Source organism: Pogoniulus pusillus, chromosome 7 (assembly GCF_015220805.1).
Source record: "Pogoniulus pusillus isolate bPogPus1 chromosome 7, bPogPus1.pri, whole genome shotgun sequence".
Classification (NCBI taxonomy): Eukaryota; Metazoa; Chordata; class Aves; order Piciformes; family Lybiidae; genus Pogoniulus; species Pogoniulus pusillus.
This window is the reverse complement of record NC_087270.1, coordinates 25,628,561-25,696,649: the sequence shown is the minus strand read 5'-3', so window position 1 is coordinate 25,696,649 and position 68,089 is coordinate 25,628,561. Positions and strand designations below refer to the sequence as shown.

Sequence of the window (68,089 nt, the reverse complement as noted above, 5' to 3'; positions counted from 1 at the left end):
TTCACCTGCCAGTGCCTCCTGAAGCCAAAGCAGCCTTCCAGCACATACTCGATGGAGATTTCCAACTCCAGGAGATAGAATTAAAATGTGTAGAGGCAATTACTCATAAGCAGTGAGAGCAGCCAATGCAAGCACCCAGCTTGCCAAGGAGAAGAAAAGCCAAGTATTAGAAAGGAGGCTGCACTTTATTGCAAGGCAATTTGGGCTATCTCCATCCACAAGGTCTGGAAAGGGCTTTCTTCATCCCCTGACGCTATAGGCCTGCAGTCCTGTGAGGAATGATGTCAGAAACATCAATATTCCAAACATATAAACCAGCAGTTCAGTATTTGTGTAATGGAGTTCTCTGCCTGACTATATAAAAGCTGCTTCTAGTCTTCCCTAGGAGATTTATTTAAGCTCATTTTGCACAGGAAAGAAAGATGTGCCAGGAGCATACCATTAACTGCTAAAGCCATCCAACTGGACCAGTGCTGTGCAACATTCTTGTCTGGCTAAATGCTTTAAGACAAATCCCAGAGACCTGTCTCTTGCCTGTTTCCATTAAAAGGTGGGAAAGAACAGGGAAAATAAGACAGAGAGACAAAGCATCTTCAGGAAAAAAAGTCAACATCAAAACGAGGATCCACCCCAGACTAAAACACCACCAACTTCACGATCCAGATTCACACTGTGGGATGGGCTGGAAGGGACCCCAAAGCTCATCCAGTTCCAACCCCCTGTCATAGGCAGGGACACCTCCCACTAGACCAGGTTGCTCAAGGCCTCATCCAGCCTGGCCTTCAACATCTGTCAGACACTTCAGTCAAACTACAGCAGTGGCACCAGGTAGTACCCAGCACCACGAGTCCAGCTGGGAAACAGCTCCTAGGAAATGTTCTGAAAGCCACCAAACTCAGTAACATGAACCACACAAAGGCACAGCTGCCAAGCTGCTATCTGCTCCATCCTCTGCACGACAACAATGCCAGCTAAGAGAATCCAGAGTCCAAAACGAATTCCACAGGTCCAAGGTGAGCATGCAGCAAAGCCAGCACTCACCAAGGACCCAAGCACCCTAGGCAGCTGCTCCTGCGGCAGGCAGGCAGGAGGAAGCCAAGGGAGGCAATGCACACACCCCAAACGACGCAAAATGAGCAACATCCTCCTCGTTTCAGCACCAGCAACTTGCTCCACCGTCTGTGCAGTAACACGAGCCGCTTCTTACCATTTCTTGGTGCACTCCACCATCAGCTCCTGGTAAGAGGCCACAAACTGGAACTTAGATGCGTGTTTCCCAACACGCTGGAGTCTCTTCCAAACCGAAGCCATGATGCTGGGGAAGAGCAGTCCTCTCCCTGCAGGAGCAAGTCTGTGAATACCAGAGCCGGCTCGAGAGTGCGTGTGCTCAGCAGGAGCGGATTGACAGGCAGACACGGTACAAACAGCGCGGGAGAAACTCGATGGGTCCTCTACAATCCATATTCTGCCTCCCCCTTCTCCACGGGAAAGCTCTGCCCAGCCGAACGGCTCCTCACCAGCCAGCAGCAGTGTGCAAGAGTAGCAGGCAGGTGATTGAAAGGAAGTTCTCTCACGGGATCAGCATTCCTCACACAGCAGAGGATGTGGATGCTGCAGGACTGGAAGACAAATAAGACAAGGGAGAAAGAAAGCACTGGTTAACAGCCTGCACTCGACAGTGCTGCAACTGCACGTGATCTGGTACCTTTCAAACAACTACCACCAACCACAAAAACGTCTCCCCCTTCCTGTTGTCATCCTCCTTCCCCCCTCCCCAATTAAACAAATAAGAATGCTGCAGCAATGTCAGGAATGCAAACCGCAAGTCTGTTTGGAAGCATATCAACACGTCCTTTTATCAGCACCATCATAACTGGCAATAAACAGCAACAACAAAGAGCAGGTCACGGCCACGACAAGTCCCTCTCGGAAGCATCTCCGGGAAGCAATGTGAAGTGGCTGAGGTGCTGCCAACATGCACCCAGAGGGAGTGACACGCAAGGGAGATGAGGACAAGTTCTTTGTCTGGATGACAAAAGGTGTAGTTGTTTCCTCACACATACACACACGCACACCTCCCGTTCCCATTTCTCTTTCCAAGGAGAAGGAAGAGCCAAGAAGGCAGCAAAGGGAGCGTTACTACTGAAATGCCTGTGCCAGGGCGAAGAGAAGAATGACAGAGGAAGGGGCATTTCCTGAGCCCCGGCTGCCCGGCCAGGATTCCCCATCTTCCTCGCGGCATCACATTGAAATGGAAATGCCTCTCCATCCCGAACTGAGGAACGCTCACCAGGGAGGTGGAGGAGGGAGAGCAGAAACCCAAGCGGGTCTTCTCTCCGCAAACGAAAGAGGCATCGCTGCCGGGGGCGGAGGAAAAAGCCCCTTCGTGAGGAATACGGGGAAGCAAAGGGTGGCCACACCTGGCGAGGAGGCAGGGCAGGATGGCAGCCAAGCTGGCACGGAGGTAACCCGGGCTCCAGGCATGTCCCCAGGAGGGGACTGGCCCCTGGAGCCCCGAGGCGAGGAGGGCCCTGCTGCGTCTCAGCAGTCGCTGTCACCGCCGGGCAGGCGCCCCCGCAGCCCTCGGCCAGCAGCCGTTGGGGTTTCAAAATGAGAAGGCAAAGGCGGGCAGCGGAGAAGGGAAGAGACGGTCCGGGAAGCGGGAGATAAGGGACGCGGGGCAGCGCGGGGGGCTCTCCTCGCGCCGCGACACTCACCTGCCCCCGGTCTCCTCACGGCCGGTCCCCGCCGGGCGGGCGCTAGCACCACACGGCAGGCGAGAGGCAGCGCTGCCGACGCTGCCCATTACTGCGGCAACCCCGCCACAGCCCTGCGGTTGTCCCCGTGCTGTTGCAGCCTCATGGCGAGCACTTGGCACACGCCGCTTCTCCCTCGCTGGCCCCGCGACCGGCCGGCCAGCCCGCCCGGCTCACGCCAGCACCATCGCCCTCCTGCCGGCGCTGCGCCTCAGCCTCGCCTCGCCTCCCGGCCCCGCCGCTCCCCCGCCCCCGCCGCCGCCCGCCCCCGCCGCGCCGTTGGCCCCGCCGCCCGCCTGCCGCATGCTATTGGCTGCTTCTCCTGTCAATCATCTGTGGGAGAGATGGGCGACCCTCGCGAGGGAGGCAGTGAGGGCAAGCAGAGCTTCTCCCGCCCCTGGCCTCAGCTTTTTCCTGATTGGCCGAAGCGCCGGGGAGGCGGGGATTCCCCTAAGGAGGACCCACTCGATAGGCCAACGCCACCGCCTGTCAGCACGAACGCGCCCGGCGGTTGGCGGCGACGCTTCCTACAGCCGCGGGGTGGGCGCGGCGCGAGGAGCGGACTGTCAGGGGAGGGGCGCGGCCTGGGCCGGCCTCCAGCCCCCGCAGCTGGCGGCTGGGGCCGTGGCGGGACGGGGAGGGCCCGGAGGGGAGCAGCAGGGTGAGAGGCAAAAGAACGGGACGCGGGTAGCCCCAGACACGGTCTGTCAGGTGGACGCGGGGCGGCTTGGGAGAGGGAGAGATTCCGAGGGGTAGATCGAGGCGGCGAGAGGGGACGAAAAGCGACGGGAGCGGCACAGGAACGGGGCCCGTCCGCCTGAGGGAGTGTGGGTCCAGCGCCGAGCCTGACCCGGAGCCTGCAGCACGGGCCCTGCCGTGGAGGTGCTTTGAAGTTCTGCTTTGAAGTTCTCGTAGGGAGTGGTGCGAATGGGGGTGAAATGCGAAGTGAAATAAAGCGACCAGTGTGATCTTTGTATGCTGACTGCAGAGTCCCAGAGCCGTTTGGGCCGCAAAAGCCCTTCAAGATCGTCCAGACAAACCTACCAAGGCTGGGGCTGAGCCATGGCCCCCAGCACCTCAGCTCTGCCTTTCAAACACCTCCAGCCATGGGCATTCAGCCACCTCCCTGGGCAGCCTCTGACAGCCTTTGAGAACCCTTTCAGCCAAGAAGCTTCTTCTCATCTCCAATCTAAACCTGCCCTGGGGCAACTTGAGGCCATTTCCTCTGCTCCTCTCACCTGTTCCCAGGGAGCAGAGCCAACTCCCAGCTGGCTCCAGCCTCCTCTCAGGGAGCTGTAGAGAGCAATGAGGTCTTCCTCAGCCTGCTCTTCTCCGCACTAGATGCCCCCAGCTCTCTCAGCTGCTCGTGCCCAGACCTCCAGACCCTTCCTCACTTTCTTTGCCTTTCTCTGCACCCTCTCCAGCCCCTCAATGTCCTTCTCACAGTGAGGGCACAGCACTGAACCCACCACTCCAGCTGTGGCCTCCCCAGTGCTGGCTGCAGAAGGACAATCTCTGCCCTGCTCCTGCTGCCCGCACCATTGCTGGTCCAGGCCAGGCTGCTGCTGCCCTCCTTGGCCAGCTGGGCACAGTCTGGCTCACCTCCACCCAGGTGTCCACCAGCACTCCCAGCTCTGTCTCTACTGAGCACTTTCCAGCCACTATTTCCCAAGCTGATTATGTGCTCTGGAGAGGTCAGCCAGTCACTGAGGTGGGGATGCTCTGCACAGTCATACACAGCAGTATCTGCAGGGGATGAAGGGTGATCCCTGTGGGAGATATGCTGGGAATTCCCCAAAGCCACACTGACTGAACACTCCTCTGCCGGTGCAGTGCCACTGCAGGGTGGCAGGAGCTGGATGTCAGGCCTTGGTCCCAGCCCCAGTGTTAAATGGGAGTTATCCTGGTTGAGAGAGAAAGCACTGCACAACTCTTTGCCCTTACAGGTGAGGCTCTGTATCCCCAAAGCGCTGCTGGCAGCAGGTGGATCCCAGAGACAGGATGAGGTGGCTGTGGGAGCTGCTGCGGGAGCTAACGCCAAGCCTCAGCCAGCCCGGGCAGGAGCGAAGGCAGCTGTCAGAGGAAGCATGGGGAAATAAGAAAGAGAATGCAGTGCAGGTCTGAGAGCAGCTGTGAAACCAAGGCCTTGGGGCTTTGCAGTCCTTCTCTGAGCATGTAACAGTCTGAGCCCAATCGATGGACAGGGAAGCTCCTTATCCCTGGCTTTTCCTGCTCTCCCCTAAGCTGCCTCTCTCACTGCTATGGCAGAGGCTGTGACTGGCGTGACAGGAGAGAAGGAGTGACTGTGTGGATGGCTACAGGCCTAAGCTGAGCTAAGCTACTTTGGAGAGGGTGGATATCTGGGCTATGAATAAGGTCAGCCCTTGGCTTCTGATTGCTGCTGCTCTTCATTCCTTTGCCCTCTCTCCAGACAGACTTCCTTACCCGAGCTACCAGAGGGTACAGCTGCCCTACCTGCTTGGAGCTGTCCTGGAAGAGGGCAATGATATTCCCTTCCTGAAGTGTGAGGCTGGAATGCGAGGGACAGCTGTGATCCTCTCCAAAACGTGCTGCTTTTCTCCTGCATATTTCTGAAGTTACAACTAGAAGGGTTTGCACATTTGGCTCAGACTCCTGTCCCAGTTTGGCAGCTGCTCTGCGCACACACAGTAATTGCAACACGTTTGAGGGAGATGTTCCTGGTTTGGTTTGGGTTTTCTTCGAAGTGCAGATCACCTGCTTAGGATTTGGGAAACAAGGCCAGGATTTCTAGAACTCATCAGGCTGAGAACACATCGGGCTGGAGCACACAGATAGAATCTACAGTCATAGAATGGTTTAGCTTGGAAGGGACCTCAAAGCTCAGCCAGTTCCAACCCCCTGCCATAGGCAGGGACACTTCCCACTAGAAGAGGTTGCTCAAGGCCTCATCCATCCTGGCCTTGAACACTTCCAGGGAGGCCGTGGATCACAGAATCACCAAATGTGATTGAAGATCACATTCTGTGAGTCTGCGATCCACAACCTCCCTGAGCAACCTGTGCCAGTGTCTCACTACCCTCACTGTAAAGAACTTCTCCCTAACACCCAGTTTAAATCTCCCCTCTGCCAGTTTAAGCCCGTTCCTCCTCATCCTGTCATTACAAGACCTTGTCAATAGTCCCTCCCCAGCCTTCCTGTAGCCCCCTTCAGATACTGGAAGGCCACTCCAAGGTCTCCTCAAAACCTTCTCTTCTCCAGGCTGCAGAGCCCCAACTCTCTCAGCCTGTCCTCATAGCAGAGCTGATGCAGCCCTCTGAGCATCTTCCTAGCCTCCTCTGGACTGGCTTCAACAGTTACATGTCCTTCTTGTGCTGGGATCTCAAGAACTGCACAGAGCACTCCAGGTGGGGTCAGAGCAGAGTAAAGGGGCAGAATCCCCTCCCTTGCTCTGCTGGCATCGCTTCTCTTGCTGTAGCTCAGGACACAGTTGCTTGGTTCTGCCAGATGCTTGGTTCTGCCTAGGAAAACACCATGTGGAAATCTGGCAGCTGTCAAGTGGCTCAGACAAGGTAATTTAAAATTACAACAGCCCCAAGGAGATCCCTGGATCCTCAGAGCAGGGAAATGTCAAGTAGCTGTACTGATTTCTTTCCCCAAGTTGCCTCTTTTTTTTCCTGTGTACATCACCAAGAGTTAAGCCTGCGAGCTCCTCTGCTGTCTCTTCTGAATACCATGCAGCACCAGGGCCAATTCCCAAGGCATTGCTTTGGCCAAGGTTTTCTTCTCACTCCGAGGGAGAGAGACATTTACTGTCCTGGGGAATAAACACAGAGGGCCTGGTGGCTTGCTCAGCAACTTGTGTTTCAAACATCATTATTTATTAACATTTTCCATTTCCTGCAGAGCTGTTGGATTCCAGTTACACCGGGCCTGAGAAGTACACAGCGCAAGGCTGCCTCTTCCTTCCTGCCCTGGGGAGACTGCCTCAGCTCCTACTTGTGATCTCCTTGCTTTGCAGAGGTCCTGCAGATGATCTCTTTGCTTTGCAAGTTTGAAGAGGTCCCACAGATGATCTCCTTTCTTTGCAGGTCTGAGGAGGTCCTACTCGTCACCTCCTTGCTTTGCAGGTTTGCAGAGGTCCTACAGATGGTCTTGTTTTGCAGGTTTGCAGAGGTCCTAGTCATGATCTCCTTGCTTTGCAGGTCCTGAGGAGGTCCTACAAATGATCTCCTTGCTTTGCAGAGGTCCTGCAGATGATCTCTTTGCTTTGCAGGTTTGAAGAGGTCCCACAGATGATCTCCTTTCTTTGCAGGTTTGCAGAGGTCCTACTCATGATCTCTTTGCTTTGCAGGTTTGCAGAGGTCCTACAGATGGTCTTGTTTTGCAGGTTTGCAGAGGTCCTACAGATGGTCTTGCTTTGAAGATTTGCAGAGATCCTACTCATGATCTGCTTGCTTTGCAGGTTTGAAGAGGTCCTACTCATGATCTCCTTGCTTTGCAGGTTCACAGAGGTCCTACTCATGATCTCTTTGCTTTGCGGGTTCACAGAGGTCCTACAGATGATCTCCTTGCTTCACAGGTTTGCAGAGGTCCTACAGATGGTCTTGCTTTGCAGGTTTGCAGAGGTCCTACTCATGATCTCCTTGTTTTGCAGGTTTGCAAAGCAGCAATCTTCAGCTCTTGCAATCCCCAGGAAAGTTTAGGAGGTTTCAAAGAGTGGGAGTAAGTAATCTGGAAACAAGGCCAAGATCTTCAGCTGCTAGAGGTCAGCACAATGCTCAGAGGATGCTGGGCTCAGTACTAGACCAAATCAAAAGCCCTCGTGCTGGCAGCCCAGAAGAACCAGAAATTAGCAAAAAGGCATCAGCAAGGGCGTGGCTGAAGAACTCCAAGCCCTCTGTCTGGGCAGAGCACTGAGATGGATCAGCATTGAGCCCTTCTGCTGTCTTCATTCTCTGTTGAAAAGATCTCAGGACTGGTCCTGCAGCTGTAAACTTGATGGGTGCCCATGATCCAGCAGAAATCACAGCTCAGCTTCAGAGCGAGGCTCAGGACCTGAGCCAACAGCAAGGAACATTTGCACTTAATCCAGTATGAGGAGCTTGATGGGGACAGGAAGCAAAGCTGCTTCCACCAAAGTACCCATATCTGCATGAGAACTGGAGGAACAACTCCCCTGTGACTCCCAGAAGAGTCCTCCTGACTGTGAGGGAAAGGATGGATCATTCTTAGTCTGGAGAGGAGAAGGCTGAGAGGGGACCTGAGCAATGTCTATCAATAGCTGAGGGCTGGGGATCAGGAAGGAAGAGACAGGGACAGCCTCTGCTCACCTGTGCCCTGGGACAGCACAAGGGGCAATGGATGGAAACTGCAGCACAGGAAGCTCCACCTCAACACGAGGAAGAACTTCTTGGCTGTAAGGGTCCCAGAGCCCTGGCAAGGGCTGTCCAGAGAGGTTGTGGAGTCTCCTTCTCTGGAGCCTTTCCAGTCCTGTCTGTAAGTGTTCCTGTGCAACCTGCGCTGGATCCTCTGGTCCTGCTCTGGCAGAGGTTGGACTGGAAGCTCTCCAGAGGTCTCTTCCAACCCCTAATATGCTCTGATACTACAATATTCTGCAGTGTCACAGAGCACCTCACCTGCAAGCAGGAAAAACACTCCTGTGCTGCAGGGCAAAGGCTGCTTTATTATTTAAAGAGAGATGGTCTGTAGGACACAATCTTTGCACACCATATTCCTGCCCAAACTGCTGCCTTCCTTGCCTAAGGAAAGACAGCTGAGGAAGTCTCTCTGTACACACAAATGCCCTCATCTGTGTCCTTGTGGAAGTGACATGGACTGAGGATGCTCAAACTGAGATGCTGGCAGGGCCAATCAGGGAATTCTCAGAGCAACCTGACCCATTTCTTTATAAGCAGCTGGTTCCACAAAGGAGCCCTCACTCCCAGAAGGACATTGAGGGGCTGGAGCAAGGCCAGAGAAGGGCAAGGAAGCTGAGGAAGAGCTTGGAGAAAAAGGCTGGGGAGAACCAGCTGAGGGAGCTGCAAGTGTTTAGTGCAGAGAAGAGGATGCTGAGGGCAGAGCTCATTGCTCTCTACAGCTCCCTGAGAGGAGGCTGGAGACAGATGGGGCTTGGGCTCCACTCCCTGGGAACAAGTGACAGGAGAGGAAATGGCCTCAGGTTGCCCCAGGGGAGGCTTAGGTTGGAGATGAAAAAAACCTTCTTCGCTGAAAAGGTTCTCAAAGGCTGGCAGAGGCTGCCCAGGGAGGTGGCTGAATGCCCATGGCTGGAGGTGATTGAAAGCAGCAGAGCTGTGGTGCTGAGGGCCATGGCTCAGCCCCAGCCTTGGTAGAGCTAGGGAATGGTTGGGCTGGATGCACCTGAAGGGCTTTTCCAACCCAAACCATTCTATGATCCCACAATTCTATCCCAAACACAGGCTCATGCTCTACAGCTCCTTTGCCCTCCGCCCCCACCCTTTGCCCTGTGCTGACACGACTCTGTTCAGCCTCTCTCACAAGCCCCACAGAAATCCCCAGGGTTTTTGTTCTTTCCTGAAGTTTGACCCTGATGGCAGCACCACCCTCATGTTGACACCACCCTCATGGCAGCAGTACCCTGGTGACAGCACTGCCCTGATGGCAGCAATACTCTAAAGGCAGCTCTGCCCTGACAGTAGCATTGCCCTGATGGTAGCACTACCCGGATGGCAGTACCACCCTGATGGCAGCAGTATCCTGATGGCATCAGTGGCCTAATAGCCGCAGCCTGCCAGTGCCCAGGTCCCAGTAGCAAGCTGCTCTCCACCCTGCTGATGTGATTCCCCTTAGGCTTTAAAGCCAGAGAGCCTCTCCCTTCTCCTGCAAGGCCTCGTCATCAGCATGAGTAAGGACAGGCTGCTCACCAGTCCAGAAGTGACCTTTGCTGGAAATAGCTGCCATAAATCTCACCCTCCCTCCCCTTCTGTCTGTGAGCCTGCAGAACTGTCATTGAGCAGAGCAGCACTTGGGTGATGCCAAGCTGAGAAGAGCTCCCAGCTCCTACAGGCAATGGCTGTGAAGCTGAGCTCCCCCCTGCCTGCTACACTCTGCTCTTGTATTGCTAGACCCCATCAGAGGGTAGTGGGGAGCTTGCACTGGCTTCAGGAGATCCTCTTGGTGCCCCATGCATTTTACTAGCACAACATGGCACCACAGAGAACCACAGAATAGGCTGCTTGGAGAAGACCTTCAGATCTTTTGAGTCCAACCACAACCTAACATCTCCTGTAGCCTCCTGCTAGACCATGGCCCTGAGCTCCTCATCAAACACCTCTACCACTTTCCTAAGCAGCCTGTGCCAGTGCCTGATGAGCCTTTAAGTGAAGAAACCTTTCCTAGTAGGCAGCCTGAGGCTCATCTGTGACCAGTGCAGCTCAGTAGGTCCATGGCAGCACACCTGGCTTGCTCTCTCTGCTGTGCTTCTTCACACCCCAACAACAAACCCAACCAGCAGCCATTCCCAGCCAGGACTGCTCCCAGCACAAAACCCCCAGCTGTCTACAGGCACCCATCCTGCTGAACCTCCTGCCCCACAGCCTGCCCAGCCCTCCAGAGGGCAGCCTCACCCCTGTTCTGCTGCCCAGGGCACTCTGCAGGAGACAGGAGCTGCCTTACATCACCTCTTTTATTGTTGGGTTCTTCCCCTGTTCCCCTGCTGTGTCTGGAGCCTGCTCTTGCATGTGCTGAGCCCTTGCTGTGCTTCAGCCACTGCCTCCCTTCCAGGCTCTGTGCCAGGAGGGCTACCCCATTCTCTCAGTGGCAGCCTCATGCCATGGTCCTCTTGCTCCCCTGTGACCAGCTGTGCTAGTTGCTGCCAGCCTTGCCCCATCGAGCCCTGCTGCCCAATGCCTGGTGGGCAAAGTCAAGCAGGCTGGTTCAGACAGAGTGGGTGAAAACCACCCTCACCTGTCTTCCCCTCCTGGCCCTTGCCGAGCTGCCATTGGCCCAGAGCACTCAGCAGCAAGGGGCAGGCTGTCTCTATCTGCAGAGGAAGTCAAAGACAGGAGTCACATTCCTGGCTGCAGGCACCACAGTGCAGCTCAGGCTGGGCAGGAGAGACAGAAGCAGGGGCACTGGTGCTGGAGCCTCACACAGCATGGGCATCAGGGTCCCTTTCTGCCTCACAAACCTGTGCCTGAGCTTCTGCAGTGTGCAAGGGGCTGAGCAACTTCTGTCACTAACCTCTGGATGTCCTTGAGACCTCTTGGTGACCTCACTTTCTCTCTCCTTGCACAGCCTGCACTATGTCCATAAATAACCACTTTCCATCTCAGCCTGCTCAGTGTCTTCTGTACCTTTCCCACTTCCTCAGTACCCTTCCTGTGTGGTCTCTGCAGCCTCTGCAAAGTGCAGTGCTGCTTGTGCAGGGCACTCTGCAGCACTGAGACCCAGGGCATGCCTGTGGCCCTCTCTTGTCAGAGTAAACAGCAATGGTGTGGGCAGCAGGAGCAGGGCAGGGATTGTGTCCATGGGCTCACCACTGGGGAGGCCATAGCTGGAGTGCTGAGTTCAGTTCTGGGACCTCACTCCGAGAAGGACATTGAGGGGCTGGAGAGGGTCCAGAGAAGGGCAAGGAAACTGGGGAAGAGTCTGGAGAAGAGGACTGGGGAGGAGCAGCTGAGGGAGCTGGGGGTGTTTAGTGTGGCAAAGAGGAGGCTGAGGGCAGAGCTCATTGCTCTCTACAGCCCCCTGAGAGGAGGCTGGAGCCAAGTGGGGGTTGGGCGCTGTTTCCCGGGAACAAGCGACAGGAGGAGAGGAAATGGCCTCAAGTTGCCCCGGGGGAAGTTTAGGTTGGAGATTAGAAGAAACTTCTTGACTGAAAAGTATCCTCAACCACTTGAACAGGCCACCCACGGACGTGCTCGAATGCCCATCCCTGGAGGTACCTACAACACTTGTAGGTGTAGCACTTAGAGACACGATTTAGTGGTGACCTTGAAGGTCTCTTCCAATCTAACCAGCTCTCTGATTCCTCACCAAACAACCCAGCTGCTCATCCAGTGTCACCAGCAGCCCTGGGTCTCTCAGGCTGTGCCCTTCTCGCTGCAGTAACATTTCTTTTACTTCTTTTCAGCTTCAAATGTGGCCAGTTTTTAACATCTCTGTTCTTCACAACCGCAGGGCTTGTTACACAGAGCACCATCAACTCTCTGGAGACTGAACTGAAAGGGCCTCACTTTAGACAAGATCAAGATGAGGAGCAACCTATGGCTACGATTTGGGCAAAGCATCTCGGGTAACTATGGCAGCAGAAGAGAGGAAAGAACTCCACTGTTGCGCCGGGCAGCCTGCCTTGGGGCTTGCCAATCGTTTGAGGGAAGAAATTGTTCCTCATGTCCACTGTCTGCACACACCCAGGATGTGAGCAGGTTTTCTCAGGACAGTGAAGAGCATTTTTTCCATCACAGGACTTTCCTTTGCCAGCCTTCCAGTTGAGAGGGCAAACTGGGAGGGGGGTGAAACTGCTGGGCTTGGAGCACCCTGCTCCTGGTGCTGATTTAAAGCATTGCCCAAACTGCTGCTCTTCCCCATGATGAGCCTTGGAACAGCTGAACCGAGCTCTGCAAACCTTCCCACCCAAAAGCTGAACCTCAAACAGTCACCAAAGCAGGCTTGGAGAGTTTGGCTGCGTTCTAAGGAACCAAAGGAAGCACCTGGCAGCTTCAAAGAGCGCAGCTGCACCTCGGCTGGCTTACCCCACTGCATCGGCTCGCCGCTTACCACAGCGCCAGAGCACCTCGGCAAGACCAAAATAAACCCACTCAGAGGTTCTCTGTCATGCCAGCGCCTCCAAGATCTCTTAATGTCCTTTTCTTAGTGGAGCAAGAGCCAAGCACAGCTTAAATTCATTAGCTAATGGCCTGTGACAATGAAGGACAAAGGCAATTATTAGGCACAGCTCCCAGCTGATTGTTTCTGGGTGGGGGAAATGCAACCAGCTCCTGTTCTCCTGGAAGGGTGCCGCAGAGAGAGGTTTGCTGTCAGATCTTCCCCCCCCCCCCCGCCCAAAAAAAAAGCCCTGCTCCTTTTCCAAATGCAGACTAATGCTGGATAAATTTGATTTTTATAGATGAGAGCTTGGTGGAGAAATCAAGATTTTATTAGAGCCCTGGACAATCACATTATGCTCAAAATGAGAGAGGGACTTGCAGGACTGAAGCAGGAAATTGATCTCAGGAGATTTTATTCTCCTGCAGACTTATCGGTTCCCTGAGCATCTCTCATGTATCTCAAACACTTACCCTTGGAGATCATAGCTAGAGGCATTCTTAATAGCTGGTTTTTATTTACAGAAAAGCCAGAAAGTATAGAAATAGGATGCAATATGGAGTCTTAAAGAGGAGTGAAAGCCTCCTTCCTACCTCGCTCAGTAGCAGCTGATGGTACATTTCTTGCGCTTGGAAGGTGTAAGGGAAAGGAAGTCGACGTAGCTGTAGCCACACAGCTCAAGTGGTAAAAATCATTTCACTTCTGTTTCATTAAAACTTGCACTTCTCACCAAGCTGTTGTTCAGGAAAATCATCATTCTGGAAGATCTTGAGACAAGCTCCTAGGAGAAAATCAACCAGCTTTTTGGTGATACAGCCTGCGGACCACGGTTCTTGTCCCTGCAGTGAGGAAGTCTCTCCTGCCATAGAGAGGCTAAATCAGCTTGGCACTGCCAGCAAAGCCTCTGGCAGAGTATGCTCCTTGCCATGCTCTAATACCACTAGGTAAAACACCAAGGAGAGGATGTGGCTCCTGAGCCTGCCAAGCCTCAGGTTAAGCAGGACCACAGCTTCAGGACCCCATCCTGGACTGGGAGAGCATCCAGTCCAACCCCACTGCCAGAGCAGGCTCACCCAGAGTCAGTTCCACAGGGACACTTCCAGCTGGGTCTGGAAGGCCTCCAGACATGCATACTCCACAGCCTCTCTGGGCAGCCTATCCCACAACCTCCTTGCAGGTGTTCAAGGCCAGGCTGGATGAGGCCTTGAGCACCCTGTGCTGGTGGTAGGTATCCCTGCCCATGGCAGGGGGTTGGAAGTGGATGATCCTGAAGGTCCTTTCCAAGCCAACCCATTCTATCAATCTGTGAATCCTCTACTGGCAAGCACTGGCCAGGAGGCCTCCTGCAGTGAGGGCTTTATAATCCATCCTGAACCCAAATCAGCTCTGGGTGGATTCTGGTGGCCCAGCAGTGCCCAGGTGTGCAGCCACAACACGTGCCCAGGGCTGTGCTGTGCCCTGTGAGGGTGCTGTGTGTGTCCTGGTGCCACCAAGCAGCCTTTGTGTGCTCGCTTTCTGCAGCACAGGCTCTGAGGCTGCAATAATCACAGCATCACAGAATGTCAGGTGCTGCAAGGGACCTCCAAAGCTCATCCAGCCCAACCCCCCTGCCAGAGCAGGGGCACCTACAGCAGATCACACAGGAACACACCCATCTGGCATTTGAGTATCTCCAGAGAAGGAGACTCCACAACTCCCTGGGCAGCCTCCTTCAGAGTTCTGTCACCCACACAGGGTAAAAATTCCTCCTCCTGTGCCTCAACTTGCACCAATGCCCCTTGTCCTGTCATTGGGCAGAGCCTGGCTCCATCCTCCTGACACTCACCTTTATATCTTTATAAACATTGACGAGGTCACCTCTTCAAGTCTCTTCCTCTCTAAGCTCCAAGCCCCAGCTCCTCAGGCTCTCCTCATAAGAGAGGAGTTCCATTCCCTTCAGTACCTTTGCGGCTCTGCGCAGCAGCAGCCCGGGCTGCACGCAGGGGCTGCTCCGGGTTGGGAAATCCTTTTGTGGAGCCATAAAAACATTCCCGAGTTCCCAACCGCCCCTTGCCCTTCCCTCCAAGAGGCTCAGCACTAAAATATCCCCGTGCTTAAAGGGGCCTGGCTCGGTACTGGCGCCCGCCTGTGCCGGCAGGCAGCCGCAACAGCAGCGGCGCAGCCTCCAGCAACGGAGCGCGGCGGAACGAACTCCACAGCCCTGCGCAACGAATTCCACAGCCCTGCGCGGCTCTGCCTGCCCTACAGCCTGCACCTTCAGCGAGCTCAAACGCTGCAGGACAAAGTCAGCTCTGAGCGCAACGAGAAGCTGCAGCTGCAGGAGCAGCTTCTCGTTGCCCTCAGAGTTGACTCTGCCCTGCAGCTGCTGCAGCTGGCTTCGGTGCTGGTTTGGTTTCCTTGCACGGCCAGGAGCAGCAGGAGCTATATGCTGGGACAAAAACAGGCAGGGAGAGGCTCCAAGAGAGGACCACGTCAGCCAGATGAGCATGAACACCGGCACTGAACAAAACCCCTCCTTGGGAGGAAGGAGGTGCTTTAAAACTGCTGGGGCTGAAGGCAAGCACTGCACACAGCCCTGCTTGAGCCAAGGACTGTTCCAGATCCACACTGCTCAGCTTGCAATGCCCACCCTGGACAGGCATTGCATTTGATTGCCTTTTTTGGCAGTTAATATGCAATCAGCCCCAAACTGGGAATTGCAGCACTGCAGCCTTTCCCTGCAAGAATGCTGAGCAGGTTCTGGGCTCTATCAGCCCCTCTGAGAGCACAGCCATTACCTGACAAGTACTAGCAGCAATTCCTAAACGGTTTCTCAGCAGGAAAGCTGGAGCAAACCTCACCTTAGGAGCACCTGGTGATGCTGAGTTGGAACTTGCTGGATGCTTTAAAAGTAAAAAGCAATGTGAAGGCTGAGGTGAAATTCTCAGGAGTGGAAATTCAGGCAGAAAACAGTAAACCAGAAGTTGGCTACATCTGAGGTACTTGGAGAATCAGAGAACCACTGAGTCGTTAGGGTGCAAAAAGCCCTTTGGGCTCATCCAGCCCAACCATTCTCTAACTCTGCTAAGCCATGGCCCTCAGCACCACAGCTCTGCCTCTTTCAAACACCCCCACTCACAGGCATTCAACCACCTCCCTGGGCAGCCTCTGCCGGGATGTGAGAACCCTTTCAGCCAAGAAGTTTCTTCTCATCTCCAGCCTAAACCTCCCCCAGGGCAACTTGAGGCTATCTTCTTTCCACCTGTCACTTGTTCCTAGGGAGTAGAGCCCAACCCCACCTGGCTCCAGCCTCTTCTTGGGGAGCTGTAGAGAACAATGAACTCTGCCCTCAGCCTCCTCTTTGCTACACTAAACACCCCCAGCTCCCTCAGCTGCTCCTCCCCAGCCTTCTTCTCCAGACCCTTCCCCACCTTCCTTGCCCCTCTCTGTGCCCTCTCCAGCCCCTCAATGTCCTTCTCACAGTGAGGGCCCAGAAATGAACCCAGCACTCCAGCTGTGGCCTCCCCAGTGCTGGCGGCAGGAGGACAATCCCTGCCCTGCTCCTGCTGCCCACACCATTGTTGATCCAGGCCATGTCTCAGTTTCTTTCACTGCTGTTGTGTTTAAAAGAATTTCCAGAGGTGTCTGCAGTTTGTCACAGTCAACATTTGTTGAGAAATTCACAGTGAGGAAACAAGAAGTCCACTTATAGCATAACAGACTGGCAGGGGCTGGAAGGGACCTCTGGAGCACATCCAGTCCCACCTCCTGCCAGAGCAGGCTCACCCACAGTCAATCCCACAGGGACATGTCCAGATGGGTCTGGAAGGCCTCCAGAGGTGGAGACTCCACAGCCCCTCTGGGCAGCCTGTCCCACTGCTCTGCTACCCTCACAGGGAAGAATTTGTCCCTTCTGTTCATGTGGCACCTCCTGGGTTTCAGTCTGTGTCCATTGCCTCTTATCTTGTCCCTGAGCACCACTGATCAGAGTCTGGCTGCATCCTGCTGACCCTCACCCTTCAGCTATTGCTCAGCATTGCTGAGATGCCCCTCAGGCTGCTCTTCCCCAGGCTGAACAGCCCCAGGGCTCTTAGCCTGTCCTCACAAGGTGATGTTCAGTGCCCTCAGCAGCTCAGGGGATCTCTGCTGGACTCTCTCCAGTGGTTCCCTGTCCTTCTGGAGCTGGGGAGCCCAGAACTGGACAAAATACTCCAGATGAGCCCTCAGCAGAGGAGGGCAGAGAGGGAGAACCACCTCCCTTGACCTGCTGGACACAATCTTCTTCACACATTCCAAGCACAAGCACCAGCATTAATCCCTGATCCTTGTTTTTCTCTTTCTGATTCATCCTTCACTCTCTCCATCCTTCACCAGATGTCCATATGGTGCAAATGAACTTCTGAATGTGTGACAACATGATCCACCTAAGAAATGTAACCCAAAAGCAATGAGTCTGAATTCTGCTTCCTTTTCCTCCTCAGAGGCCAAGCATGGTTTTGGGAGCCTGCTAAGGAAGCATTTGGATTTGCCTGTTTGTGCAAAAAGGATCCACGTTTTCTTGACATGTTGAGAACACAACGTGCCAGAAATAACTCACATTCTTCTGCAGGCCTTTCTACTTGGGAAAGTCCAGCCTGCTCCTGGCTGCACCCAGAGGGCTGAGGCATGCCTCAAGAACTTGAAGAAAAGGCCTTTCCAGGGTGTGATGCAGCTCCTCTGGGAGGCTGACTCCTGAACTCAGCAGAAATGCCCAGCATAAAATGGAAAAAGAAATTTCTCAGCTCCTAGCTGATAAGGAAATGTCAGAATCACAGCATCACAGAATGGTCTGGGCTGAAAGGCACTTCCAAAGCTCACCCAGCTCAACTCCCCTGCACTCAGCAGGGACATCCTCCACTACAGCAAGCTGCTCACAACCCTCTTCAGTCTCACTTCGAATATCTCCAGGGATGGGCCCCAACCACCTCCCTGGGCAACCTGTTGCAGTGTTCCAGCAGCCTCCTGCTGCAGAATTTGTTCCTCACAGCCAATCTCAATCTGCTCTGCTCTAGTTTGCAGCCATTGCCCCTGGAGCAGCCCTCCCTGCCTGCTGCCAGACTCTTCTTACTCAGACTCTGTTGAGCCTTGCTTGCTCAAGAGAAGCTTCTGGGAGATCCCAGCTGCAGCACATCTCTGCACCCCCAGCACATCTCTACAGCCCCAGCCCCTGCCACATCTGATAGGCAAAATCACAGAATCACAGAGTGTCAGGGGCTGGAAGGGACCTCCAAATCTCATCCAGTCCAACCCCCTGACAGAGCAGGGTCACCTAGAACAGATCACACAGGAACACATCCCAGTGGGGTTTGAATATCTTCAGAAAAGGAGACTGCCCTGGACAGCCTGCTCCAGCTCTCTTTGCCTTGCAGCTTCTCTGGATCACAACACTGCACCTAATACAAAAGAAGAGGTCTCTGAGGACTTCTTATGTTTCCCTTGCTCATAGCTCATTAAAGAGTTTACTTATTGCAGCATGGAAAGGTGGGGAGAGCTGGGAACACTTGTGACTGGGAGGCAGAGACCAGCCCCACCTGACTCCAGCCTCCTCTAAGGGACCTATAGAGAGCAGTGGGCTCTGCCCTCAGCCTCCTCTTCCCCAGACTGAACACCTCCAGCTCCCTCAGCTGCTCAACCCCAGACCTCTTCCCCACCTTCCCTGCCATTCTCTGGACCCACTCCAGCCCCTCAATATCCTTCTTGGAGTGAGGCCCCAGAACTGAACCTAGCACTCCAGGTGTGGCCTCAGTGCTGGCTGCAGGAGGACAATCCCTGCCCCGCTCCTGCTGCCCACACCATTGCTGATCCAGGCCAGGCTGCTGGTGGCCTCCTTGGCCACCTGGGTGAATAATGATAGGTAAGGAAATTACTTCAAGTTGCCCCAGGGAATGTTTAGGTTGGACATTCTTGACTGAAAGAGTTCTGAAAGGCTGGCACAGGCTGCCCAGGGAGGTGGTTAAATGCCCATGCCTGGAGGTGTTTCACAGAAGCAGAGCTGTAGTGCTGAGGGCCATGGCTTAGCCCCAGCCCTGGCAGAGTTAGAGAATGGTTGGACTGGATGATCTCATTCTGTGCTCTCCTGAGCCACGCCTGATATTACCAACACCCCCAAAGATGGCAGAGCTGTGCCACTGCTCCTTAGTGCTCTGGAGCAGCTTTTGTTGCTCTCGTGTCTCCAGCATACGGAAAGCTGAGCACCAGAGTCCCTGCACTGCAGCACAGCTCTGCCTCTGCTTTATTCCCTCCTCTCCACGCTGAGTCTCAGAGCCCCACATCTGACCCCAACCTTCTCTGGTGTCTCTGCCCAGACTTTTCTGTGGGCAGGGGGCAGCTACAGCCACCATGTCTTTGTGCTTTGTGAGCCTTCCCTGCTCAGCTGGGCTTCGGCTGAAACGCTGCTGGGTCTGCTGGCATCCTAAGCCACAGCTTAGCTGAGGTCGTGGTGTTGGCTTATAGGCTAGACCTGATGCTCTGGGAGGTCTTTCCCAGCCTCTGTGCTTCTGTGATTTGGGTTGATCCTGGACGAGATCCCAGGAAAAGGTGGCTGGGTTCAGAATGCTGCTTCTGGCTCCAAAACAACCAAAGAGATATGAAAAGTCCTCAAGTGTTTGTTTCAACTAAATAATTTTCATTTACAGGCTGGCACCAGGTCAACAATTTGATGTTCATTTTGAAGTGTTGAGAATGCCCTCAGACAATTCCTGCTGCATTCCAGGATGCAGAAGCCAGAGTGGAAAGCAAATTGCTTCAGAAATCACATTCGCTGCAGAGCTGAAATTCATTTCCTCTGTTCTAGGAAAAACAAAAAGCCTCAATGTTCTTCAGGGCTTCTCAGAAAGATCTGCTCAGGAGCAGGGCTCAGCCAGGCAAGCAGGGGTTGCCTTTGCCCCAAAACCAAACCAGGAAGCTGCTGAGAGCCTCACAAGTCATGGCCTGGACATGAACTAGAACTGAGAGAGTGAGTCATGGTGGATGGGAGAGTTGCCTGGGCACTGGAGGAGGGCAAGCATCAATCCAGTCTTCAAAGGGTAACAAGGAGGACCCAGGTAGCTATAGACCTGTCAGCCTCACCTCTGTCCCCAGAAAGGTACTGGAGCAGCTTATCCTCAGCACTGTGCTTAGCTATGTCAAGGACAAGAAGGTCAGTGGGAGCAGTCAGCATGGTTTTACAAAGGGACAGTCATGTTTGACCAAGCTGATAACCTTCTGTGAGGATGTAACCAGATGGATAGATGATAGCAGAGCAGTGGAAGTGCTATACCTTGAATTCAGTAAAGCATTTGACACTGTCTCCCACAGCACCCTCATAGCTAAACTGAGGAGGTGTGATCTGGGGATGGAGTAGTGAGGTGGGTGGGAACTGGTTAAAAGAAAGAAGTCAGAGAGTTGTGGTCAATGGGACAGTCCATCTGGAGGCCTGTAACTAGTGGAGTCCCTCAGGAGTCAGTACTGGGACCACTATTATTCAGTGCATTCATCAATGACCTGGATGAGGGCATGGAGTGCACTGTCAGCAGGTTTGCTGGTGGCACCAAGCTGGGTGGAGTGGCTGCCACACCAGAGAGTTGTGCTGCCATTCAGAGTGACTTGGACAGGCTGGAGGGGTGAGCAGGGAGGAACTGAATGAAGTTCAACAGGGGCAAGTGTAGAATCATGCACCTGGGAAAGAACAACCCCAGGGATCAGTATAGGTTGGGTACTGAGCTGCTAGAGAGCAATGAAGGGGGCAAGGATTTGGGAGTCTTGATGGATGGAAGGATGGCCATGAGCCAGCAGTGTGCTCTGGTGGCCAGGAGGGTCAGTGCTATTCTGGGGTGCATTCGAAGGACTGTGGTTAGTAGGTCGAGGGAAGTTCTCCTGCCCTTCTGCTCTGCCCTGCTGAGGCCTCATCTGGAGTATTGTGTCCAGTTCTGGGCCCTCCAGCTCAAGAAGGACAAGAGCTGCTCGAGAGAGTCCAGCGCAGAGCCACATAGATGATTAAGGAAGTTGAACATCTTCCTTATGAGCAGAGGCTGAGGGAGCTGGGGCTTGGAGCTTGGAGAGAAGGAGACTAAGGGGTGACCTCATTCATGTTTATAAAGATGTAAAGGTGAGTGCCATAAGACTGGAGCCAGGCTCTGCAGGGTGATGCCCAGTGCCAGGACAAGAGGCAATGGGAGGAAGTTGAGGCAGAGGAGGATCCATGTGAACCTGAGGAAGAATTTTTCCCTGTGAGGGTGACAGAACTCTGGAAGAGGCTGCTCGGGGGGGCTGTGGAGTCTCCCTCTCTGGAGACATTCAGGACCTGCCTGGATGTGTTCCAGTGTGACTCTGTGACCCACCCCAGCGATGCTGCCGTCCCTGTCCGGGGGCTTGCTGCCGATCCCAAAGTGGCAGGCAATGCTCCGTGGCGCTGCCGCCGGAGGCCTGCAGCTTTACCTTCCTGATAACTCGATGCTAATACCCCATTAATTATTCCTGCCTTACAATGCTGCTGAATGTCGATAAAGGGCTGAACTGCTGCTTGAAATGCTGATCCTGCCAGGCCTGTGGCAGGCACCAAGATGTGATTTCCCAGTCGCAGGGGAAGAGAGGGAATACATTACTGCTGCTGATGAGAGGGCTTCAGAAGAAACATATTCCAGTCACATCTTGTGGAGCCCCTGCCTGAATCTCTCTTGCTTTCTGCAGCCAGTGCCTTTGCACCAGGTCATAAAAGCAAAATCTTTTTATTTCCCAGTTTTATGCTGCTTGTTGATGTGGAGAGGGTTCAGCACAGTGTGAAGAGCTCCCCAGAAGGAGGAAGCTGTATCTCCATGGAGCAGTGGGCACATCCTCTGCCTGCAAGTAAAGCTTGTGGAGCAAAGCTTGTGGAGAGAAGGGTCCCAGCAGACCTTACCGTGGCCTTCCAGTGTCTGAAGTGGGCTGAAGTGATCAGGTACTCCCAGAAAGTGAATTGCAGCAGGAGGCTGCTGCACTGAAATAGCCTCAGCAGAGAAGGGCCACGAGGATGAGCAGAGGGCTGGAGCTGCTCTGCTATGGGCACAGGATGAGAGAGTTGGGGCTGTTCAGTCTGGAGAGGAGAAGGCTCCCAATAGACCTTATTCTGGCCTGCCAGGATCTGAAGGGAGCTACAAGAAATCTGGGGAGGGACTTTTTATGCTGTCAGGTAGTGATAGGACTGGGGGAAATAGATCCAATCTAGAGGAGGGGAGATTGAGATTAGACATTAGGAAGAAGTTCTTGACCATGAGGGTGGTGAGAGACTGGCACAAGTTGCCCAGAGAGATGGTGGAAGCCTCATCTTTGGAGGTGTCCAGGTTGGATGTGGCTCCAGGCAACCTGATCTAGTGTGAGGTGTCCCTGCCCATGGCAGGGTGTTTGGAGCTGGATGATCCTTGAGGTCCTTTCCAGCCCTGACAGTTCTGTGATTCTAAACACGGAGAGGCTGCTTCTCACTGGCTTCAGCTTCCCTGCAGCTCTGCATCTGAGCTCTGGGACTCCAAGCCCTGTTTTTCTGCATACCCACTGCTCGTCCCACGTGTCCCTGGTGTAACACTGCCCTGTTCACGGTGTGAGGAAGTGTGGGGCAAAGCTGCAGGCTGCCAGGAGTGGGCAATCACAGTACTGCATTTCTCAGCCAGCACTCAGTCTCCCGGGGAGTCAGGTGAAGTGCTGGCACGGGAAGGGTTTGGGACACAATGGACAAAAGCAGCTGGGAAAATCTCAGCTGGTTCCTAGGGAGAAAACTCCGTGGTCAGCTCAGGGACTGCGTCTTTCAGCACCTACAGATGCTCTGAGGAACACCCATGAGAGGTGCACGGTCCCCTCAGCTGTGCTCAGCTGCTTCCTCCAAGGGAAGGACTTAAAGGAGGAGGAGAGCAGCTCTAACTTCTAACTTCTGTCTCCACCCCGCTCCAAAGCCTGGATGTGCCAGAGGGAGGGATGAGCAAGAGAGCTTTAGGCTGGGTATTAGAAGAACCTTTTCCACTGGCAGGGCTCTCAAACACTAGGGTAGGGCTGCTCCTTTATCTGCAGAGCCAAGGAAAAGGATCCTGGCAGAGGGGCCTGGCTGAGCAGGCTTGCAGTCTAGTGAGCTGCTCAAGTGTGCCAAGGCTGCTACCTGACACTGACAGCAGCAGGAGTGAAGCACCCAGACTGGAAAACCCCTGGAGCTACTCAAGTGTCATTTGTGACAGCATGGAGCATGTGACAGAGTGCCTGGGGCCAGGATCCCACTGAATTTGTGTGGAACTGGGACAGCTGGATCCAGGAAGGATCCCTGCATCAGTGAGCACTTGCTGCACTGCCGAACTGGAGCGTATCTTCTGCAGCCTGGTTGCTCCCTTTGGGCTGGCCTCTCTTCTCTCCTACCTGTCCTGACTGCTCCCAACCTGAGGTACAAAGAACAAGGATCAAGGAGCATGCACATAGAAGCAACAAACCTTTGCTTGGCAAGATAAGCCCCAAAGGGCAGGTCCTACACCACCAGTCACAAAGCTGCCATAAGCAGCCTGCTTGGAAGCAGGTGAAGGAGCAAGAGTTACTCGGGACAGGAGACAGCTCTGACACCATCCTAGCAGCCTGAAGCTGTGGTGAGGGCATCTCCTGTAACCTCCTTGCTACCTGTAAGGCTTTAACTGTGTCAAGCATGTCTTGAGTGAACACCACAGCTGCCTTTAAAACAGAGAAAAGCTTTTCCTGCAAGTAAATCAGTGCCAACAATCTGCTGCTTCTTAGGGGTTAGGAGCAATCTTTTCCCAGCAAGGTTTTTCAGGCACTGGCCCATGCTGCCCAGGGATGTGGTGGAATCCCCATCCCTGGAGAGGTTTCAAAGCCACATGGATGTGGTGCTGAGGGATGTGGCTCAGTAGCAGTGGCTCAGCAGCAGTAGTGGGACTGGGAGCTCCAGGTTACCAGTTGGACTCGAGGATTCCAGAGGTCTCCTCCAACCTCAACAGTTCCACGGTTCTCATTCCAGTGAAGTCTAGATTGGCATTTTCCACACACTGGCTCTTTCTGGGGCCTGCCAAGAAGTCTGGCTGCAGTAGAGAGGCTGCTATCTGAGAAGGTGTCCTGGCTGCAGAGCTGGAAGCAGAGGTGGCTGAACCAGCACTGGGGAATGCTCAGATGGCACTTAGGCATCACCATTGGGACTGCAGGCTTCTGAGCCTGAAGTGGCATCAGGCAGGCCACCCTTTAGCACAGCAGATGTGCACAGGCACACAGCTGCCTTATAGAACCAGAGTGGTTTGGATTGGAAGGGACTTCCAAAGCTCATCCAGCCCAATCCCCTGCACTCAGCCGGGACACCCTCCACTAGAGCAGCCTGCCCACAGCCCTCTCCAGCCTCACCTTCAGTATCTCCAGCCATGGGCCCCAACCACCTCCCTGGGCAACCTGTTGCAGTGTTGCAGCAGCCTCCTGCTGCAGAACTTGTTCCTCACAGCCAATCTCCATCTGCTCTGCTCTACTTTGCAGCCATTGTCCTTGTCCCATCCCTGAAGGCCTTTGGCAACAGTCTCTCTGCAGCCTTCTGGTAGACCCTGCAGGTCCTGGCAGGGCTGCTCTTAGGTCTGCCTAGAGCATTCTCTTCTCTAGGCTGAACACCCCCAGCTCCCTTAGCCTGTGCCCATAGCAGAGCTGCTCCAACACCCTGATCACTTTTGTGGCCCCACTCCATCAGGTCCATGTCCTTCCTGTGCTGAGGGCTCCAGAGCTGGCCCCAGCCCTGCAGGTGAGGTCTCAGCAGAGCAGAGGGGCAGGATCCCCTCTCTCCCTCTCTGGCCACGCTGCTTTGGATGCAGCCCAGGCTGCCCTTGGCCTTCTGTGCTGCCAGTGCCCATTGCTGCCTCCTGCCCAGCTTCTCCTCCACCAGCATCCTCAGGCCCTTCTCTGCAGGACTGCTCTCAATGTCATCATCCCCAGCCTGCATTGCTGTTGAAGGTTGCCCTGAACCAGGTGCAGGACCTTGCCCTTGGTCTTATTGAACCTCCTGGGGTTCTCCTCAGCCCAGCTCTGCAGTCTGTCCAGGCCCCTCTGGATGTCCCCATCCCATCCTTCAGCCTTATCACCCACTCCACTCAGCCTGGTGCCATCTGCAGCTGTAGGAAGGGACCATCAAGTCCAACATCCTGCCCGAGCAGGACCATACAATCTAGCTCAGGTCACACAGGAACACATCCACACAAAGAAGGAGATTCCACAACCTCTCTGGAGAGCCTGTTCCAATGCTCTGTGACCCTTACAGTGAAGAAGTTCCCCCTTGTGTTGAGGTGGAACCTCCTGTGCTGCAGCTTATATCCGTTGCTCCTTGTCCTATGCCAGGGAGCAAGTGAGCAGAGCCTGTCCCTCACCCCGACCCTCAGCTCTCAGATATTTATAAATATTTATTAAATCCTCTCCCAGTCTTCTCTTCTCCAGACTAAGCAGCCCCAGGACCCTCGGCCTCTCCTCATCAGGCAGTGCTCCAGTCCGCCAATCACCCTCGTAGCCCTCCCTTGGTCTCTCTCCCTGTCCCTCTTCAACTGGGAAGCCCAAAACTGAACATAGAACTGAAGATGAGGTCTCACCAGGGCAGAGTAGAGGGGGAGGAGAACCTTGATCTGCTGGACTGCTCTTCTTAATGCCTTCCAGGACCTCACTGGCCCTCTTGGCCACAAGGGCACATTGCTGTGCCATGGATGTTATCCCTCAGCACTCCCAGGTCCCTCTCCACAGGGCTGCCCTCCAGCAGATCACCTCCCAGCCGATACTGCTGCAGTTGGTCCCTCTAGCACTGCACTTGCTGCTTTCACGGTGCCTCTCCTTCCCCTCTGCTCCTCGGAGGCTGGGAGTTGGTGACACAAACCCAGCACACCCCACACGGTCTTATAGCCTCAGGTCCAGCTGGGGCTGCCTGCACCACAAGCCGGACGTGGCAGTGTGCTGCAGAACAGATGAGATTCCTCCCTCCTCCCCTCCTTTCTCCCCTCTCTCCTTTAACATGCATTTCGCATTCGATCAGCAGCCAAGGGGAGGAGGCTCCGCTGGTGCCCAGGAGGTCTTCTCCTCTCCGTGCAGCGCTGGCTGGTGCTGAGGGCAGAGGCTTGCAGCGTGTAATTGATTTGATGTGCGCCACGTTTCCCTGGGCTGAGCACCGCTCCCCGCACTCCCTGCGCTCCAGCGACTCCAGCCTAAGCTCCTTGTTAAAGCCTGTTGGGAGTCCACCGAAGACGCTGAGTAGTTGTGACGTGGAGATAAATGCTCTTATCTTCAGCTTCCAAGGCTGCTGCTGCTTGCAGTAAGCACTCCTGACAGCTTTTGCAGCTGAACTGCTCTCCAGAAGAGGAGGGACAACTCTTTCAACACACCTTACTGCAGCCAAACTGCTCTCCTGGGACAGCTCTGCTGGCAGCCTGGCACCAACTCAGATGGCTTCCATGGGGACACAGAGCTGCGAGTCACAGGGAATAAATTAAAGCCCCCAGGCAGGCAGTGCACTTAAGCACCTGAATAAAGCTGCAGCTTAAGCTGATCGGTTGCTTTGTAGGCTTAGTATGTCCCAGATGAGCCTGCATCTCCAGAACCTCAGCTCCGGAGTGCAATACACCAGGCACAACTACTACAGTCCAAACAGGGATGAGGAGCTTTAGGATTTCACAGCCAGGCAAATGCTCAAACATCAAGAAGCATCTTTTAGGAGCCCAGTGATGACAGAACTGTCAGGGTGGGAAGGGACCTCAAGGATCATCCAGCTCCAACCACCCTTGTCATGGGCAGGGACACCTCACACTAGATCAGGTTGCCCAGAGCCACATCCAGACTGGCCTTAAACACCTCCAGGGATGAGGCTTCCACCACTTCTCTGAGCAACCTGTGCCAGTGTCTCACCATCCTCATGGTCAAGAACTTCCTGACATCCAATTTGAACCTACCCACTCATGGTTTTGCTCCATTCCCCCAGTCCTAATGACCACCTTTCCCTCTCTCTTCTTACAAGTTACATGACCAGAGAGAAAAGTTCAGCAGCTTTCTCGTGCAGCAAAGTTCTAAGCCACTGCTTTGTCTCATGTGTTTCAAAGTCCACACTGCTCAGATTTTATGAGTCAGACCTCCAACACCTAACATCCACCAGAACATTCCCCTGGGGCTTCAGAGAGAGAGAACAAATTCCATCCAAAGGCAAAAAGCAAGCCACTGGTTTTGGTTCTTGGCCTCTCACCATGAAGCTGAGGAAGTCCCAGGAACAGAGGAAGTGTCCTTTGAAAGTGACTTGGCAATGCTGCTGCAGGCACACAGCTGTGGGGTGGAGCTCTGCAAATCCAGCCCTGGACAAACAAGCAGACTGAAGAGAGCAGGGCTGCTGGAGCTGCCCATGGGCTGCTCTGCTGGCATCTGCTCTGAATTATGTGTGTGTGCTAGAGTGCTCCCCACTGTTAGCACTCACAAGGAGCAAGCTGGAGCAGAACTGTGCTGTTGCACACAGTCACAAAAATGGTCTGGGTTGGCAAAGCCTTTCAGGCTCATCCAGCCCAACCATTCTCTGCCAAGGCTAGGGCTAAGCCATGGCCTTCAGCACCACAGCTCTGCCTCTTTCAAACGCCTCCAGCCATGGGCATTCAACCACCTTCCTGAGCAGCCTCTGACAGCCTTTGAGAACCTTTTCAGCCAAGAAGGTTCTTCTCATCTCCAACCTAACCCTCCCTCGGGGCAACTTGAGGCTGTTTTCTCCTGATTCAGGCCAGGCTGCTGGTGGTCTTCTTGGCCAGCTGGGCACTCCCGGGCTCATCTTTAGCCAGCTGTCAACCAGCACTGCCAAGTCTACTCTTCCCCTGGCCTGGAGTGTTTCACAGAATCACACAGCATCACAGAGTATCAGGGGCTGGGAGGGACCTCCAAAGCTCATCTAGTCCAACCCCTCTGCCAGAGCAGGGTCACCTACAGCAGATCACACAGGAGCACATCTAGGTGGGGTTTGAGTATCTCCAGAGAGGAGTCCCTCTGCAGCCTTCTTGTAGCCCCTTTGGGTCATGGCAGGCTGCTCTTAGGTCTGCCTGGAGCCTTCTCTTCACCAGGCTGCACACCCCCAGCTCCCTCAGCCTGTGCCCACAGCAGAGCTGCTCTGAACCTTCCTCTGGACCCTCTCCATCAGGTCCATGTCCTTCCTGTGCTGAGGGCCCCAGAGCTGGCCCCAGCCCTGCAGGTGAGCTCTGAGCAGAGCAGAGGGGCAGGATCCTCTCTCTCCATCTCTGGCCATGCTGCTTTGGATGCAGCCCAGGCTGCCCTTGGCCTTCTGTGCTGCCAGTGCCCATTGCTGCCTCCTGCCCAGCTTCTTCCCCACCAGCATCTCCAAGTCCTGTTCCTCAGGGCTGCTTTCTTATCCATCTTCCCCAGCCTGGATTCACAGTGAGGATTGTTCCAGCCCGGGATCCTTTCAAGCACACTCTGAGTCCTGGTGCCCCCTCTCAGCGGTTAGGAGTCAAAATCTGTCCCTTTACTCTGAAGGCAGTAGCAGACAGCAGGGCTGCCCTCTGCTTGCCTCCCAGCACTTGGGAGGTGTTTTACAGCACTGCTGCTCAAGTCCCAGAGGAGGCTGCTCCCAACCATTCAGACCTGTGACCATCCCAGGAGCCTGGCAGGAGGAGCCTTGCACTGCTCTTGTGCTCTCCTGCAGGCACTGGTGCTTGGCCACTGTGGGCACAGAGAGCTGGGCCAGAAGGAGCTGCTCTGTGGCACAGCACTCAGGTTCTTGTACTGCAGTCTCTGTCCAGCATGAGGAAGCTTCTGGCAGCTGGGTGAGGCCTAAGCCATGGAATCAGTCAGGTGGGAAAGAAGCCTTGAGAGCATCAGGTGCAATGTAACCCTGCTCTGCCAAGCATCTGAACCACCTCTGAACCCTTCCAGGGTTGGGCACTCCAGCAGCTCCCTGGGCATCCTGTGCCAGAGCCTGAGAACCCTTGCTGGGAAGAGATTGCTTCTAATATCTGACCTGAACCTCCCCTGGGGCAATCTAAAGCTGTTTCATGTACTCCTGTTACCTGTTGCATGTGAGAAGAGACCAAACCCACCTGGTTCCAACCTCCTCTGAGGGAGTTGCAGAGGGTGATGAGGTCCAAATTTTGCCCTGGGGCCTTTGATGCCTTTCCTGGGTGCAAAAGGGCAGAATGTTTCCCAAAGCAGTTGGCAGCAACAGGCATGGCAGTGCCCAGCTGCGTGCAGGCTCAGGGTTGAAGAGCAGCAGCTTGGTTTGCCAAGGGCTTCCAGCGTGGCCTCCTTATCAGTTAGAGATAAAAATAGATTGGGCATGGTCCTGCCATCAGGCTGCAGGGACATCAGACAGGACAACCTCTGGCAGGAGCACCCTAGGTACAGCCAGGGTCACTCTGGTCCTGCCAGGATGGTTAGGGACTGCAGCATCTCTCTGACAAGGAGAGGCCAAGAGCCTTGGGGCTGTTCAGCCTGGAGAAGAGAAGGCTGAGAGGGGACCTGATCAGTGTCTGTGAATATCTGAGGGGTGGGGGGCAAGAAGAAGGTGCCAGGCTCTGTTTGGTAGTGATAGGACAAGGGGCAGTGGACACAAACTAGAACCCAGGAGGTTACACCTCAGCATGAGGAGAAACTTCAGTGTGAGCCTGGAGCAGGCTGCCCAGAGAGGTTGTGGAGTCTCCTTTTCTGGAGCCTTTCCAACCCCACCTGGATGTGCTAGCCCTGCCCAGCAGGGCAGACAGCGGCAGAAAGCTCTCTGCACCCCTGGCAGCTGCTGCTGCCTTCAGTGATTCTCAGTGCCAAGCAGCCTGGAATCTGAGTGAACAGAGGAGCCTCCAGATGGAGCCAGTGGAGAGGGAATCACCCTGGGAGCCTTGGCTCACAGCCCCAGCCTCCCAGCCTGGAGAATGTAAGTAGGTGACCAGGAGAAAACAGACAAATCTTCTGGTTGTGCAGTCATAAAGCCAGGGGCCCAGGGAACTCCAGGAGAGGGGAAGGATCAGCTGGCCCTCATTCCCGAGGTGGACAGGATATGGCTGCACCAAAGGAGGCTTCTCCTTTGCAATGAGAATGAGCTCCAGGCACAGGCTGTGTTAGACATTGGATGCTAGCCCTGCTGAGGACCCAATCTACCATTCCCAAGCAGGAATAGCCATCAAGGGACCCTTTCTGCAGTTCCCAAACAGGAATAGCCCTCAAGGGACCCTCTCTGCAGTTCCCAAGCAGGAACAGCTCTCGAGGGCCCTTCTCTGCTGTCAAACGTCAGCAGTTGAAGCAGAAGCTCAGCCTGAAGCATGCCAGGCTTGCCCCAGCACGGAGTCTTGACAGGTGGCTCAGGGCAGGCTCCATGTGCCCACCGACTCTGACCCTAGGAGGGTAAGTGCCTTACTCTGCTGCTTGCTCCTGCTGTTCTCTTTCCCCTATAATGATTCTGCAAGGGAGGGAGGGGGAGAGAAGGTTTTTGAGCAGCTACCACACCCTGCAGATCTCTGCTGACCTCCACAGACCCCTGCAAACCCCTTCAGACCCCTACAGAACTCATCAAACACCAGCACACCCCTGCAGTCCCCTTCAGACCCCTACAGAACTCATCAAACACCTGCACATCCCTGCAGTCCCCTTCAGACCCCTACAGAACTCATCAAACACCTGCACACCCCTGCAGACCCCTCCAATCCTCTACAGAACCCTGCAGACCTCATTGCTTTCTACAGCTATCTGAAGGGAGGTTGTAGCCAGGTAGGGTTGGTCTCTTCTCCCAGACAACCAGCAACAGAATGAGGGGACACAGCCTCAAGTTGTGCCAGGGCAGGTATAGACTGGATATTAGGAGGAAACTCTTCCCAGAGAGAGTGACTGGCATTGGAATAGGCTGCCAAGGGAGGTGGTGGAGTCACTGTCCCTGGAGGTGTTCAAGAAAAGACTGGATGAGGCACTTAGTGCCATAGTCTAGTTAATTGGCTAGGGCTGGGTGCTAGGTTGGACTGGATGATCTTGGAGGTCTCTCCCAACCTGGTTGATTCTATGGTTCTATAGTATCTTGAACGTTTAAGAAACAACTAGCAAAAATACACACATTAATTGAACTGGAAGAGAAGGTTCCTGCAGTCAACACACAGCTTCAGTTAATTACTCTGCTTGTCTACTAGATGGACCCAAGAAGCCCCTTTCTGCTTACAGTAGAAGGCAGTTGGTGAATTACAAAAGGCTTAAATGATTTATCACAGTATCACAGTATCATCAGGGTTGGAAGAGACCTCACAGATCATCAAGTCCAACCCTTTACCACAGAGCTCAAGGCCAGACCATGGCACCAAGTGCCACGTCCAATCCTGCCTTGAACAGCCCCAGGGATGGCGACTCCACCACCTCCCCGGGCAGCCCATTCCAGTGCCCAATGACTCTCTCAGTGAAGAACTTTCTCCTCACCTTGAGCCTAAATCTCCCCTGGCACAGCCTGAGGCTGTGTCCTCTCATTCTGGCGCTGGCCACCTGAGAGAAGAGAGCAACCTCCTCCTGGCCACAACCACCCCTCAGGTAGTTGCAGACAGCAATAAGGTCACCCCTGAGCCTCCTCCTCTCCAGGCTAAACAATCCCAGCTTCCTCAGCCTCTCCTCGTAGGGCTGTGCTCAAGGCCTCTCACCAGCCTCGTCACCCTTCTCTGGACACTCTCAAGCATCTCAATGTCCCTCCTAAACTGGGGGGCCCAGAACTGAACACAGTACTCAAGGTGTGGTCTAACCAGTTACTCACAAAATATTAGTGCCCCAATTCCCCAGGACTAACTGCAGCTTCTAACACTACCCAAACACTTGCAGAGGGTTCTGTCAATGTCTTGTGAGCCGCTGAGGCTTCTGATTGTTACAAGACTTCACAGTGAGTTGTTTGAGGACCAGGGAATGCTCTTACACATGGGTACCCCTCTCCAGGTACAGTTTCAGTTCTTATTATAGCTTAAACAATAAAACCAGAACAAGAAAGGTATATTGGAAACCACAATACCTATGGCTCACATGCCATAGCCATAAAGGGAGAAACTCCAATGCTAAATAAGATATGACAAACAATCCCAAGTAGCTCTATAGATTGAAGGACAGGCTGTACTCACCCTATCCCACTGGCCAGCGAAGCTCCTGAGATGCACAGATAGCAGAGCTGTCTGGAAAGGCAAGCATGCCCACCGTGGAGCAAGCAGCACTTGTTCCGCTGGTGAGACTGGCGCCGCTCACACCTCACCTGCCTATGCTCTCGGTTTATATGTGTTCAGAATCCTGTGATGTGCGGCCTGTATGTCCCAGAAGGCCAAACCAAGCACAACCAAGCTCCTCCCTTATTTCACAGTTTGTTATAGAATGCCCTTCCCTACTGCCCAAGTGCACTGCTGGCTTTGGTGGTTGCACGACCACCTAGCAAGGGGAGCCTTCATCATCTTCAGCTCCCTTTGCGGCTGGTTGTCCTCTGCAGAGCCTTTCAGGGTCATTGCTGGCTCCACATACTGTTTAGCCAACACCACATTTTGGCCTCTGATTACAGGGATGGTACTTGCAGGCTCTTGTTTTCCTTAGATTTATCACTTGAGAGCTCACAGACTCTGTTCTTATCTCTGGTAACCTGGCAACTCTTGGCCTGTTTCCCCTAAGTCAGATCAGTCGCATACCAATCCTCCCCTCTTACACAGGGTGCTGGGGAAAAGGAATCAGACGATCTTTGTCCTGGTGCTGGCTCCTCTGGATGATCTGTGTACCTCCAGGGCTTCCTGCCTTGGCAGGAGACTTTCAGGTGTAGACAGGATGTCTTGCAATGTGCAGTCTCAGCACGATGTCACACTGGCTGTGCAGGCTGATCACGTGGAAGCACTCAGAGCTTATTCCTGGTAAACTGGTAAACTCAAAGCAGGGAGTTTGCAGAGAGTTCAGGAGAGCTAACTTATAGCTTAGCAAAGCATAATGCTGCAGAAGGGAGTAAGGCAGTGAGGCATAATACCACCAGAAGCAGAGAGCAATAGTAGCAGGCAACAGCAGGCAAGCAGGCACCAATACAACAGCAGAGCACATTGTGCTACCTGCTCATCTCTTTTTATCAATATGGCCTGAGACTAATGGACCTTTGGACACAAATTAGTCAATCAAAATGGCAAGTAGCTGAGTTTGACCATATTAGGTGAAGCCATAGGCTTGCTTGACCCAAATCTGGGAAAACATAGGCCTTGCACAAGGCAGGCACAAGCCAAGTGTGTGTACCTTGTTTACCACAGGATGCAAGCAGGAGCAAAACAAGTCTGGGCAAGCCAGGGTCCTTAGATTCCATGGCCCCAGGTTCTCTGCCCTATTTCCCGTGCTTGCTTCTCCCCGTAGCAGGAGAAGGGAGAGCAGCAAAACAAGTCTGGGCAAGCCAGGGTCCTTAGATTCCATGGCCCCAGGTTCTCTGCCCTATTTCCCGTGCTTGCTTCTCCCCGTAGCAGGAGAAGGGAGAGCAGCAAAACAAGTCTGGGCAAGCCAGGGTCCTTAGATTCCATGGCCCCAGGTTCTCTGCCCTATTTACCATGCTTGCTTCTCCCCATAGCAGAAGGAGGGAGAGCAGCAAAACAAGTCTGGGCAAGCCAGGCCTACTCTGGCCTATTCAGGCCTACCACGGCAACAACTACCTGAAGGGAAGCTGTAGTCAGGTGGGGTCAGGCTCTGCTCCCAGGTAGCTTGTGACAGGAGAAGAGGGCATGGCCTGAAGCTGTGCCAGGGGAGGGTTAGGTTGGATGTTAGGAAGCACTTCCTGATGGAAAGGGGAATTAGAGACTGGAGTGGGTTGCCCTGGGAGGTGGTGGAGTCGCCGTCCCTGCAGGTGTTCCGGGCAAGCTCGGCTGTGGCGTTCAGTGCTCTGGTCGCTGTGGTGGCGCTGGGTGACCGGCAGGGCTGGGCGCTCCCAGAGCCCCGCTGCAGCCTCAGCGGCGCTGTGTCCCTGTCACTCCGCGCTGGGTGACCGGCAGGGCTGGGCGCTCCCAGAGCCCCGATGCTGTGTCCCTGTCACTCCGCGCTGGGTGACCGGCAGGGCTGGGCGCTCCCAGAGCCCCGCTGCAGCCTCAGCGGCGCTGTGTCTCTGTCACTCCGCGCTGGGTGACCGGCAGGGCTGGGCGCTCCCAGAGCCCCGCTGCAGCCTCAGCGGCGCTGTGTCTCTGTCACTCCGCGCTGGGTGACCGGCAGGGCTGGGCGCTCCCAGAGCCCCGCTGCAGCCTCAGCCACGCCGTGCCTCTGCCACTCCGTCGGCCCAGGGCCGGCCAGCAGCCGGCGGCGCCTCCCCTTGCCCTGCCCGCGCCTGCGCGTCCCCTGTGCGGCCGCAGCCAGGCCGCAGGGCCAGGCGGTAGCATGTCGCTGCCCGAGCCGCTGCGGAGGCGGCTGGGCTCCTTCAGCCGCCGCGTCTTCACCGACAGCAGCGCCGCCGGCCCGCAGCGCCCGCCCGAGCACGCAGGTACAGCGCAGCGGCTCGGCGGGCAGCGGCCGGCAGCGAACATGGCGGCGGCGGCGGCGGGGGAGCGGCCCGGGGGTAACGACGGCGGCGGCTGGCGGCGCTGGGGCCGTGGGGGGTGGCAGCGGCGAGGCGGTCTCGGCGCTCTCCCCGTTCCCCCTCGGGCAGAGCCGTGCCGCCGGCTGGGGCAGCCGCAGCTCCTCACTCCACCGTCGTGGGCAGGCCGGTCCCGGAGCCCCGTTACTCTCCTCCGGATCGAGGGGTCAGGGAGACGAGGGACAGGGAACTGCTGCAGGGAGCCCAGCGGAGGGGCCTGGAACAGCTCTGTGAGGAGCAGGGGCTGAGAGCCTGGGGCTGAGCAGGTGTCCCAGCTCAAGAGTTGCTCCTGCGCAAGGCAGTTCGTCAAGCAGAGGGCAGTGGCTCGGATGAGGAAGGAGAGCAAGGGCAGGGTCCTGTGCCTGCCGCAGGTGACCCTCGGCCCCAGGCCGGCTGAGGGCTGCCCTGCTGGGAAGCAGCTCTGCAGAGAAGGACCTGGGGGTGCCGGCGGGCAGCAAGCCAGCCGTGTGCCCTCATGGCCAAGGAGGCCAAGGGTCTTCTGGGGTGCACCAAGAAAAGGGTAGCCAGAAGGTGGAGGGAGCTTCTCTGCCCGCTCTGCCCTGCTGAGGCCTCACCTGGAGAGCTGGCTCCCGGTCTGGGCTCCTCAGTTCAAGGGGGACAGGGAACTACTGGAGAGCACCCAGGGGAGGCTACAACCTGCTCAGGAGCCTGGAGCAGGAGCCTGGAGCAGCTCTGTGAGGAGCAGAGGCTGAGAGCCTGGCAAAGAGCAGCCCCAAAGGGCATCTGAGCGATGCTCAGCAAGGGCCAAAAGTGGGGGGCAAGAGGCTGGAACTGGGCTCTTTTTGGTGGTGCCCAGGGACAGCATGGGGGGCAATGGGTACACACTGGTACCCAGCTGAACTTGAGGAGGGTGACAGAGCCCTGGAGCAGGCTGCCCAGAAAGGCTGTGGAATCTCCATCTCTGGAGCCTTTCCAATCTGGCTCGGATGTGTCCCTGTGCCACCTGCTCTGGGTGACCCTGCCCTGGCAGGGGGGGTTGGGTTAGCTGATCCCCTTCCCAGGTCCCTTCCCAGCCCTGCGCTTTCTGTGGCTCAGAGCTCACAATTGGTTTTCCCAATCCTGCAGTGACAGGCACCAAATTTTCCTGCAGCACTTCATTGTGTTGCAGAGCTCTCTGCCAGAGCAGGCAGTGAAGTTAACAACAACAAACCCCCAAGTTCCTGGAAGGTCTTTTTGTGGCTTGCCCAGCCTGCTCTGGAAGCACACTGCCCAGAGAGGTTGTGGAGCCTGCTTCTCTGGAGAGATTCCAAGCCCACCTGGATGTGTTCCTGTGCAGCCTGTGCTAGGTGACCCTGCTCCAGTCAGGAGGGTTGGACTGGATGATCTCTGGAACTCTATTCCAACACCACCGTGCTGTGATTGTGTGAGAGGGTCTCAGAGTAAGCCTGGTGACACAGGTGCCGGCAGCACAGGGGTGCAGAGCTGAGCTGGATGAGGTCAGCGTCGCTGTCAGCCGTGCAGCATGTCTGGAGGATGTCTGCAGGACAGCTACAGCAGCTGCTCTGTCACCTTGCACCTCACCTACTGCTAGCCTGGCATGGGCTTCCTTAAGTCATTGGGGTCTTTAACAGCTGGTATGGAGTCCACTCTGCACCTGCCTTTTCGGCTTGGTGCTTGGGTACCCATAAACTACCGCAGATCAAAATCCACTGCTACTCACGTGTCAGGATCTCTGCCTGTGCCCAGGTGAAAACTAAAAGTCACTTATGGAGAGAACTCAGAGCAGAGAACCCTGTTTGATGTTTTCCAGCCAAGTAAGCCTTCACGGTTAGGACATCAAATGCTCAAAGCACGAAGAGGTGTACTCAGCTTAGAGCTGGGCCTCAAGCTTGCAGTGTGCCATGCTGCCAGTGTTGCCAAGCTCGTTGCAGTGACAGATGTTCATGGTCTTGCAGGGCAGCCTGCCCCCTTTTCATGCCTTCAGCACAGTCTGCAGGGAAAGGCTGCTTCCATTTCAGCTGAGCAATCCACGGCAGGCCTGTGTCACTCAGCAAAGGTCACTCTTCTTCCAAGGCAGGAGTACTTTGTCTCGGTGTAGCTATGCTGCTGATGCTTACTGATCATTCATCAAGCAACACAGAAATACTTAACTACTGGAACAGTTTCTGTCAGGTATTCTTGTCCTGATGCTGTCTGCTTGGGCCCCTCCTTAGTTCAGCCAAGGGCTGCTGAGGGCACTGCTGTCAAGCCTGTCCTACAGGGACAGACCAAAGCATGGCTCTCACATTTTCCTTCACTCTTTTGTCACTTCCCTGCACCAGTTTTGGTCTCCACATACTCTTTTTTACTCTCAGGGCTGGGTGATAGGTTGGACTGGATGATCTTGGAGGTCTCTTCCATCCTGGTTGATTCTATGATTCTTTGAGTAACTGGTTCTGCAGCAGGAGGCTGCTGGAATACTGCAGCAGGTTGCCCAGGGAGGTGGTTGGGGCCCATGCCTGGAGATACTGAAGGTGTGGCTGGAGGGGGCTGTGTGGGCAGACTGCTTTAGTGGAGGATGTCCCTGCTGAGTGCAGGGGAGTTGGACTGGATGAGCTTTGGAGCTCCCTTCCAACCCAAAGCCATTCTATGATTCTGTTTTCAGTAATTTCCCATTCTGAAAGCTGCCAGAAGAAATACTCAACCCACTGCAACCAATCATCACATTAGCCTCTTGGAGACCAGGATTTCAAACGCTGTTCTCCACAGCTGCACCTCACTGAGCTGCTCTAGTATCAGACTGACCATCACACTACTGCCTGGCTTTTCACAGGCTGCTCTGGGCCCAACCCCCTGCACTCAGCAGGGACATCCTCCACTAGAGCAGCCTACCCACAGCCCTCTCCAGCCTCACCTTCAGTATCTCCAGCCATGGGCCCCAAACACCTCCCTGGGCAACCTGTTGGAGTGCTCCAGCAGCCTCCTGCTGCAGAACTTGTTCCTCACAGCCAATCTCAATCTGCTCTGCTCTACTTTGCAGCCTTTGCCCTCGTCCTGTCCCTGCAGGCCTTTGGCAGCAGTCCCTCTGCAGCCTTCTTGTAGCCCCTTTGGGTCCTGGCAGGCTGCTCATAGGTCTGCCTGGAGCCTTCTCTTCACCAGGCTGCACACCCCCAGCTCCCTCAGCCTGTGCCCACAGCAGAGCTGCTCTGAACCTTCCTCTGGACCCTCTCCATCAGGTCCATGTCCTTCCTGTGCTGAGGGCCCCAGAGCTGGCCCCAGCCCTGCAGGTGAGGTCTCAGCAGAGCAGAGGGGCAGGATCCCCTCTCTCCCTCTCTGGCCACGCTGCTTTGGATGCAGCCCAGGCTGCCCTCGGCCTTCTGTGCTGCCAGTGCCCATTGCTGCCTCCTGCCCAGCTTCTCCCCCACCAGCACACCCAAGTCTTGTTCCTCAGGGCTGCTTTCTATTCCCTTCTCCCCTAGACTGGGATCGTAGTGAGGATTATTCTATCCCAGATGCAGGACCCTGAACCTGTTCTTGTTGAACCTCATGAGGTTCACCATGCCAGAAAATAGGCTTCATTTCAAGGCAGGGATAGAAAGATGGCATTAGAATGAGCTTACACTGCTAACCCTTCATCTGCAGCAGAGTTTTCAAACTGGAGCAGGAGCTGAAGCTCCCAGGCTATGTCAAGGGAGCCTTTGGGATACCTGAAATATTGGCATCATGACTGGAATCCCAGCACTTGGCTTCTCTGGTTTTATGGCCATCAGATGCTGGATTTGCATCCAACACATCATCAAGGCAGTCAGTGGCAATTAGATGGTCATACTTTCTTGAAGGATAAAGCAGTGGGTGAGGGTTGGGTCTGGGTGCCCTGCAGAGTCTTCCTGCCATCCATGAGGCCAGCTGGGACAACGTTAGGCAGAGAGTGGGACTGCTTTTGGAGTGCCTAGAGGGGTACAAAAGTATGAATGCTTGAAACTTGGATGATTAAAACAAGTATTTATATTGCCTGTCTTGCACCTTCTGTTTCAGTACAAGTCTCTGCCTTCCACACCCTTCCTACCCTTAAGGTCTGTCCCAGTTCTGTTCCCAAATCCTCTCCCCTCCCACCTAGTCTAGTAGCTACCATGAGTACTTCTGCAGCTGGCATAAAAGACTTCTGGAACAGACTGTACCAGGCTACCTGTGGCTGGACTGGGGACAGGATGCCAGGCTGGGATGGAACAAAGGTATGAGAGTGGTTTGAACCCCTGTTAGAGGGGAGATCTGGTGGTGCTGGAAGGTGTCCAGAGAAGGGTCACAAGGATGAGCAGAGAGCTGCAGCTGCTCTGCTGTGGGGACAGGCTAAGAGAGTTGGGGCTGTTCAGTCTGGAGAGGCTCCCAACAGACCTTATTGTGGCCTTCCAGGGTCTGAAGTGGGCCACAAGAAATCTGGGGAGGGACTTTTTAGGCTGTCAGGTAGCGATAGGACTGGGGGGAATGGATGCAAGCTAGAGGAGAGCAGATTCAGGTTAGACACTAGGAAGAAGTTCTTGACCATGAGGGTGGTGAGAGACTGGCACAGGTTGCCCAGGGAGGTGGTGGAAGGCCAGGCTGCATGTGGCTCTGGGCAACCTGATCTAGTGGGAAGTGTACCTGTCCACGGCAGGGGGGTTGGAGCTGGATGATCCTTGAGGTCCCTTCCAGCCCTGACAATCCTGTGATCCTGAAAGTACAAAAGGAGAAGGCAGTGTCAGCAGAGGCTGGAAGTGAGGCAGTGTGACTGTTGAGACTGATTTTCAAGGCTCACCACTGACAGGCCAGGGGCACAGCAGCTGAATGCAACCCAGAGGTCACAGTGAAGCTGTTCCTGTGCCCACTTCATTTGGGGGAAACATGAGAGAGGAGGCTGGTGGGGGCTGAAGTAAAGGGGAGTGCACAGAACTCAGCCTTCTGCATTCCTCTGCATCCCAGCAATACATTTTATTCTCCCCAGGCTTTAAAGGGGAAGCTTTCAGTCTGCCACAGATTTGAAACGGTCCAATTGGAAATGGATTTGATGCAAACAGGAAAGGTCACTTTCTTCAAAAGTGCTCAGGAAAAGCTCAGCACAGGTCTGAGACCCTAAGCTACCTCTTACCCTGTGAACCCCCTCCAGAGGGTCTCCAGAGCAGCAAGGCACCCACAGCTCTCCAGCTCCCACAAGCAGAAAGAAGATTTCCAGAGGGCACAACCAGGGTGGTGTTACCTAGGGGAGGGTTCTCTCTATCTGGGTTCCACACTGCAGGGTACAGACCTGGATTGGTAAAGGGAAGGAAAACAAACACAAACTGGTGAGAACTCTCCTTATGTCTCCCTGTGAATGTGGAGCACTGCCAGCAAGTGTGCTGGTGGCACCAGGCTGGGAGCAGCGGTGACACCCCCCCAGGCTGGGCTGCTGTTCAGGGAGACTTAGGCTGCAGTTCTGGGCAGGGAGAAATGGAGTGGAACCCAGCAAGGGCAGAGGGAGAGTGACACCTGGGGAAGAGCATCCTCATGGACTAGTACAGGCTGGGGAATGACCTCCTAGAGAGTAGCTCTGGGGAGAGGGACCTGGGGAGGTCCTGGTGGGCAGAAGGGTGCCCATGAGCCAGCAAGGTGCCTTTGGGGCCAAGAAGGCCAAGGGCATCCTGGGATGGATTAGAAGGACTGTGGTCAGGAGGTCCAGAGAGGTTCTCCTGCCCCTCTGCTCTGCCCTGCTGAGCCCACATCTGGAGTAATGTGTCCAGTTCTGGGGCCCTCAGCTCAAGAAGGACCTCAGGGAATGGCTGGGAAAAGCCCAGAGCCACAAAGCTGCTGCAGACAGTGAACATTTTCCTTAGGAGAAGAGACTGAGGAGCTGGGACTTGGAGAGGAGGAGTCTGAGGGCTGCCCTCACTGCTGTTTATAAAGATGTGCAGGTGAGTGGCAGGAGGCTGGAGCCAGGCTCTGCTGGGTGATGCCCAGTGCCAGGACAAGGGGCACTGCTGCAAGCTGAGGCATAGGAAGTTCCATGGAAACGAGGGAAGATCTCTTTTTCCTGGTGAGGGTGACAGAACTCTGGAACAGGCTGCCCAGGGGGGTTGTGGAGTCTCCCTCCCTGGAGATACTCAAACCTCACCTGTGTCTGTGTTCCTGTGTGATCTGCTGTAGGTGCCCCTGCTCTGGCAAGGGAGTTGGACTGGATGAGCTTTGGAGGTCCCTTCCAGCCCCTAACACTGTGATGCTGTGAAGTGTAGAACAGACCAAGAGTGATGAAGTCTTGTCTCTGTGTACAGGTGAAGAAGTCCTTTCCAGTTTGCCCCTGCAGATGGCTCTCTACTTCAACGTTTATTATTTCCCCTTTTGGTGGCTCAGCACAGTCATCATGCTCTGGCTGAAGGTGAGTCTAGAATCAGAGTCACACAATGGTAAAGGTTGGAAGGGACCTCCAGAGATCATCAAGTCAAAAGCAGGATCACCCATGGCAGTCTGCACAGGAAAGGGATGGTTTGCAAAGCTCATATAGTCCTGACCAAGCACCTCCTGCCACTGAGATAGAGCTTACTGGGGTTAGTTCTTGTGGGCCTAGTGGTGCATGGCATGGACAGGTGCACTCTTTGCTGGATAAAACCAGACTGGAGGTCAGGCCCAAGGAGTTTTGATCAATGGAGTTAAATCCAGCTGATGGCCAGTCCCCAGCTGTGTGCCCCACGGCTTGGTGCTGGAGCCAGGTCTGTTTAATGTCTTCATTAATGATTGGGATGAGGGGATCCAGGGCACCACCAGCAAGTTTGCAGAGGACACAAAACTGAGCAGCAGTGCTGAGCTGCTCACAAGCAGGAAGGCTCTGCAGGGAGATCTGGAGAGGTTGAATCCATGGACATGAGGTTTAACAAGGCCAAGGGCTGGGTCCTGCCCCTGGGGAACAACCACCCCATGAACACTGCAGGCTTGGGACAGAGGGGCTGGAAAGTGCCCAGTGGGAAAGGATTTGGAGGTGGTGGTGCTGAACATGAGCCAGCAGTGTGGCCACATAGCCAAGAAGGCCACCAGCATCCTGGCCTGGATCAAAACCAGTGTCCAGCAGGAGCAGGGCAGTGGTGGTGCTCCTGTACTGGACCCTGGTGAGGCCACAGCTTGAGTGCTGGGTTCAGTTCTGGGCACCACAGCACAGGAAGGACAGTGAGGAGCTGGATGGTGTCCAGAGATGTGCAAAGAGGCTGGAGAAGGGTTTGAAGGGCATCATATGAGGAGAGGTTGGGGGAGATGGGGGTGTTTAGTGTGGAGAAGAGAAGGCTGAGGGGAGACCTTGTTGCTCTCCACAGCTCCCTGAGCAGAGGCTGGGGTTGGTCTCTTCTCCCATGCAGCCAGCAACAGGACGAGAGGAAATGGCCTGAAATTGTGCCAGGGAAGGGTTAGGTTGGACACTAGGAAAAAATTCTTTCCCGAGAGAGTGGTTGGAAGAGGCTGCCCAGGGAGGTGATGGAGTCCCCATCCCTGGAGGTGTTGGAGAAGCTGTAGCTGTGGTGTTTCAGGATGTGGTTTAGTGGCCATGGTAGCGGGTTACAGTTGGACTTAGAGACGTTTGCCAACCTCACTGATTCTATGATGATTAGAATTATTTGGGAATTATTTAAAGTTGGAGATAGAGTATTTGAAGCCCAATTCAAGCCTGTCCACCCCAAGCAGGCTGTTGTGGAGCAGCACAGCAGCAGCTCTCTTCTTTTCTCTCTAGTATCAGGCCTTGTCGGATTACTGCAAGTTCATCCTGGTCACCATCGTGGTCCTGGGCTCTCTGATCGAGGTCATTCGGCTCTACCTGGGGTACATGGGCAATCTGCAGGAGAAGGTAGGTGACCTCCTGGCTGCACTCAGCATCATTGAAATGCTCTCTACCTGTTCATCTCACAGCTTTCATCCCAGGAGGTATTTATTCTTCTTAAGTTACAGTCTGCATCTTCCATCTGCCTGACATCAGCTTCTCCCTTCAATTTCTGTGTTCCAAGACTTTTTTTCCCTCAGCAGAGTGTCCTCTTGCTCCCAAAAACTGTTTGGTCAGCCCTGCAGATGGACTTCAATCCATCTGAAACAGTCAAGCCATTTTTACAGCTGAGCATTAAACTCTTTCAGGTGCAAAGAGAAACCCTGGCATTCAGGTAAAGGTGAAATTGGTTCTCCCTGGCCAACAAACCTCTGTGCTTGTCTGCATGCTTGAGAAGGAAGCAAGTGTGAAAGGTTTAGCTGAGCTAGGAGGACAGCACTAACAGCTAGCAAGGGACAGATCACAGGGGGGCAGGGGTTGAAAGGGACCTCTGGAGAGCTTCCAGTCCAACCCCTGCCAGAGCAGGACCAGAGAATCCAGTGCAGGTCACACAGGAACACATCCAGACAGGGCTGGAAGGGCTCCAGAGAAGGAGACTCCACAACCTCTCTGGGCAGCCTGTGCCAGGGCTCTGGCACCCTTACAGTCAAGAAGCTCTTCCTCATGTTGAGGTGGAGCTTCCTGTGCTGCAGTTTCCATCCACTGCCCCTGGTGCTGTCCCTGTCCCTGCCTTCCTGATCCCCATCCCTCAGCTGTTGATAGACATTGCTCAGGTCCCCTCTCAGCCTTCTCCTCTGCAGACTAAGCAGCCCCAGGGCTCTCAACCTCTCCTCATCAGGCAGTGCTCCAGGCCCTTCAGCATCCTTGCAGCTCTCCCTTGGACTCTCTCAGGCAGATCCCTGTCCCTCTTGAACTGGGGAGCCCAGAACTGGATGCAGTATTCCAGGTGGGGCTTCACCAGGGCAGAGCAGAGGAAGAGAAGAACCTCCCTGGATCTGCTGCCCACACTCTTCTTAATGCCCCCCAGGATGCCCTTGGCCTTCTTGGCCACAAGGGCACATTGCTGCCCATGCAGAACTTGCTGTGCACCAGCACTGCCAGCTCCTTCTGCACAGGACTGCTCCCCAGCAGATCACCTCACAGCCTGACCTGCTGCAGTTTATTCTTCCTTCCCAGGGGCAGGACTCTGCACTCATCCTTGCTGAGCCTCAGTAGGTTCCTTTCTGCTCAGCTCTCAGCCTGCCCAAGTCTCCCTGAGTGGCCACACAACCTTCAGCTTACAAGGGCTTTTAGTGGCAGGAAAAGGGGCAATAGATTGAAGCTTAAGGAGGGCAGATTGAGACTGGAGATTAGGAGGAAACTCTTGCCAGTGAGGGTGGGGAGACACTGGCACAGATTGCCCAGGGAGGCTGTGGCTGCCCCCTCCTTGGAGGTGTTCCAGGCCAGGTTGGATGAGGCCTTGAGCAACCTGGACTGGTGGGAGGTGTCCCTGCCCATGGCAGGGAGTTGGAGCTGGATGGTCTTGGAGGTGCCTTCTAAGCCAACTCATTCCATGAGTCCATGGATACCAGGTCTGGTCAAAACCAGAGTGTGCCAATACAAACCCCCAGGTGTGCCATGTGCTGCTTACCTGCTGCTGCTGACAGATGAAGGAAGTGAGGTTGGGTTTTTCCCTCTCCAGCTGCCACTTTCTAATGGGTGCTGTCTCCCTCTGCTAGGTCCCCGAGCTGGCAGGCTTTTGGCTCCTCAGCCTCCTCCTGCAGCTGCCTCTCATTCTCTTCTTGTTGTTCAATGAAGAGCTGAGGAACCAGCCAGCAGAGCGTGCCATCCATGCCATCTTTGCCCTCTTCCTCACCTTCCAAGTGGTCACCACCTTTGTCACCCTGAAGAGAATGGTGAACAAACTGACGACTCAGTTCCGTCTCATGGAGTTGGACCTGCTGGAGGAGCAGCCTGGGCCTGCTTTCTACAGCCTGGGCAAAGGAAGGAAAGCAGCTGGCATGGCTGGGAGGGCCCCCAGTGCTGGCTGGGCATCGTATGCTTGAGCAGCTGGCAGAGACAGGCCTCCTGCTGCTATCTTTGATTGGGTCCTTCTTGACCTTCCTACTTCACAGATCCTCAGAAGCAGGTCTTGCTGAAGAGCCTACAGCAAACCTCAGGCTCCAGTCTGCAAGGAAGAGTGCAGCCAATTGCAGAAGTGGGTTGGGTGGACTCTGTGACCTGCTGCTGTGCAGAGCTGCTGTAGTGGGGTGTAGGTTGCACAAGGTCATGCAGTGGCTTTCAAACACAGCAGACAACTTTTCATCCACTCTTTGCACAGAATGGGTTCGGTTACAATAAATCCTCTACAGGTGGATGACTGCTGCCAGAGGCCTGCAGGGACAGGATGAGAGCAATGGCTGCAAACTAGAGCAGAGCAGATTGAGATTGGCTGTGAGGAACAAGTTCTGCAGCAGGAGGCTGCTGGAACCCTGCAACAGGTTGCCCAGGGAGGTGTTTGGGGCCCATGGCTGGAGATACTGAAGGTGAGGCTGGAGAGGGCTGTGGGCAGGCCGCTCTAGTGGAGGATGTCCCTGCTGAGTGCAGGGCATTGGGCTGAGCTTTGGAGGCCCCTTCCAGCCCAGACCATTCTGTGATTCCTGGCTGGGTTTGGGGTGCTGGTGATGACTTTTTTGAGGGTGTATGGGCTGGGTGGGTATTTTTAGTTGCAGTCCCTCTGCAGCCTTCTTGTAGCCCCTCTGGGTCCTGACAGGCTGTTCTTAAGTCTGCCTGGAGCCATCTCTTCTGCAGGCTGCACCCCACCAGCTCCCTCAGCCTGTTGAAACAAACCACTCATCTCCTGTTCTTCACACCTAGATGGTTGGAGACAGTGCAGAGTGCTTTGGGCAGTGCTCTCTAAAGGCTTCTGACATTGGCCAGCAAACTAGTAACAGCCACAGAGTCACTGAAGCCTACAGTGGGTTGGCAAAGCTCCTCAAGATCCTTCAGCCCAACCAGTCTCTACCTCTGCCAGGGCTGGGGCTAAGCCGTGGCCCTCAGCACCACAGCTCTGCCTCTTTCAGATGCCTCCAGCCATGGGCAGCCTCTGACAGCCTTTGAGAACCTTTCCAGTCAAGAAGTTTCTTCTCATCTCCAACCTAAGCCTCCCCTGGGACAACTTGAAGCCATTTCCTCTGCTCCTGACACTTGTTCCTAGGCAGCAGAGCCTAACTCCACATGGCTTCAGCCTCCTCTCAGGGAGCCAACCAACAACCCCAGCTCCAAGTCTTAGCTTCCCAACCACACATCCCCAGGTCTGGAGCTCCCCATGGGGTTGTTGTGACCCAAGTACAGGACCTGGCCCTTGGCCTCATTGCACTTCATGCAGTGAGCCTTGACCCATGTCCAGAGCCCACTGCAGAGCCTCCCTACCCTCTAGCAGCTGGACACAACCACCCAGCTTGGTGCCATCTGCAGGCTTACTGAGGATGCCTCAGTGCCCTCACCCAGCTCATAGATAAAGATGTTCCAAAGGACATCCACACAACCCTACTGGAGAGACTCAAGCCCATGAGTGCACAGTCCTATGGCCATTACCACAGCTCAGCCCAACAAAAACTGGAGGAAGAAACCTAAACCTTCAGTGCCCAAACCAGGCCAAGCCACAGCTCAGCTGGGCCGTTAGGAGAGCAGGTCTCACCCACACACCAGTGCCAAGATTTGGATCATCTCCTTTCAGACTTCTCTTCCAGAGCCATCAAAGAAAGGTAACCGGACAGACATTTTGACCTGGGGCACCCCAGGAAGGGAATGCAGTTGGAGCTGAACCATGGAAGTAGAAACATCTTAAACCAAAATGCATCCACAGCTCTATGTCTCCATGAACTGAAAGCTAAACTGGGATTAAATCCACACCTTTAGCAGGAGTTTTCTTTGATTACTTGTTGGAAGCTGACTACAAGAGAGCTGAACCTCATCCTCAGGCTGCCTTTAAGCCTGGCATGGAGGCTGAAATGCTGGCAGTGTGCAGCTGGCACAGCTTTGGTGCCTTTTGTAGGGTTATGTAGGATGAATTCTAGAAAGCCAAAACCAAGCCTGGAGGTGAGGACAAGGTGGCTGTTGGGCCTGACAGATTTTGGGAGGGGGAAAAATCTGCAGTTAACATTCCTGTGGCAGTCAGTATGTGTTTCACACAGCTTAGCAGGTGCCAGGTGAAGAATGCTCCTTTAGTTAGTCACTTCTGGGCTAATTGTTAACAGCTAATCACACCTGAGGTAAGATGCTCTGGGAACAGACCCAGTTCACAGCTGCTGCTTCCTTCCAGGAAACCTCTGTCAGCAGTGGTGGGGCCAGCAGGGAAGCCACTGTTCCCCTGGACCTGCTGCTGGGGAGGCCACATCTGCAGCCCTGGCTTCAGTGCAGCAGACTGGAGGGGGGGAGAAGGCCAAAAGGAAGTGGGAGACCAAGACAGGGTGGGAGGATTCCAAAAGAGGGTAGGAGCCTAAAAAGGAGGGGTGGGAGGTCTAAATGCAGTGGGAAGATGGAAGGGCTTGGGAGGCCAACATTTACCCTTGGTGAATGTCATGGAGTGCCCTCTGCCCAGCCCTGCAGGTCTGACTGGATGGCAGCACAGCCTGAGGGGGTGCCAGGTGCTGCTGACAATTGGGTATCAGCAGCAGCCTGGCTAAGGCTCCAATCCGTGCCCTCATCCAGGCCACTGATGAACACTTCTGCCCTGCAGCAGCCTCAGCATGGCCTTCCCCAGCCCCCTGTAAGCTCACCCTGGGGCACAGGTGTGCAAGCAGCTTCCTTCAGCACTTGTTGGCTGAAGCTGGTCAGCAGGCACAGGGTTAGCAAGAGGAAGCAGAGTCCTGCACCTGGGGAGGAACAAGCCCCTGCAGCAGGACTGCTGCCTGGCACCCAGCCTGCTATCCACCTTCTGCAGAAGGAGCTGGGGGTGTCTGTGGACAGCAGGCTGAGTGCCAGCCAGAAGTGTGCCCGCATGGCCATGAAGGGCAGTGCTGTCCTTGGGGAGCATCAAGAAGAGTGTGGCCAGCAGGTTGAGGAGGGTTCCCCTCTACTGTGCCCTGCTGAGTCCTCACCTGGAGTCTAGTGTCCAGTTCTGGGCTCCCCAGTTCGAGAGAGACAGAGAACTGCTGGAGAGAGTCCAGGGGAGGCTGCAGAGGGGAATCTGCTGAGGGAGGAGCAGCTGGGGGGGGTATCGGCGGGCAGCAGGCTGAGTGCCAGCCGGCAGTGTGCCCTCGTGGCTGCGTGAGGAAGACTGTAGCGAGAGTGTGGGCGAGGAGCCCGGGCAGGACTCGCCGCCTGGTGCTGGTTCCCTGCGGACAGCCTCCCCCCGCTGCAGCCCTGCGCAGCCCGCGGCAGGCAGCGCCCTCTAGTGGCACCTTCGCCGCCGCACTGCTTGCACAGCCTCCCGCACCCGCAGGCAACGGAAGGGGAGGAAGATATTTCCCCTTTGGAAAGCCCTAAGTTAGACAAATAGGTACTTGCCAAGCCCTCAGCTGCAGGCCAAGCTGGGGAGACAGCTGGGAAGAACCACGGAGCGTTATGTGGTGCTGCTGCTTCTTGCAGCCGGCAGCTCAGCAGCCAGCATCCATGCAAGCGCCAAAAACGCCGTCCCTGCTGTGGAAGGAAAGGGGATCCACAGGCTGGAACCTCACAGGGATTCTCCCAAACGCTGCCAGAAAGGGGCAGCGAGGATGGAAGCAGGCTCCTGCAGATCACCAGCTTGCTGCGGGGCTTCCTGTAGAGCTGTCCCTTCGGGGCAGGTGGAAGCAGGCAGCCCCCAGAGCACAGCTGCAGGATCAGTTTTAGTTTCTCCCATGAAGCACCAAAACTTTTTATTTCCTCTTTTAAAAAGAAGGGGGGTGGGGGTTAACGCTTACCGTTCTGCACAGCACATCAGGGTAATAAATAAGTTACATGGTGAGGCAGGCTCTGACGGGACGTCCCTGGGCTGAAAGCACACCAGAGAGGCTGGCACAGCCGAGCAGCCTGTGGCAGCCAAGGAAGGCAGGAGGCGCCTCGCAGGTTGCCAGGCTGGCAGAAGGGTTGGAAGAAGGTCCCTCATGCCCTCTCAGAGTGGGGTGGACTGCTCCAGGTACAGCTGGTATGCCTGGGCAGAGGGGCTCCGGACCCCCCACAGCCACTCGGGGGTCCTGGCCCTCAGCTTCAGCTGGAAGGGGTCGAGGCGCAGACACTGCCCCAGGTCCTGCAGCTCTATCGCCGGCTCCTCCGCAGCCCTGCCCGGGGCTTCCTCAGGGCTTGGGAGCCTCCTGCGGCTGCGCCTCTGCCTGCCCGCCCTGCACATGGCACCAGCGGCTACCAGCATCGCCAGGGCAGCCACGATGGCTGCCCCGACCAGCATGTCAGCATGCTGGAGGAAAACGATCCCTGCAAAGAGAGGGGACATGGCCTTGTCCTGCTGGCCCCAGCTCTGCTCATGCAGTCCCCCCCCAGCACAGCTGCCCTGCTCAGCCTCAGACCCACACCTCAGGCTCCTCTTCCAGCAGGGTCAGCACCCACCCTGCTGCCTTCCAGAAACCTTCACAGTGGTCTCCAGGGCAGAGCATCACTCCCAAACCTCCATTCCAAAGAAAAAGAACCAAGGAATAGTGTGGGTTGGGAAGCTCTCTGAGATCATCCAGTCCAGACATCAACCCAACACCACCATGGCCACCAAACCATGTCCCCAAGTGCTATGTTTCAGAACACAGTTCTGGAACACCTCCAGGGATGGGGACTTCACCAGCTCCCTGGGCAGCCTGTGCCAGTCGTTACCCACTCTTGCAGCAAAGAAATTGTTGCTGATATCCAGTCTGAATCTCCCCAGGTGCAACTTGAGGCCACTTCCCCTCCTCCTGTCACTTGTTCCCAGGGAGTCTGCTCCAACCCCCCCGTGGCTCCAGCTTCCTCTCAGGGAGCTGCAGAAAGTAATGAGATCTGCCCTCAGCCTCCTCTTCTCCACTCTAAACACCTCCCTGCTCTGTCAGCTGCTCAACCCCAGCTCTCTTCACCAGACCCTTCCCCACCTTCCTTGCCCTTCTCTGCACCCTCTCCAGCCCCTCAATGTCCTTCTCACAGTGAGGGCCCAGAACTGAACCCAGCACTCCAGGTGCAGCCTCCCATGCTGAGTGCAGGAGGATAATCCCTGCCCTGCTCCTGCTGCCCACACCATTGCTGATCCAGGCCAGGCTGCTGGTACCCTCCTTGGCCACACTGCTGCCTCACATTAGCCCAAGAACCAGCTGCAGGAATAGCTCAGGGCTGGTGCTACCCCAGGAGAGCCCCAACAGAGCAAAGGCATTACCAAACCCACCTGCAGCTTACATAAGGGCTAGAAGACCATTGCCACCCAGACCTGCAGGGTCTCCTTCTCCCCAGGAGGGAGAACTGCCCCTGTATAGAAATGTTTCCTCTGTAGCACCACATCCAGCCAGGGCTGCGGAGGCCCAGCCTGCAGAAGGGCTTGGGAGGCTGGATGAGAGATGCAGTTTGGCCGCAAGCTGACATGGAGCTTTGAGCCACCCCTGGTGCTGCAGGGCTCAGCAGCAGCTGCGAGGAGAGCACATTGCAGGCCATTGGTGGGCTGCACCCCAGGAGGACCCAGCACTGCCAGGCTGGACCAGACAGCTCTGATTCTAGCCCAGCACCTCGCTGGCATCTTGCTCAGCCTTGTGTCAAACACATCAGGGGAGCATGGGGCCAGGCAGCAGGAACATCGACACCTCTCTCATGGAGCTCTGCACAGTATGGCAGAGAGGCTGCAGGGCACCTCCAGGAGGGACCAGGCTTGCCCTTGGAGGAGTGCCCAAGCTTGTGGACCACATCCATTTCAGCAGTGAGGTCTCACAGATCACCCCTGGCCACGCTCTGCTTACACCAAAGCCCAGCAGCCAAGGCCACAAGGTGCAGGAGGCTCACAGGAGGATGAAGGCTTGGACATGCCAAGCTCCACTGCTGATGGCCAAAAAAGCAGCAGCTGGATGGAGGGAAGAGCCTCGTGGAAGCCTTGTGCTTGGAAGTGCCAACGCAGGCAAGCGAGCAGAAGACATCAGCAAAGCTCCCCAGCGGTTAAGCACTGTGCAGTGCTCCAGGCTCAGGCACTTGGCTCCCTGCTCCCAAGAAGTGTGAGCCTCACCAAGGATTTCCACCTGGCAGGCAGATGGAACCACAGGGTCAGAGAGGGGCTGAGGTGGGAAGGGACCTCTGGAGGACACCTGATCCAGCCCAGCTGCTCAAGCAGGTCCACCTAGAGCTGGTTGCACAGGGTCATGAATAGAGGGTTTAATATCTGCAAGGCTGGAGGCTCCAGAAACTCCCTGGGCAGCAGGTGCCACTCTTTAGTCACCTTCACAGCAGAGAGGAGGTTCAGAAGGAACCTGCTGTGTTTCTTTGTGCCCACTGCCTCTGGCCCTGTTGCTGGGCACAGAGCAGAGCCTGACACTGTCTTTCCACCCTCTTCCCTTCAGGTATTCATACACACCCATAAGATCTCCCTGAGGTTAAACAGTCCCAGCTCACTCAGCCTCTCCTCATGCTCCAGTCCCCTAATGAACCTTGTGGTCCTCCATGGACCTTCCTTGACCTGAGGAGCCCAGAAGAACCAGGGCTCCTGACAGCTTTCAGGCACAGCTGTGCTCCCAAAATCTCTCCCAAGATGTTGTTCCCAGCAAGCAGTAATCCTTTAACCTGACCCAGCTCACCCCTAGGGTATCCATTGAGGCAGGTCTGGATGATGCTCCAAAGGAGCCTGCAAAGGCCACATTTCCTCTGTCTATGAGACTCTCCTCCTAGCTCAGATCCCCACACTCCCAAAACCTCACTCTTCCTCCTCACATCTGCCTCCAAGTCTGCTCACACCTGAAGACAACTCTCAAAGAAGACCTCTTAAAGCCAAAAGGAGGAAGCCTACAAGATATCCCAACACCTGCAGCAACCCCTCCAGGAGCTGAGCCCTTTTTCTGCCCCACAGGCAAGGCCCATTAGCAGAGACAGCTGGCAGGACCCCACTCAGGAGGAGTACCCATGGGGTCCTCCAGGAGCTCCTGCTCTGGCAGGGAGGTTGGACCTGCAGCACTGTGTCCAGTTCTAGAGCCCCTGTTAGGAGAAAGCTCTGGATGTGCTGGGAAGCAGGAGAGCCTCTTCCCTGGGAGCTGGCCTGAAGTGATCAGGTACTCCCAGAAAACGAATCGCTGCAGGAGGCTGCTGCACTGGAACAGCCTCAGCAGAGAAGGGCCACGAGGATGAGCAGAGGGCTGGAGCTGCTCTGCTGTGAGCACAGGCAGAGAGAGTTGGGGCTGTTCTGTCTGGAGAGGAGAAGGCTCCCAACAGACCTTATTGTGGCCTGCAAGGATCTGAATGGGGCTACAGGAAAGCTGGGGAGGGACTTTTTATGCTGTCAGGTAGTGACAGGACTGGGGAGAATGGATCCAGGCCACAAGTAGGGGAGATTCAGATTGGATGTTAGGAAGAAGTTCTTGATCATGAGGGTGGCGAGAGACTGGCACAGGTTGCCCAGGGAGGTGGTGGAAGCCTCTTCCCTGGAGGTCTTTAAGGCCAGGCTGGATGTGGCTCTGGGCAACCTGATCTAGCATGAGGTGTCCCTGGCCATGGAACTGGATGATCCTTGAGGTCCCCTCCAGCCCTGACAGTTCTGTGATCTCCAGGGGTCACCTCCCAAGCCCTGCCCTTGTGCCCACCCTGAAGCACTCATACCCAGGCTGCCTGTGGCAAGAACGATGCTGCACAGACACCCGGACACAAAGACAGCAGCAGGGCCACTGATGTGCCCCCTACCTGATCGGGGAGCAGGGACACAGGAGGTGCCAGCCTTGGTGGGAGAATGGTCTTCATAGCCCTCTTTGCAGCGGCAGAGGTAGGTGCCCAGGCCGTTGAAGCACTCTGCCTCCTCCCCGCAGAGGCTGGCCCCGGCGCTGCATTCGTCCACGTCTGCAACGTGAGCACAGAGAGGGGCTGTGAGCTGGGTCAGGCTTGGCACGGAAGGGTTCAGCCCAGCGAGTAGAGCACTCACCTTCAACCAGCAGCGACAGCAGCTGCAGCTGCTCTGCTCCTGCCCAGAGGCTCAGCAGCTGCTCCAGCTGGGACTGCAGCAGCACGGGCAGGTTCCTCTCCTCTGGCTTCAGCTGCACCCAGAAGCTCAGCAGCAGGTTGGCACTGCTGGTCCTGCAGGCAGAGGAGAGCCCAGGCTGAGGCAGAGTCACTGCCAAGGCCAGCTCTGACAGCCACTTAGACCTTCCACCCCTTCCTGGCAGCCCCTGCTGCTGCAGGCTGGAGCACCTGCTCTGTGGGGATAGGCTGGAAGAGCTGGGGCTGCTCAGCCTGGAGAAGAGAAGGCTCCAGGGAGACCTCGGAGCAGCCTTCCAGTACCTGAAGGGGCTCCAGGAGAGCGACTTTTGACAGGGGCTGGAAGTGACAGGATGAGGGACAAGGAAGAAGCAGCTGGAAGAGAGGAAATCGAGACTGGAGATGAGGAGTAAATTCTTCCCAGTGAGAGTGGGGAGACACTGGCACAGGCTGCCCAGGGAGGCTGTGGCTGCCCTCTCCCTGGAGATGTTCCAGGCCAGGTTGGATGAGCCCTTGAGCAACCTGTGCTGGTGGGAGGTGTCCCTGCCCATGGCAGGAGGTTGGCACTGGATAATCCTGAAGGTCCCTTCCAGGCCAACCCATTCTGCAATTCTAGATTGTGACAAGAGACAACTTTGCTCTTGGACCAAGGGAAGGATGAGAGCCTCCCCACTGGCAGCTGGGCTGAAGTGACCAGAAACTGAACTGCAGCCAGAATCTGCTGCCCTGGACCAGCCTCAGCAAAGTGTCAGGGACCTGCTGCCAGCTGCCAGCTTTCTCCAGGAGACACTGTGGCAGGGGTGAGGATTCTCATTTCTCCAGACCCTGAATCCTTTCTGGACCTAGAAATGCCCTGGGCAGCACCAGGCATCCATTTTTACCACCTGTCCTCTAGAAAACAGATTTAGGTTATTTCCTTCTTTCAGGACAAGTTAGAGATGACAGCAGAGGAGCCAGGTGAGGTGTCTGAGGAGGGAGGGGGAGAAGCCAAGCCACCACTGCCCAAGAATCATGCCAGAGACAGCTGCCAAGCCAGCAGCACAGCACCCAGCCTACCTTTTGACCTCCTTTAGCTTGATCTCACTGACCCTACTGGCAGAAAGCTTCAGGTTCTCCTGGATCTGCAAAGGAACAGAAGGAGCAGCAGCCCTGAGCTGACCTTTGGTAGGCAGGAGCAGGGCAGCAATCAATTTCTTTGCTTAGTGTTCCTGCACACCTCTTCCCTTGCACAAACTGCTTAGGATGCCTTAGATGTGCCTCAGTTCACTGCTTTGAGTCTTCTCCCCCTCAGCCTCAGCTCAACAAGAGGTCCTTTGGGAAAGGGAAGGGCAACAGGAGTGCCAGGCAAGCATCTGGGTGCTCACCCATGGAAGAGCAGCAGCAGGTGGACAGCAGCTCTAGGCTGAGTGCTCCACCTGCTCCCCACTGCATCTCCAAAAAGCAGTTTAGGGGCAGCCCTGAGCACACCTGCCCTCCCCAAGGCCCTGGCTACAAGCTGCCCTGCTTGCAGAGCTGTCACCTTGGCTCTGCAGTGCCAGGCTGCTGAGAGGGGCTGCAGTGAGCCAGCTGCTGCAGCCTGGCATCCTCAGAGGACAGCCAGCACAAGCAGCTCAGGGCTGGAGGAGAGGGGGCTCACCCTGGGGGCTTCACAGACAGCCCCTGGAGTGAAGGCACACACCATGGGCTCCTCTAGTTGAAGAGCTGAGGCATCACACTGGGTTTTCTCCCTCTTCCCTTGCCTACTTACATGGCTCTTCACAGAGTTGAGGAGACCTTTCTGGAGCCTGCTTCTGCCCTGAGGAATCCAGTGCTTGGGTGTGATTTCAGCAGCAACTTCAAACAACACATCTGTCAGAAGGCACAAGAGGCTGCTGTGGTGAAGCCCTCCAGACACAGAGAGGCTCCTGGAGCGTGTCTGTGCTGCAGGGGCACGCCAAGGCTTGCCTGCCTTGGTGCCACAGGGCTACTTCCAGAGGCTGTGCACCAGGTGGAACACAGCATCTCCATTTCAGCTGGGGAAGGCCCCCAAGACCAGCAAGCCCAACTGCCAACCCGACACCACCATTCCCACTGAAAGGCACCTCCCAGAGCGTTGTGTCTCAGACACCTCTGGGCATGGTGACTCCACCACCTCCCCGGGCAGCCTGCTCCAGCCAGAGCTGTGGAGCAGCAGGTGAGGCCCAGCCACAGCTAATGCTCAGTGCTGAACACCAGACCTGCCCTTGCCGCAGCAGTGTCTGAAGCACAGTGAGTGTCCCCCCACACCCACGTGGCTGCAGCTATTCCCTTTCCCAAGGTGATCACCAGAGCTCGTGGTCGAGTCCCCTGAGTGCCTTTCTCTTGCCCACCCTGGGCTCAGCTGAGACAAACTGCTGTGGTCTGTGGGAAGCCAGGCTGGCAGAGATCCACCAGCACCTGCTGGCTGTTCAGCAGCATCTCCTGTCCAAAGCTTGCACTTCTCTCTGCTGACTCCTGGGTCCAAGCTCTGCCTGCCAGCCAGCCACACAAGCCCAGCGCTGTGCTCACATATGGTTTGGGTTTTTAAGTCCTCTCCCCAGTCTGAGGAGCAGAACTCCTTCAGGCTTCAGACCCAGGTAGTTGAGACACCCACTGCAGTGCATCAGAGGAACTGAGGCTCCTCTACCCTCATTGAGCTCAGGAATAAGATCTTTACACAGCAGAGGAAACAGCCTCAAATTCACCAGGGGAGGGTTAGGTTGGAGTTTAGAAGCAGCTTTTTCCCTGAAGGGGTTCTCAAGGCCTGGCAGTGGCTGCCCAGGGAGGAGGTTGAATGCCCATGGCTGGAGGTGTTTGAAAGAGGCAGAGCTGTGGTGCTGAGGGCCGTGGCTCAGCCCCAGCCCTGGCAGAGGTAGAGACTGGTTGTGCTGGCTGAGCTCAAGGGGCTCTTCCAGCCTAAAGCACTCTGTGACTCCACTGTGCAGCAGCACTTTTCACTGCTTCCCAAGCTTGCTGCCCACCCCGAGAGCAGTGTGCTGAGCTGAGAGCAGTGTTTGCCCCAGATGCTCACCTCCAGGGTGGTGCTGGGCTTGCAGCTCTGTGCCGTTCTCCAGCAAGGCCAGGGCAGAAAGCAGATCTGTCAAAGGAAAGGATCAGCCTGCTGGCCTCGGGGCCCTAGGAAGGGCAGGGGGAAGTACTTTGCAAGAAGAGTGCTGTGTGCCAGCTCCTGCCTGTGTTCCTTGTCCAGAAATTCAACCCCCAGCTCTAAATACAATCTGCTCTGCAGTGGGAAGTGATCTTTAGGAGGAAGCCTCCCCCAGCGACCCTCAGCCCTGTTTCTGGCCACAGAGGAGATGCTAATCCTGCAAAGGCACTGGAGGGGCCTGCCTTGGCCCCTGGCTGAGCACAAAGCACCTTCTCCATCAGGTGCCAGCAACTGCAAGCAAACTCTTGCCCACACCTGTAGAGAACACTTTGGAGGGGAGGGAAGGTCCCCTCCTGACACCTGACAGTTGGACCCAATGGCTTAGAGGTCTTCTCCAACCTTAATGATCTACCTTCAGGCAGAAATTAATATACCCCAGGGGTTGACTATTCCTGTTGAAGAAGCCTACCATCAACTCCTACACTCTCCAGGGACACAAATCCTGGCATTCTTCCCCTTCTGCCTCTAACTTCTCAGTTGCCCTGGCTAGGAGCCCCATGCCAGGCTACAGCCACGGGCACCAAAGCAAGTCAGAACAGTTTAAGCCCACGCTGAGCATCGGCAAGCCTGCTCTGGGGGCGAAGCCACAGCGAAGAGGCTCATCTAGAGCAGCTGGGTCGGAAAGCAGCCTCTCCTTGTCAAGAGGAGCAGCAGGCCATAGATGATGCCTGTGTCCTCTCCAGCACGGCTTCGCCCGGCTGCAGGAGCGAAGAGTGCTGCCACATGGACCGACTGAAGGTGGCAGCCATGCCCACAAACAAAAGGAGAGCTCTACACCACTGGAAGTGGATGCTGCACAGCGTGGGGCAGCAGCTCAGCCACCAACAGCCCCAAAACCAGCTTACCAAAGAGCTCCTCAGGTCCTTCTCCCGGAGACGTCCCATCCCCAGCTGTCACACCAGGAGAAGGGGAGAGAGGAGTGGCTTCTGTGCTCCTGCTCAGCAGAGCCTCTTCCAGCACCGGTGTCTGTGTGCCGCGTGCAGCAGCAGCCACTTCATCCCACAGGCTGGCACTGGCCTGACCCAGGCTAGATGATGTGCCAGGCACCTCTGAGGAGGGGACGCTGGCCGGGTGGCATGAAGTCAGCAGAGCAGATGCCAGAGCAGGCAGCTCAGCTTTAGGCCCAGCATCTTGCCGAGCTGGCACCGCCACCACATCCCCTTCAGCCTCTCTGCCCTCAGTGCCACCACCCTCGAGGCTCCTGTCCAGCTCGGTCTCATCCTGCAGCTGACCACACTCACTCAGGTTAGCAGGCTGAGCAGATTCCATGAGATCAGAAGGGTGCTGAGGCTCCTCGGTGGGGCTGACAGGCTCAGGCTGGATCTGCCTGCCAGCAGCCGCACGCCATGAGCCTGGCCACGCTCTCGACACAGGCAGTAAACCTTCTGCTCCTGCCATCCTCCATCTCTCTTCCTTGGAAACCTCCTGGACAGGCTCTTGGGGAGCCATGGCATCACTTGAGAGGGCAGAGTCTCTGAAGACATAATAGTGACCTCTGAAGTGCCCATAGCGGCTGCGCAGGGAGGCCCTCCCCGCCAGGAGCAGGACGCGGAGCGCGGCAGCTTGCGTGGCAAAGACCAGGGTACCGCGGCTGTGGCAGGCGTACACCACTTGGGCTTCCACCCTCGACAACACCCCCTGGAAGATTATCTTGTCCTGGTTCTTGGCACAGTCCTCGCTGCCCTGGAAGCCCTGGATGTAGATGACAACATGCTGCTGGGGGCCCGCCAGGATGGTCCAGTTGCACCAGATGTTGGTGTTGGCGTCAGCGTGAGGTGGCAGGGAAAACATCCCGGAGGCATCCCGAAGGACAAGGTGGCAGCTCCTGATGGGGGAGTACTGCACTGCCCAGGGAGGTCCCAGCTCTGGCACAGCAGAAAGGAAGCCTCCAGTCAGAGGTTGTTACACACACTCAGATGTGGGCATCTTGCCACAGGGGATGTCTGGCTCCAGACTCTCTCCCGCTGCAAGGTCTCTACAACTTGAGCCCCCAGAGCCCTCTCTGAGCTCTGCAATCAGAACTGAGCCCAGCCCACGGCTGCTCTGCAGGGTTCTGGCCCTCTGCACACACCTCCCTCCACCCCTCGCCCAGCCTTCAGCATCTGCAGCTATGTGGGTTTGCTGCCAACAGAGCTTTGGCCAACAAGACCACCTTGCTGTGAGTCTGTCCCTCCCCAGACAGGTGGGTGACAGCCTCGTCCTTCTCCCCACCAAGCAGCTCTGCCTTCAGCAGATGGCTTATACCAAGAGAAGCACTACTGGGAGACCTACCAGCACGTTCTTGTTGCTGTCCTCCTGGCACCTGGGTGTTCATCTGAGGATCAGCAGAGGGCTCCTGAGGCTCTTCACTTCTCCACACTCTTTGTCCCTGCTGGGCCACAGGAGGACCAGACTGTGCAGGAGCAGCACTGGCAGAGGCATTTCTCTGCTCTCCTGCGCCCACCTGGGGAGCTTCTGTGGTTTCCTGCATGTTGAGCCCCCCAAGGACAGAGGCAGAAGTCTGTCTGCCATGAGCAGCTGTGACCCTATGCTGCACAGGCACCACAAGCCTCGCTCCCCAGGTGCCAGGCAGGGAAGCTGGCGCCACACCAGAGCCACTGCTCTTGTGGTCCTCAGGCTGAGGGAAATTCACAACAGGCTTTGGGCCTGGGGAGGGACCACCAACCTGTGAGTCCACCAGAGTGGAGGCTGCCCCTTGCTGGCCACCTGCCTGCTCCAGCAGCTCTTGCATCCCAGGACCAAGGCATCCAGGGTGCTGGTTTGTGCCTGCTTCAGAGGCTGCTGGCAGATGGCAAGGTGGGGAAGGGGAGATCATCTCCTGGCCACCTGGGCTAGCCAGGGAGATGCCTGCCCTCAGCCTGAGGCCGACAGTGTCCAAATCCAAAACTGCTGTTGGAGAAGAGATGCTGCTGGACACAGGCTCTGCTGACGAAGGAAGGCTGAAATCAGTAGGGCCAAAGCCTGCAGGGACAGGCTCTGTGCAGGACAGCAGCCCTGCAGGCACCGCTCCTGTCCCTAGGGTGGGCACGGCTGCGGGAGGGCTCTGCAGCCCTGGCCCCGCAGCTCTGGCACTTTGGTGGGGGCAGCTCTTCACACCCGGAGCTCTCTCAGCAGCTGGGCAACTGTGGGCATTTTGGAGGCCGCTCCCGGGGTCTGTGGAGGCTGCCTGCAGGCTGTGACTGCTCTGGCTGTGCCAATGAGGATGCCCTTGAAGGATGTGCCACGGTCTTGTGGGATGCAGCACTGCTTTCTCCTCAGCAGCAACCCTCAAAGCCTCTGCAAAGGAGGCGCTCAGCAGCTGCGTGCGCTGGAGGCCACTTGTTCCCAGCCCAGGCTGAGTCATGGACAAAGCCTCGACAGCGCTTTGGCAACCTGACGGAAGCAGATGCCAGTGGTCCCCGTGTGCCACTCCGCAGGGGCTGCTCAGACTGGGCACCAGGCCCTCCGCAAGGCCGTCAGAGCCACCGCTTGCCATGCCATCTGTGCTCAGCTGGGGGTGGCTTTCATCCTTCTCTAAGCTGACTGCGCCGGGTCCCCGCTGCCTGGTGGCATCTGTGCTCCCTTGGCTGCCGCCTCCCCCTCCCGGGAGCAGCGCCTGTGAGGGCACAGCCGCGGGCGGGCGGCTGGTGCGGGTGGGCTGCACGGCGACCCGCGGCTCAGCCGGAGCCTGCAGCCCCGGGGGCGGGTGCAGGGCGGACTGCCAGCCCGACGGACCCGCTGCTGGCTGCCACAGCTGCTCTGTTGCCCGCCGGGCACCGGGCAAAGTTGCTGCCAAGAGCTCACTCGAAAGCCTGTGCATGCAACCAGAGCCCGGGGCGGTGCCCCCGCTCACCGCCAGCCTCTGCCCACAGCCGGCCTGCGCTGTGCCGGGGGAGATGTGCGCAGCTGCTCCTCTGCCTCCCGCTGCCTGGCAGCTCCTCTGAACCCCTGGCAGCTCAGACCCCAGCACGCAAGGACCTTTGGTTTCCAGGACTGAGGTCTTCACAGGTTCAACTGGGGCAATCTCAGCTGGGCTCCCTACAGCCGCAGCACCCGGCAGGATCTCTCGCTGCCGCATCCACTCGCTGCTCAGCATCGTGCCCTGGCCAAGTGCCGCGGGGCTAGGAGGGGCGGCAGAGCCCAGTGCCACGGTCTGGCCAAGTGCTGCAGGGCTAGGAGGGGCGGCAGAGCCCAGTGCCACGGTCTGGCCAAGTGCTGCAGGGCTAGGAGGGGCGGCAGAGCCCAGTGCCACGGTCTGGCCAAGTGCCGCAGGGCTAGGAGGGGCGGCAGAGCCCAGTGCCACGGTCTGGCCAAGTGCCGCAGGGCTAGGAGGGGCGGCAGAGCCCAGTGCCACGGTCTGGCCAAGTGCCGCAGGGCTAGGAGGGGTGGCAGAGCCCAGCACGTCTGTGAGGTTTTCAGGCTCAAAAATCCCACCTTGCTCTGGTAGTTCTGGAGCAGGAGTTCCAGAAGCCACTTCCCCTTTGGAGGAAGCTTCCCCTTCCTGGTCCTGGAAGATGTGGTACCTGCCTTTAAACGGTGCCTCTCTGCCGCTGGGGAGGGACCTCTTCAGCAGCACGACGTGGACAGCCCGGGCCAAGGTGGCAAAGACGTGGGTCTCCTTGTGCCAGCAGGCATAGACCACGCTGCTTTCCACCAGGGAGGAAACGCCTTGGAAGAGGATTTTGTCATCGTTCCTGTGGCAGCCCTCCTGGGTGGTGAAGCCCTGGATGTAGATGAGGATGTGCTTCCTGGAGCCTGCCCAGATGGTCCAGTTGCACCAGAGGTTTAGGGGGAAGTCGCTGCGGTATGCTGGAGGAGAGAACTCCCCATGCTCATCCGTCAGGACTCTGTGGCAGCTTCTTAGGGGTACATATGCCAATATCCAAGGAGACTCTGACCCTAGGAGACAAGGGAGCAACAACCTCAGGCTTTCCTCCATCTCCAGTTCCCACAGTGCCTCATCTTTACCTTCCATTTTCCCTTCTCTCCTCATTTTAGAAGCATAGAATGGCTTAGGTTGGAAGGGACCTCAGAGACCACCTACTCCAACTTCCCTACCATGGGCAGGGACTCCTCTCAACTAGACAAAAAGACAAAGATAGGCTGAGGAAGCTGGGGTTGTCCAGCCTAGCAAAGAGATGACTGCAGGCACCTCGTAGCTGCCTTCCAGTATCTGAAAGGATGCTGCAGGAAGGCTGGAGAGGAACTATTCATAAGGGTGTCTAGAGACAGGGTAAGGGAGAATGGTTTTAAGCTGAGAGTGAATAAGTTTTGACTGGATATTAGAAAGAAGTGTGGAGAGACTCTAGAAGAGGTTTCCCAGGGAGGCTGTGGATTCCTCCTTCCTGGGGTTATTCAAGGCCAGGTTGGATGAGACCTTGAATTCAGCTGTCCCACCCCCTCCCTATTTGCCAAGCAGCTTGAAGCCCACCAGCAGGAGGACATGCAGGTGGTGTCATGCCAGGTCTTGAGTCCAAGAGGAGGAAGCCACCTGAGCATACCCCCATGCAGCATGCCTAAGGCTATCATCCTTTCCACCTCGAGTGACACTTTCCTGCCAGGAGCCTGCCCCGAATCCCCTCTCCAGCAGTGCTCACTGGGTATGTGCTGCTCCAGGCTACTTGGAGGGCTGAGGCACCCAGAGAAGCCTTGGCCACCACCTGCCCCCAGTGGTGCTAGACTTCTGCCACTCTAGCCTGGGGCACAGTCATGCTCTGAGTACCCCCAGGACAGCCACGCAGTCAGTGCTGCTCACCTCAGGTTGGCAGCTGCCCATAGAACAGGTTGGGTTACAAGGAACCCTTAAAGGTCCTCTTGTCCAAGCCACCTGCAGTGAGCAGGGACGCTCCAGCAGACTGCTCAGAGCCCCATCCAGCTGGTGCTGGAACATTTCCAGGGGTGAGGTAGCTGCCATCTCTCTGGACCACCTGTAAGGGCGTCTCACCACTCAGCACCAAACATTTCTCCCTTCTCTCTAGTCCAAGACTCCTGCTTTTAGTCCCAAACCATCACCCCCTGCCCTCCTCCAGCCATGGGGCCAGAGATTTTTGGAGAGCAAAGGCTCAGGGGATGGCTGCATCAGGACAGAGGCACGAAGGGCAGGCACAGGCTGCACTCCGTGGTCAGCAGAGGGGCAGCGTTTGCTGTCCACACACACGCAGAGCCGGAAGGTAGTGCTCTACTGAAGGCCCTTCCAGCTCCTTTGCTTTGAAGGGTTCAGCCAAGCAAGAAGCCCTCACAGCCCCAGTGCAATGAGCAGCTCACTGCATCTCCCTGCAGACAGCTGAGCCCTCAAAGCAGGAAACACCTTCTCCTCAAGGACAAAATGCAGCAGAGTCACAGAATGCATAGGTTTGGCAAGGACCTTCCCAGGGCATCTCGTCCAACTCCCTGCACTCAGCAGGGACACCTCCAGCTAGAGCAGGCTGCACAGGGACACGGCAAGGCTGAGCTTGAAGGTCTGCAGGGACAGGGCTTCAAGCACAGCCCTGGGCAGCCTGTGCCAGTGTCTCACCACTCTGCTTCTGCACAACTTCCTCCTGAGGTCCAACCTAACTCTGCCCTGCTTCAGTTCCAAACCATTGCCCTTGTCATATCCCCACAGGCTCTCCCCAGCCTGCTTGTAGTTCCCCTTCAGATACTGAAATGCAGCTCTAAGGTCTGCCTGGAGCCTTCTCCTCTCCAGGCTGAACAGCCCCAACTCTCCCAGCCTGTCCCCACAGCAGCCCTCTGAGCATCTTGGTGTCCTCCTCTGGACCCCCTCCAGCACTGGAAGTCCCAGAGCTGGGCACAGTGCTCCAACTTCAGCATTTCCTACCAATGCTGTCACAAAGCCAGAGGAGCCAGGAGCGACTCCACCCCACAGGGGCATCATCACATCTGCTCCTGCTTTTAACTGCTGCTCAACAGTGGTTTGCTAACAGCATGCTGCTGCTCCTGCCCTGCAGCAGGGCCCTGGCAGCCCTTGCACAGTGGTTCACCTTATCTCCCCCACCTCTTCACATCACAGAAGGGCTTGAGTTGGGAGGGACTTTAAAGACCACCCAGTTCCAACCCCCTTGCCACAGAGTGGGACACCTCTCACTAACCCAGGCTGCCCAAAGCTTCATCCAGCCACGTTCCCTTCCCTCTCCAATCCACTCTGGGGCCAGGATGCTGCTCCTGGCTTTTCACAACCACGGCTGGAGGTACTCAGCAAATTCTGGGGAGAATTTACTCAGGCTTTTAAAAAAGCCAACACAAACCCAACAATAATAAGGGGAGGGGAAAGGTATAGCTGAGAATTCCTTCTTACCTGCTTTAACCTTCTGATCTTCTCGAGAGGACCCACATGCCTGTAAAGAAAAGAGACCCTTCCTGCAGGTCCAGCTGCCACTGCCACCACCTGTGCTGCTCAGAGGCAGGGAGCAGCTTGGGGCTTTGCCTGTGCCTGCAGCAAGCCCCTGCCTCCCCACCCCATTAATAAATAATTAACTTACAAGTGAATAAATTCCCTCCCTCCAACTGCCTTGCCTGAGCTACGTTGCTGAGTTAGAGCTGGGACAAAACCAGTCTCAAAGCAGAGCAAATCCCAGCACCACTCAACCATAGAGTGCTTCCTCAGAGAACCCTTTGAGCACCAAAAGGCCACCAAAAGCTCTCCCTGGAGCCAAACAACCCCAACTCTCCCAGCAGAGAGGCTCCAGGTCATTGTTGTGGCCTCCCCTGGAGTGGGGATCCACATCTTTCTTGTGACACAGAGGGACAATGCAGAGGAGAGCAGGTTTGGAAGCAGAGATCACTGGCTCCCAGCACTCACCCCCGGAGCAGCACAGGCAGCATCACCACGGGACCTCAGCACCAACCGAGCAGCCTGACTGCCACCAGCTGGTCCCGACACCCAGGGTGGCAGGAGCAGGGCCAGAAGCATCAGGGAGGGTAGAAGTTTCATGGCAGAGGTTTAGCAGAGGCACAGCACAAAGATGAGAACAAACAAAAGAAAAGGCTCTCCCTCCCTACAGCAGCGAGCCAGGCAGGAGCAAACCCAGGGCTCCCATCTGCCCCAGCCCCACTCCAAAACACATCCCTGCAGGCAAAGAGCTCTGCTGCGAGCTCCCTGCCTCAAATACTGCCCTGCTGCCCCTCTGAGAGCAATTAGCTCATCAGGGAAGTGAGAGCACCTGACACCCCTTGCAGCCAGCTGACCACCTGCCCACACAGGGCTCCTTCTTCCCTGGGGGGTGTCAGTGGGAAGGCAGCCAGGGCATACTGCTGCCAGCTGGAGTTCAGGTGGTGCTGATGGCCAAGAGCAAAAGCCGAGTGGCTTTCTCTTTGAAAAATGAAAGGATTTAATTAACAGAGAGAGAGGGGAAAAAAAAACCAAACCAAGCAACCAAACAGCTCCAAACAAACAAAGCCAAACCCAAACTCAAACGTGAAAATCCTTCTGCTGCTGAAGGCTGTGGTGCCCCCCAGCACTGTGCCCTTCTGATGGGGGGAAACCACCGTGAAGCTCAAGTGGCTTCTCTCCTCCTCTGAGCCCGAGGGTGGAAAGGAAATAGCTCAGATGGGTAAGGCAAGAGCAGCTTCAAAGCCCGGCAGCTGTAAGGGTCGAACTGGTCCCTAAGGGCCAGGCTGTAAGAGCTGCAGCTCAGGAAATAGTCCTCTTCAAAGCACAGCTTGACGGAATGGGTTGGGATGGAAGGGACCTTCAAGATCATCCAGCTCCAGCCTCCAGTCATGGGTAGGGACACCTCTCACCAGCCCAGATTGCTCAAGGCCTCATCCAACCAAGCCAGGGAGGGGACAGCCACAGCCTCCCTGGGAAACCTGTGCCAGTGTCTCCCCACCCTCAGCCTCAGCAATTTCTTCCTAATCTCCATTCTCAATCTCCCTTCTCCCAGCTCAAAGCCATTGTTTGTCATCCTGTCACTGTCAGTCCTTGTCCAAAGTCCCACCCCAGCTCCTCTGCAGCCCCTTCAGGCGCTGTCAGGCTGCTCAAAGGTCCCCCTGAGCCTTCTCCTTTCCAGGCTGAACAGCCCCAACTCTCCCAGGTTGAATGTCTCCAGGAATGAGGCTTCAATCACCTCAACCACATCCCTGGCCAACCTGTCCCAGGTGGCCAGCAGGACTGTGCTTGATTTTGGGTAGGAGTAGGACTGAGTGGAACGGAGCAAAACCATGAGTGGGTAGATTCAGATTGGATGTCAGGAAGAAGTTCTTCAGCATGAGGGTGGTGAAAGACTGGCACAGGTTGCCCAGGGAGGTGGTGGAAGCCTCATCCCTGGAGGTGTTTAAGGCCAGGCTGCATGTGGCTCTGGGCAACCTGATCTACTGTGAGGTGACCCTGCCCATGGCAGGGTGGTTGGAGCTGGATGATCCTTGAGGTCCCTTCCAGCTCTGCCAGTTCTGTGATGCTGTGATTCTAACTTGCCTCAGCCAGGTGCATTCTGAGTTCGCTGCTAAGGAAGGCTCCATCCCTGTGTGCCAGCTGGCAGGGCCCTGGCTGCAGGGCTGCTCCATTATTGATGTGGACATGCTGTAGGGTGAGAGCCCTGGGTTGGGTTACCAGAGATAAGCTTGGACTGTGTCACTCCTTAGCCAGATTGATCTGAGGTCTGCTGGGGCTAATTACCCTCTTGGATCCAGTCAGAGGGAAGGGACTCCTCAGGAGCTGAGGTTTCCCCTCAAGGTGGAGTTGGCTTCCCTTGGCTGCTTCCCATTGTTGTGGCTGCTCAGGCTCCGGGCTGTGCTCAGGGATGTTCCCCCTGCAGTTTGCCACGGGCTGTGTTTGACCCTCTGACGGGTCCCGAGGGAACTGGCAGACAAAGTTGCCAAACCACTGCCCCACTGCCTGCTGTATGCAAAGGGTGAGAGCAGCCTGGGGAAGTCCCTGATGCCTGCAGAAGGGGAACCCTCACCCCCATCTTCCACAGGGGAGGAAGAAAAGGTCCTGGAAGCTCCAGGCCAGTCAGTTTGTGCCTGGCAAGCTGATGGAGCAGGTCCTGATGGAGATGAGAGGACGAGGAGGAATGGGTTTAAACTGGCAGAGGGGAGATTGAAACTGGATGTTAGGAAGAAGTTCTTGACAGTGAGAGTGAGGAGACACTGGCACAGGCTGCCTGGGGAGGTTGTGGAGCACAGGTCTTCCTGGAGCCTTCTCTTCTCCAGGCTGAGCAGCCCCAGCTCTCCCAGCCTGAATGTCTGCAGGGACAGGGCCTCAGGCACAGCCCTGGGCAGCCTGTGCCAGTCTCTCACCACCCTCACTGTGCCTGGCTCCCCTCACCCAGATCATGGATAGGGACGTCAAAGAGAACTGAGCCCGGAGGAGCACCACTGATGACCAGCCCCTAACTGCAGTTAACTTCATTCTCCACCTGTAGTCTGGTGCCATTCCCAGCTCAGTTCCCAAGCAGCAAGAGGCAGAGGAGGCAAGCCCAAAGCTCTCTGGTGCTGATGCCCTGGCTGCTGAGCCAGGGGCACAGCCAGGTGGCTCATGGTGGCAGGAGGAAAGGCAGGCTGCAGCCAGCTCTGTGTGCTGCCCACTGCTGCAGGACTCAGTTCTGTCCAAAACACGGGGCAGGCAGTGGTGAGGCGCTTGGGGTTTGCTCATTCAGACCTCAGCAGTCAGCTGCAAACCCAACAAATGCCCTGAAAGAGCAGCAGGGAGCCACGGCCTGGCTCCTTCCTCCCTGCCCCCCCCCCCCCCCCCCCCCTTTTTTGCCCAGCTATAAATCAGCAGCAGTGCCAGTCCCGAGCCTGGCAGCCCAAAGCTGCCAGACCATGACTCATATTTTCACTTGCTCACTGCTTGGGCATCAAAAGAACCTACCCCCATGGGGGCTGCGCTTCCCGGCAGCCGTGGTGGAAAAAACACCTCTGAACCCATCAGGGCCCCGGGTGGAGGAGCTGCTGCTGTCCGGGGGGAGGGCAGGTGTCCGGGGGGAGGGCAGGTCTGCACCTCCTGCTTTTGCTGTGCTCCTGGGGTGAGGCTTTGTGGGGAAGAAACGAAAGCGAAAGCAAAAGCAGAGAGGCGGAGCTGGTGCAAGGCAGCGCTCCCTGGGCAGCCTGGCAGGTAGCACAGAGGGCAGGCAGCAGAGCGGGCAGGCAGCAGAGCGGGCAGGCAGCAGAGTGGGCAGGGAGGCAGCAGAGCAGGCAGGCAGGCAGCAGAGCCGGCAGACAGCAGAGCGGGCAGGCAGCAGAGTGGGCAGGCAGCAGAGCAGGCAGCAGAGCGGGCAGGCAGCAGAGTGGGCAGGGAGGCAGCAGAGCAGGCAGGCAGGCAGCAGAGCAGGCAGGCAGCAGAGCAGGCAGGCAGCAGAGTGGGCAGGGAGGCAGCAGAGCAGGCAGGCAGGCAGCAGAGCAGGCAGGCAGCAGAGTGGGCAGGGAGGCAGCAGAGCAGGCAGGCAGGCAGCAGAGCAGGCAGGCAGCAGAGCAGGCAGGCAGCAGAGCAGGCAGGCAGCAGAGCGGGCAGGGAGGCAGCAGAGCAGGCAGGCAGCAGAGTGGGCAGGGAGGCAGCAGAGCAGGCAGGCAGCAGAGCAGGCAGGCAGGCAGCAGAGCAGGCAGGCAGCAGAGCGGGCAGGGAGGCAGCAGAGCAGGCAGGCAGCAGAGCGGGCAGGGAGGCAGCAGAGCAGGCAGGCAGCAGAGCGGGCAGGCAGGCAGCAGAGCGGGCAGGCAGGCAGCAGAGCAGGCAGGCAGGCAGCAGAGCAGGCAGGCAGCAGAGTGGGCAGGGAGGCAGCAGAGTAGGCAGGCAGCAGAGCGGGCAGGCAGGCAGCAGAGCGGGCAGGGAGGCAGCAGAGCAGGCAGGGAGGCAGCAGAGCAGGCAGGCAGCAGAGTGGGCAGGGAGGCAGCAGAGCAGGCAGGCAGGCAGCAGAGCAGGCAGGCAGCAGAGCGGGCAGGGAGGCAGCAGAGTGGGCAGGCAGGCAGCAGAGCAGGCAGGGAGGCAGCAGAGCAGGCAGGCAGGCAGCAGAGCAGGCAGGCAGCAGAGCAGGCAGGCAGCAGAGCGGGCAGGGAGGCAGCAGAGCGGGCAGGCAGGGCGGCTTATCCTGCCGGCGCTCCCTGTATTCAGCCTCCCGAGGCAGCAGAAGGGACTTGCCCAGCTTCTGCCACCCTCTCCCCACGTCCATCCTCCCTTTTGCACGTCTGCATGTGGCCCTTTTGCCTCAGGCAGGTCACAGGGTGGGGGGTGTGGGTTGGCAGGGACCGCCGGGGGGGCCAATGAAGGGTCACCCAGAGCAGGTGACACAGCAACCATCCAAAGGAATGCCTGCGGAGGAGACTCCACAACCTCTCCGGGCAGCCTGCTCCGGGCCTCCAGCACCCTCACACCAAAGAATTTTCTCCTCCCCTTCAGATCAAACCTCGTGGGTTCCAGTTTGTGCCCATTGCCTCTTGTCCTAGCACAGGGCATCACTGACAAGAGCCTGGCTCCATCCTCTTGCCCCCTGCTCTTCAGCTCTTGCTGAACATTGATCAGCAGCCTCAGGTCCCTCAGCACCCTCCTGGTTCCCTGCTGGACTCTCTCCAGCAGTTCTCTGTCTCTCTTGAGCTGGGAAGTCCAGAGCTGGACCCAGGACTCCAGATGCAGCCTCAGCAGGGCCAAGTAAAGGGAAAGGAGAACCTCCCTCGACCTGCTGGCCACACTCTTCTTCAAGCCCCCCAGGACCCCACTGGCCTCCTTGGCCACAAGGGCACACTGCTGGCTCATGCTCGGCTGCTGCCCCCCAGCACTCCCAGGTCCTTCTCTGCAGAGCTGCTTCCCAGCTGGTCCCCCCTCGCCTGCACTGCTGCAGGGGTTGCTCGTCCCCAGGACCCTGCACTTGCACTGGTTGAACTTCTTGAGGAGCAGCAGTACCAAAGGAGATGCTGGCAACAAAGACAGGTTTGTTTCCTTTGTGGCAACCACATTTCACGCCCTGATAAGAAGAACTCCCACCCGGGGCACTGCCACACAGGCTCTCACCAGCCAGGGAGAGCCTGCCAGCCAGGGAAGGCTGGAGCCTGATGTCTCTGCTGGTGGTACTGACGTGAGGAAAGCCCCAGCACCCCAGGGAGTTCCCCAGCCTGGCCCACACCGTGCCCTA

At 56.3% G+C, this 68,089-nt stretch overlaps 3 protein-coding genes and 1 long non-coding RNA gene across 10 annotated transcripts in view; 1 reads left to right on the top strand and 3 right to left on the bottom strand.

Moving 5' to 3' along the window:
• The window catches only part of EHBP1 (EH domain binding protein 1), a 261,387-nt gene extending 258,397 nt beyond the window's left edge, over positions 1 to 2,990 (bottom strand). For all 7 annotated transcript variants that reach the window (XM_064146293.1, XM_064146294.1, XM_064146297.1 and 4 more), the window contains exons 1-2: positions 2,718 to 2,990; positions 1,208 to 1,619 (exon numbers count right to left, since the gene is read on the bottom strand). In XM_064146293.1, the coding sequence (XP_064002363.1) occupies positions 1,208 to 1,311 (104 nt within the window). In that variant the 5' untranslated portion in view covers positions 1,312 to 1,619; positions 2,718 to 2,990. The remainder of the gene's footprint in view (positions 1 to 1,207; positions 1,620 to 2,717) is intronic.
• Positions 2,991 to 33,817: 30,827 nt separating this feature from the next.
• Positions 33,818 to 44,159, top strand: TMEM17 (transmembrane protein 17). Its single transcript, XM_064146292.1, has 4 exons — positions 33,818 to 33,966; positions 40,278 to 40,381; positions 41,717 to 41,830; positions 43,522 to 44,159. The coding sequence occupies exons 1-4, from the start codon at positions 33,864 to 33,866 to the stop codon at positions 43,846 to 43,848; spliced, it is 648 nt and encodes a 215-aa protein (XP_064002362.1). The 5' UTR covers positions 33,818 to 33,863; the 3' UTR covers positions 43,849 to 44,159.
• On the bottom strand, positions 36,879 to 43,526 carry LOC135176871 (uncharacterized). The gene is made up of 4 exons (XR_010302859.1): positions 43,434 to 43,526; positions 39,122 to 39,277; positions 38,638 to 38,707; positions 36,879 to 37,948 (listed from the first exon to the last, which is right to left on the bottom strand). It is a non-coding gene; the product is annotated as an uncharacterized LOC135176871 (long non-coding RNA).
• A 3,467-nt stretch (positions 44,160 to 47,626) lies between the features above and the next one.
• Positions 47,627 to 62,852, bottom strand: LOC135177086 (uncharacterized). The gene is made up of 10 exons (XM_064146752.1): positions 62,830 to 62,852; positions 62,326 to 62,477; positions 57,324 to 59,930; positions 55,898 to 56,917; positions 54,918 to 54,983; positions 53,637 to 53,737; positions 52,946 to 53,010; positions 51,837 to 51,988; positions 51,602 to 51,754; positions 47,627 to 48,196 (listed from the first exon to the last, which is right to left on the bottom strand). The coding sequence occupies exons 1-10, from the start codon at positions 62,850 to 62,852 to the stop codon at positions 47,880 to 47,882; spliced, it is 4,656 nt and encodes a 1,551-aa protein (XP_064002822.1). The 3' UTR covers positions 47,627 to 47,879.
• Between the last annotated feature and the right edge of the window lie 5,237 nt (positions 62,853 to 68,089).

Coding starts and splice junctions, on each gene's coding strand:
- TMEM17 (XM_064146292.1), top strand. CDS start 33,864: ATGTCGCTGCCCGAGCCGCTGCGGAGGCGGCTGGGCTCCTTCAGCCGC. Junction 33,967..40,277: donor GCGCCCGCCCGAGCACGCAG/GTACAGCGCAGC, acceptor CTCTGTGTACAG/GTGAAGAAGTCCTTTCCAGT. Junction 41,831..43,521: donor TGGGCAATCTGCAGGAGAAG/GTAGGTGACCTC, acceptor TCCCTCTGCTAG/GTCCCCGAGCTGGCAGGCTT.
- LOC135177086 (XM_064146752.1), bottom strand. CDS start 62,852: ATGCTGCCTGTGCTGCTCCGGGG. Junction 54,984..55,897: donor AGGACCTGAGGAGCTCTTTG/GTAAGCTGGTTT, acceptor TTCCTTTGACAG/ATCTGCTTTCTGCCCTGGCC. Junction 48,197..51,601: donor TGTCCCTGCTCCCCGATCAG/GTAGGGGGCACA, acceptor CTCTCTTTGCAG/GGATCGTTTTCCTCCAGCAT.